Genomic DNA, 60,948 nt, shown 5'->3' with positions numbered 1-60,948 from the left:
CCTCCAGGCTTTGGTGCCTTGTGACTCCTGGGAAACCTGGGGTCTCTAGGACAGGAGGGTGAGTTCCAGAGAATTTTCCACAGCTCTGTAAGCAACCTTAATGTCCCTCAGCCATCTGCTTCGCCTGGGGTGGAGAAGGTGAGCAGTCCACAGGAGATGCAAGCAAATGGAAGAGGCAGCTGTGACATTGTGTATGTGGTTGGGGAGGAGGAATATAAAGTTTCTGCAAATATTTCAAGAAGGCTCCTAAGAGGAGATGGGAGCCTGGAAGTATTTTAAAGGATGGGGAGGAAGGCAGCTTGGTAGCTTTGAGATTCAAGGGGAGGCTCTCCACAGGCAAAACCAAACTGATTAGATGCCTAAGTGCTAGAGGTTGTGAACTCTGTACTGCCTCCGTGGGTGGTCTCTCTGTTGTGCAAATTACCCATTGACCCCGAGGAGAAAGCTGTGGGCTGTGCTGCCCAGGTTGCGGCTGCTGTTACTGCTTCCTTTAGTCCAGGGCAGGAGGCAGCCAAAGGCCTCAGCCTCACAAGGAGACCAGACAGAGCTGAAGAGGGAGAGGTGGTGATAGACTCTCAGAGGGCTGTGTCAGGTCCAGCAAGGCAGGCGTGCTGTCCACAAGCCTCCAACCTCCTCCCAGAGACCCTCCAGAACCAGCACTTTTCCCGCCAGATGTTTTGAATCTCCTTCCCCTTCCTAATTGAAGACAGCTTTCCTTTCTGCTTGAGAGGGAACGGGAGGAACATGCTCTGCAGCCCTTTCCCTCCTCTCCTCCCCTCTCCTTCCTCTGGAGTGGGAAAGCTCTTCATTTCCAAGCAAAAGGTGGGGTTACATGGCTCATCCAGCCCCTTCCCAGCAGAAAGCAGTTCTCAGAAAGAAGCCAGCCCCTTTTTCCTGGTAGGAGGAATGTGGTCTACATCTCCCCCACTTCACCTCTCTTCCCTACAGGCACTTACCTCAATACGATGGCAGCAAAGCCCCTTTCCACAGAGGAGCTGTATTTCCCAACAATCAGCAGGGAAGAATGCCTCAGTGCCCCAGATCAAACATCTTTCCCTGGAGAGCACTGTGGCCAGTTAGAGAAAGTATTCACGTTCCTCGCCAAACAGTACTGGGACCACCGCATTAGGAATAATCATAATTTAACTCCAGTTAGTCCCAAGGGCAACAAATTAGCATCAGAAATCCTTTCAAGATTCACCAATGGATCTGCACTGCATTTGCCAGCCCTGGTGTTTCTGTCAATGGAGTTTGAAATGCTGTAATTCTGGGAATCATGAGGCAAAGTGAAAGACCCTTGCAGAGCACTGTGGAGTCGCACCCTTCCATCTCATCAGTAACCTACATTTTTCAGACCACCCAAGTCTGAGAGTAAAAATAGGATCTCAAGAGCAAACACAAAATTTCTTCAGGAAAATACACTTCTGTTCTATAGAAATTTAAGCTCTCTCTCGAATTTCATTCAAGTACAGTCCTGGGTTTCTGTCTCCCGTGGTGTCTCCTGGGTAGCCTCAGAGGGTTTCTCACATGTGCTCTGCAAACTGCTCCTCTGGGCTGCCATGTGACATCTGCTGCATTTATCCCCTCCTGCCCTGGCACATTGGGGGTAATGACTCCCAGTCACTGCCGACACTGTGACTGGTGTCTGCTCAAGGCATTCAATTCCTGCCAGTGTCCACTGTCAACGTCGTTGATGTCAATGGTGGGGCATCCTCATCAATTACTACAGAAGATGCTGGCACCAATTCTCCAGATGACCTGCATACTAATATCCCAGGCCTTTTTGTTTTTACTTTGCTCTCTTGCTGGCACCGTAACATTGTAGTGACCAGCATCAAAAGTAAATAGAATCTTCCCTCTGCTCTAGAACCAGTGATCCCTGATGCTAACCTCACTCTGGGTTCCTCATATAACTAAATGCCTGGCAGACTGACACCATCAGTCCTTCACAGATGTCACATCTCTTCTGAATCCTAGCATCCAGAGAGTTCAAATTCAAGCTGAAACTGATTTATAATTGCTATGGCCTTGGTGGTTAAGAACTTGGGTTTGAATCCGGCTCCACCACTTATTATCTCTGAAACTTAGTGTCCTTATCTGTAAAATACAGATTTTATGAGGCTGTTTATGTTACAATAATTCCTATGTCACAGAGTTGTGTTAAAGGTAATGCATGCAATTTACTTAACCCCATTTTTAGATTACAGTCAGTAAATGTTGACTATTAAAATTATCACTACTTTATTTTTTTTCTTAAAGAAGAGGGAGCTGAGATCAAGAGGAGTGAGGTGACTTATCCAAGATCACACAGCCAGTGAGTGGCAAAGCCAAGACAACGTATCTCCAGGCATCTGATTCAGACTTCAGCCCTGTTGAATAACAGTGTGTTCCCACTGCTCCACAGGTGAGCTTCCACTTGAATTGTATTTGCTTGGTAGTTTTTAAAATTTAATATCATTGATGAGTCTCCAGCTGAGAGGACTTAGTGACAAATGTAATCGATTGACGAGTTTTTCCTGCATGCTGCACAGATAAAACCATTCACTGAGACCATGGTATTGCAGTAAAGAAAGAGTTTAATTAACACAAGGCTGGCCATAGAGAAGAATTGGAGTTTATCACTCAAGTCAGTCTCCCCAAGAGCTCAGAGGCTAGGCTTTTTATGGAAAATTTGGTGGGCAGGGAGCTAGGGAATGAGTGCTACTGATTGGTTAGGGATGAGATCACAGAAGTGCGAGGAAAACAGTCCTCATATGCTGAGTCCACCTCTGGGTGGAAGCCATAGGACTGGTTGAGTCATGAGTCTGGGAGGCATCAGTCAGTTGCCAGAATGCAAAAATCTGAAAAACAGCTCAAAAGACCAGCCTTAGGTTCTACAATAGTGATGTTATCCACAGGAGCAATTGAAGAAGTCACAACTCTGTGACATTTGGCCACATAACTCCTGAGCAGTAAGGAAGTATAGAAATGATGCCGCCATTTGAGCAGGATTCAGGTCCTTTCCATAATCCTAATCTTGTGGCTTTTCATTAGTCTTACAAAGGTGGTTTCAGAACCCAAAGAAGGAAGGGATCTGTTTTAGGGATAAAATATTATCATCCTTCCTTCAAAGTTAAACTATAAACTAAATTCCTCCCATGGTTAGCTTGGCCTATGGCTAGGAATGAGCAAGGGAAGCCAGCCCATGAGGCTACAAGCAAGATGGAGTTGGCCATGGTAGACTCCCTCTCATAATCTTTGCAAAGGCAGTTTCACAAACACAGCCAAAGGAAAAAAAAAAAAAAAAGGCAAGAGATGGTGAGAGTCAGACTGCAAATTTCAGCGAGGCAGTGGGAATTGTCCATTAGTTTTTTGATGATGGCCAGTGTCTTCAGCTCCTTGTTTTAAGTAGCAAGTTAAAAGACAAAGCATGGGTGATTGTTTCTTTATTTAAAGAGGCCAAACTTAAAACCTACAAAGGGAAAAGGATTTTGACACATCCAGATCTTAGAGCTGGAACTAGAACCTAGGTCTAATACCCATTTTAGTATGATCCAAATCTAGAATATTTTCCCAAAGTTTCAGAGTTAGCCCTTGAGAAGAGACACATTTTTCCACATCAGTCTCTTACAAGGTGGACTGGAAGAATAACCCAGGCTTATGAGGCTTCAGACCAAACACAGGATGCCAGAGGGTAGCCAGGAAGCCTTTACTCTTCAATCCTTCTTACTGTTGAATCTTAAGTGCCAAAGCCTTGAGAGGAAAAATGTTCTTCAGCAGCTGGTTTTACCTTTTAATAAAATAGGTAGTTGATTTTGTGGTGGTAATTTAAGAGAGGCTGGTTAATTCTCTGTACTAGCTAGCTATTGCTGCATAACAAATTTATCTAAAAATGAGTGGCTTTAAACAACAAACATTTATTATCTAAGTTTCTACGGGTCAGGATTTGAAAGCAGCTCTCAAATTCCAGTTGGGTAGTTCTGGCTTGGAGTTTTGTTTTGTTTTGTTTTTTTAATTAAAGTCAAGATGTCAGCTGAGACTGCAGTCATCTGAAGGCTTGACTGGGGCTGGGGGGTCTGCTTCCAAGATGGCTTCCTCAGATGGCCATAGGCAGGAAGCTGCTTCCTCAAGACATGGAAGCAAAGAGTCAGAAGAGATGCTGCTGTCCCCTGGAGGAGTTACTGAGAGAGAAATCAAGGAGGAAACTGTAATGCCTTTTATGATCTTGTCTCAGAAGCCACTCACTGTCATTTCTGCCACATTCTAATCTTTAGGAGCAAGTTACTAAGTTCAGTTCACACTTAAAGAAAGGAGAATTAAGTTCCACCTCTTGAGAAAAGAAATACCAAAGAATTTGTGAAGAACATATTAAAATTATCACCTGCTCTATCAACCTAACCTTTATTCATTTGTTAGAAATTACATCATTAGTGAACCCGAGAGCTAACAAAATAACTTATTTTCATATTCAGCCAATTTAAATTTAAATTTATGTTAAATGTAAATGTATGTATAGCACTGACCAGGAGTCGGAGGCTCAGGATCTATTTTACACTTTGCTTCTGGCACAGCCTTGGGCATGCCACTTCTCCTTCTGGGCCTCAGTTTCCTCTTCATTAAAATGAGGTGCCTGCCTTTTCAACAAATGGTCCTGGGAGAACTGGATATCTACATGCAAAAGAATGAAGTTGGACCCTTACCTGCACCATGTACAAAAAATTAACTCAAATGGATCAAAACCTAAATATAAGACCAAAGCTATACAACTCTTAGAAGACAACACAGGGTAAAAGCTTCATGACACTGGATTTGGCAGTGATTTCTTGGATATGACACTAAGGTTACAGGCAACAAAAGAAAAATAGACAAATGGAACTTCATGAAAAAAATTTTAAATTATTCATCAAAAGATAATATCAGCAAAGTAAAATGTCAACTAAAAGAATGAGAGAAAATGTTTGCAAGTCATATGTCTGATAACGGATTAATATCCAGAATATTTAGAGAGCTTCTAAATCTCAACAACAAAAAACATCCTGATTCCAAAGTGGGCAAAGAACCTGAATAGACATATCTTTAAATAAGATATACAAATGGTTAATAAGCACATGGAAAGATGCTCAACAGCACAAGTCATTAGGGAAATGCAAGTCAAATCCATCATGAGGTACCACCTTACATTTATTAGAGTGGCTACTATAAAAACAAAACAAAACAAAACCCAGAAAATAATAAGCATTAGCCAGGATGTGGAGAAATTGGAACCCTTGTGCATTGGTGGTGGGAATGTAAAGTTGTAGAGATGCTGTAGAAAACAGTGTGGCAATTCTACAAACAATTAAAGATAGAATTACCATATGATCCAGCATTTCCACTTCTGGACGTATACCAAAAGAACTAAAAATGGGGTCTTGGCCAGGCACCGTGGCTCACACCTGTAATCCCAGCACTATGGGAAGCCAAGGCGGGTGGATCACTTGAGGTCAGCAGTTCGAAAGCAGCCTGGCCAACATGGTGAAACCCCCTCTCTATAAGAAACACAAAATTTAGCCAGGCATGGTGGTACGTGCCTGTAATCCCAGCTACTCGGGAGGCTGAAGCAGGAGAATCACTTGAACCCAGGAGGCGAAGGTTGCAGTGAGCCGAGACTGCACCACTGCACTCCAGCCTGGGTGACACAGCAAGACTCAGTCTCAAAAACAAAATAAAATAAAATATAAAAATAAAAATGAAAGTGGAGTCTTGAAGAGATATTTGCACACCCTTGTTCATAGCAGCATTATTCACAATATCAACCCAAGTGTCCATGGACAGATGAATGGATAAGCAAAATGTGGTATATACATATAATGGAATATTATTGCCTTAAAAAGGAAGACAATTCTGACATGTGCTGCAACACGGATGAACCTTGAGGACAGTATGCTCAGAAAAATAAGCCAGTCACAAAAAGAAAAACAAGATTCCATTTATATAAGGTACTTAGAATAGTCAAAATCATAGAGATGGAAAGTAGAATGGTGATTGATTGGGGCTGGGATTAGTGGGGAATGGGTAGTTACTGTTTAATGGGTATAGTGTTTCAGCTTTACGAGATGAAAAGGGGTTATAAAGATGGATGGTGGTAATGGTTGCATAATATTGTGAATGTATGTAATGCCACAGAGCTGTACACTTGAAAATGATTATGATGGGAAATTTTATGTATATTTTACCACAATAAAAATAACTGGGAAAAAAGCCAACAAAATAAAGGTGCCTGGACTGAAAAATTTTTAATGTCCCTTCTGGCTCTGATATTCTCTCTTCTAACATTATTTATTCAATTTTAGGGTTTATAGTCCATTTCTGACAATCTCTATCTATCTATCTATCTATCTATCTATCTATCTATCTATCTATCTATCTATCTGTCTGTCTGTCTATCTATCATCTATCTAATCCATCTATCTATCTATCTATCTCTATATCTATATGCTTAACATGTTTTTGCATGTGTCTCTATGTTTCAAAAGCCTATTTAAATAAATCTTTCATGGCCTTTTAGTCTTTAGAGGGAAGGTGAGGCTGTTTATATTACAGGAACATATTTTATTTGCCCACAGCAGCCAGAGCACAGCATGCTATTACTATAAATGGGGCATGATAGTGTTTTGTTATGAAACGTCTTTTGATGTAGGACAGCTACAGCCCAATGACTTCCAAATATATTTCATCCTACTGTAAAAAATAAAATGACAGATCTTCTCATGGCCATGGGGTCTCTGCACACATTTCCAGGAACTTGAGGCCATTTACTAAATCCAAACAGATAAACATTGTTTTAATGGTGATAGATGTGTCCACTCACCTTTGAACAAGGCATGCCTCCTACTCCTAGCCTCTCATGTCTGAAGCCCAGCATGAAGCAGTTGGTCTGGGTAAAAAAGGAGGAACATACCTGAATATCTTCTTGAGACATAACACCAATCCTCCAAGTTGTTCCACAGACCACCCCGATTATTCCTTACCCCACCATCCCATTTGAAAAAAACCCATTAATCTGGTAGTCTCTTTATTTCCCCTCAAAGGCAGCTCAACTTTAGAACAAAATGCTTAGGGGGAAAAAATACCTTCATTTAAAAACAGCAATACTCTCAGTTTAGGAATTGAAGAAACTGAGATTATTGTTCCAAGTTCTTCCCTAGTCTCTGGGTCTTCCCTTGCAGTCCCTTTGTGCATATACATTTCACACAACTGTTCATGCAGGTCTGGAAGGGGGTCTTGCTGAGGATATTCATGGCAGTGGTGTTTGCAGTAGTAGCAGGAGTTAGAGTCAGGCAGCAAGCAACCCATCTGCAGGAAGTGGACAAGTAAAATGTGGTAAAAATATGCTATGGACACCATGCAATGATTAGAGGCATATCAGTTATCTATTGCTGTGTAACAAATTACTCCAAGTTTAACATCTTAAAATAACAATCATTTATTATATCATGGTCTCTATGGGCTAGGAGCCAGCATGGCGTAGCTGAGTCCTTTGGCTCAGGGTCTCTTACAATGCTGCAATCAAGTGTTGGCAAGAGCTATGGGTCCTCTCAAGTCTCTACTAGACTAGAATAGGATTTGCTTCCAAGCTCACCCACGAGGCTGTTGGCAGGATTCAATTCCTCACTGCTATTGGACTGAGGGCTTCAATTCCTTGCTGGCTGTTGGCTGGAAGCCTCTCTCCAGTCTTTGCTGTTAGGCTTTCTATAAGGTGGCTCTCAAAATTTCAGCTGGCTTCCACCAGAGCGAGCAAGGGAGGGCACAAGAGAAGAAGACAAAGGCTTTTTATAACTTAGTCTCAAAAGTAACATACTGTCACTTTTTGCCACATTCTGTTCACTAAGAGCAGGTCACTAGGTATAGTCCACAATCAAGGTAAGGTGATTGTACAGGGACATGGGTACCAACAGGGCACCATTATTGGGAGCCACCTTAAGAGCTGCCTACCACAAGAAACAACAGGTCAAAGGACTGTGCAGCATTAAACACAATACTTAACAGAAAAAGGCAACAGTTAGGGTGAAGTCTGCAGCAGAATACAATTTGTTTAAATTAAAATACACAGGAACAGTGTTATATGCTTTACAAAGATACAAACAAATTCAGAGTATAAAACAATCACATTGTAATGTTTGCCTGCTGGGCATGGAGAGCTGGTGGGGAAATGAGAATAAATAACCACATAAATCCAGAGAAGGGCCTTGTAGATACAGAATTAAATTGTGTACTATAAACTCAAGACCAAGTTCAACTCCTTGCACATGAGGTTCAAAAGAAAGGAAAAGTAAAGTAACAAAACACATACTCTGGATCTCTCAAACACTCAAGTTCCCATGGAAGGATCTTATCAAGATCGATGTCTGAGGGAGCTCCCCACCCAATGTCACACTGGATTAAAGTCATCTCAAAGTCTCAGAGATTCTTACTGAGTAAAAGTAGCATCCGTGTTAGTGTGGCATACCTTGGGGTCTGTAAGACAGCTCTAAGAATTCAATGTACATAAGACATATCCACTTGGTGACCAAGTGTCTCAGGACTAAAGGCTTTCCTGAATGTGGGACTTTCAATGCTAAAACTTGGATAATTTGGTCACCTTATTACCTGAGGAGTTTGTCTACAAATGCAAATTGAAGCATCCTCACAAGTGATTCTGATTCAGTTTGCCTGAGCAGGACCAGTAGTCTGCAGGCGAAGCAGAGCCAGAAGTCCTTCTAATATAGATGGTCCATGGACCACCCTTCTAGAATTCTCTGTTACAGAAAGACAGTTTTGAAAGCTACTTCTGGTAGCACCAAAGGTGACAGCCACTCTCAAGTCTGTAATCACAAATCTCATGCAGCCACCTGCTGCAGTATCACCATTACCTGTTGATAATCCCAGGGCTCTAGTTCACAGTTCATTGATTCTAGTATTTCTCTTCCACAGAAGGCAGACCTCAAGATCCAGGAGGCAAAGTTCAGGAAGGGGTCAAGACAGGAGTTTGAGAAGCAAGATTTTCCTGACTGGCTGTTAGAAGAAACCACATCCCACGGCTGGATTAGCCATCTCCAGAAAAATCTGGCGGAAGTTACCCACCCACACGACAATCTGAAGAATGTGCTTATAAGATTAAGGTGACCTCTAGGTCTTCAGGAAGCAGCTGCGTCAAATGTAATCTCTGTAAAATATTTTTCATATTTAGAAAATATAAAAGGTTACACAAGTACATTAACATGATAAAATAATGATGAGATAATGGCAAGGGTCTCTCAAATCTAGCTGGAGGAGGAGGGGAGTCCTGATGCTGACGTCGAGGGGAGGGGATTTTGAGAAGCTGCAGATATATTAGGTAGACATATCACCATTAAAAGGGTGTGTCGAACCATAAAAGTTTGTAAAATATTCTTAGTAACCAATCAATAGTCCTTGCTCTATTTTTATATTCACAGAGTAATCTTTTGATCTCCCATTATTCTTTGTTCTCTAAATACAGATTGAGTAACTTCTATGTGAGAGGTACAGTAAGAAATATTTGTATTTTGGTCTTAATTTTTTGTTGGATTTTAGGTTTTATGAAGGTAGACTCTAACTAGCAGAAGACGAATGCAAATAAAGCAGTATTTTGATGGTTTCAAAGAAGCCAGCTGTAGTGATAAGAGCAGTTATGGTTTTAGAGTCCTCCAGAAGCCAACTCGGAGACAAGAATCCAAGTAGTTTTGGGAAACGATCCCAGGAAATACATAAAAGAGAGTGGAGAGTAAGTTAGGGAAGGCAAAGGAGCTGACAGAAGGTATCTGCCAAGCCAATTACCGTTGCGGGCAACTGATGTTATGGCCTGCTGGGGAAGTCTGGGAGACAATAAGAGATTCTATGCTGTCCACACTCTAGAATAGGGTTCAGAGTTATTCCTAACAAGGAGTATTCATCCACTGACTCTCCATTGGTCATTGTCTGAGTGTCACTTCTTGGGAGACTGATTACATCTCAGACACTTCTGCTCTGCCCTGTATGAGAGCTGAGCATGCTATCTTGACTACACAGAGTCACGAATGTTTTCTATAAACAGGTTGAGAATGTAGAGACAAATACCAAGGGGATGTGGGCGGGCTAGCAACAGCATCTGCCATAATAGCTCACAGTTGCTGCATGCTTACAGGGTTCCACGGACTAGATTAAATGTATATTATCTCATTTAATATCTGATTAATATTCTTGATTTTCCAGATAAGGAAACAGATGTGAAGTGAAAAGAGACTTGTATATGATCTCACAGTCAGCACATGGTGTGGCTGGGATTTGAACCTTGACAGCTGGGTTTTATCCAAGATTTTAGCCACTATACTCTACTGGCCCCTTGAAGAGTTTGTATCTAGGTGAGGGAATAGAAAGAGATTTCAAGATGTGGGTGTAAAAAGCAGCTGTTTCATGAAATATGAACCAGATTTCAGTTTGGGATTCAGTACTGGTATAGAAGTGCAGACATGCAACGAAGTTCAAGATTATAAAGGGTCCTGTTTGGCTAAAATATAAATCATAGGTAGTGGAGGATATTGGAGAGGATTCTAAATGCCCAGTTAAGAAGCTCACGCACAGTGGGCTTGACTCTAAGGAACTGTTGAGGCTTTTTAAGCAATGACATGATAGAAGATGGGCTTGAATAACATTAAAGAGTGTTAATAACATAAACCATATTATTATAAAATAACATTCAACAGGAAGCCATGAATTGGTTGGATTGATCAAAAAAGAGGGAAAGATGAAAGAGCATGTGAGAATTCAAGAGTTTCAGGACACTTGTCTCAGAGACCCGGAGTTACTCTGGCATGATAGGACGGCTAAGAAGAGCTGCTTCCAGACCAGGTCATGGGTATAGAGTGCTCAGGAACTCTAGTCCCAGATATCAGGGTCTTTAATGGAATACAACAGAGAAAAGGACCAGAGTGGCTAGCTTGGACTTAGGTATGGCTGGACTTTCTAGTTCTACTTCAGCTTATAGTCCTAAGATTTGCTACTCTAAAGAGAATTTAATCTGTTCGCCCAGCATTGATCAGACTCCAAATGAACCGATGGAATTCCTTTTACTAAAAAAAAAAAAAAAAGGCTGGACACCGTGGATCATGCCTGTAATCCCAGCACTTTGGGAGGCCAAGGCAGGTGGATCACAAGGCCAGGAGTTCAAAACCATCCTGGCCAACATGGTGAAACCCCATCTCTACTGAAGATACAAAAAATTAGTTGGGTGTCATGCCGCATACCTGTAATCCCAGCTACTTGGGAGGCTGAGGCAGGAGAATCACTTGATCCCGGGAGGCAGAGGTTGTAGTTAGCCAAGATCATGCCATTGCACTCCAGTCTGGGTGACAGGGCGAGACTCCATCTCAAAAAAAAAAAAAAGTGAATGATAGTTTGATGACTCAGTCAAAGGTGGCTTGACAGATACCTTTTTTTTTTCTTTGAGATGGAATCTCGCTTTGTCACCAGGCTGGAGTGCAGTGGTGTAATCTCAGCTCACTGCAACATCTGACTCCCTGGTTCAAGCGATTCTCCGGCCTCAGCCTCCCGAGTAGCTGGGATTACAGGCACGTGCCACCATGCCCAGGTAATTTTTGTATTTTTGGTAGAGATGGAGTTTCACCACATTGGCCAGGATGGTCTTGATCTCCTGACCTTGTGCCTCCCAAAGTGCTGAGATTACAGGCATGAGCCACTGCACCCAGCCTCCTTTGCCTTCCCTAACTTACTCTCCGCTCTCTTTTATGTAGAGCAATGCATTAGTGACATTCATATTGCTGATGAGCCTGAAATACTTACATTGATGGCTGGTTGGTGTATTGTTTTCCTGGAAAGAGACAGTTCTTTTTCTTCTTTTGCTAGGTGGTTCTTTCTATTCTGGAACCTTAAATGCACACCTAGTCCAAGATTCCATATTTACCTTCTCTCTGGACATTTAATCATAACCCTCAACTATGTCTTTTTGCTGATGACATTTCAGTATCTCCAGAATTCATCCTTTCCTTTGAACATAGTTTCCAACTGCTGGATTGATCAAAAAAGAGGGAAAGATGGAAAAGCAGGTAACAGGTATGGCAATAATTCAGGAGTTTGAGGACACTTGTCTCAGAGATCCAAGATGTTACTACCAGGATATTCCACTAATGCCTCAAACTCAACATGACCAAAAACAAGCCGGTCACATTCTTCCACAAACAAGTTTGTTTCTTTCTGACTTCCCAGTTGATTCATGACCCCATCATTCCTCAACTTGCTGATACTTGACCCTTGGAACAGCCTCTGACTCGCTCTTATCAACTGTCCACCCTAATTAATGCAGGCCAAACCCTTGTCTATTCTACCACCACATCTCTTAAAGTTGGCCAGCCCCTTTATCTTTATTCTAGTATAGTGTATTGTCAAGAGTGAAATTTACAACAAATCTAGTTTAAAGGTCTAGTGGGCTTTTATTTGTGATTCTAGCACAGGGCAACACCTCATTCTATAAAACAGAATAAATGTTCCAAGAAGCTGAGTAGAAAGAGTTGGCTTTATAGGCAGAAAAGGGCTGGAGAAAGCAGAAACAGAACAAAACTTGAATTGATGGTTTCAAATTGCTTTCCTCATAGAGTTAAAGCAGAGGGAACTTCTTTATCATGCAGGCTCAGGTAAATTGAACCCCTTTTGATTGGTTGCTGTGAATTTCCTGTTTTTTTGGAAAACTCTCACATTTTAGAGTTCAGTGGCACCTGAACATTGATTATGTGGCACTTAACATGAGTGACTCCATTCTGGTTTGGTCTGGTCTGCTGGGGCCTAGTGAAAGGGGCTAATCCAAAACAATGGCCTCCCATAAACCTTGTTTAATAACAGTATATAGTATAGTATGGTATAGTATAGTCTAGTTCAGGTTTTTATTGTCTGTTGCTTAGCTTTTTACTTGGAATATAACCACACTCCTTATACTGCCCTCCTCCAAATAAATAGCACCTCATCCTCCTCTGGGTCTGATATGGTTTGGATTTGTGTCCCCACCCAAATTGCATGTTGAATAATCCCCAGTGTTAGAGGAGGGACATGGTGGGAGGTGACTGGATCATGGGGGCGAATTTCTCCCTTGCTGTTCTTGTGTAGTGAGTGAGTTCTCCCAAGATCTGGTTGTTTAAAAGTGTGTAGCACCTCCTTCTTCTCTCTGTCCTGCTCTGACCATGTGAAGATGTCCCAGCTTATTCTTTGCCTTCTGACATGATTGTAAGTTTCCTGAGGCCTCCCCAGTTATGCTTCCTGTATAGCCTATGGAATTGTGAACCAATAAAATCTTTTTTTAAAATAAATTATCCAGTCTTAGATAGTTGTTTATAGCAATATGAGAATGGACTAACACTGCATCTCACAGTATTTTGCTACATATCATTTCTATTTGTAGCTCTCTTATGATAGTAATAGCTAAAAGCAATACTAGGTGCCAGGCATTGTCTTACATGCTTTACATATATTATCTCTTTTAATCTTCACAGAAACCTTTTGGGATAATACAATTGTGAGCCACATTTTACACATGAGAAAACTGAGGCACAGAAAGGTTAAGTGGACTTTCCCAGGGCAGGAGCGGAATTTGAATCTAGGCCTCTGCATCTCCTAATAACGAAGTGCCACATTGAACCTCTTGTCTTCTTTTCCAGACTGTAAACTCCTTAAGATGAGGATTTCTCTTTATAACCAAGTGACTCTTGCACAGTGCCTTACTAACTGTAGCGTGAATGAATGACAGTTTTGCTTGATGGTAGAATTCAGGGAAACATCAAGCTGGAAGTCATTTGATCCTGCTATTCCTGTAGAAGTGAGACTGTAGCTAATTCATTCTGGATGATAAACTTTAACCAGATCAGATCATTCAAGTAGGCCCAGCTAGAGTAGAAATGACCCAAGAGAAATCAGGCTGCAACCTACATGAAATCAGACATTGGGCTCAAATGCGTGTGTTAAGCTCTGCCTCTCTCTTAAGTTCTATTATTTATGGACTCTTTTTCTTTTGCTGCATACCTGAAAACCCACACTCTTCTTAACTAACAAAAGAAGAATCTGAATTACAGACTTAGAAACACAGAGTATGTAGTAAAAGAGTATTTGCAAATGTGGGTGGAGCAGAGGCTCTCTGGGAGGCTCAATATAATTACTTTTTGGCTGAATGAGCTTGCAAACCTCTTCTAGAGGCTGAGCAGTGCTATTTCATGCTGCTACCACAGGCATTTTCTCTCTGAAAAATCAACGACCCAAGAAAGCAGTTGGTGGTGGGAGGAGGGAGAGTCCCTGAGCTAATCCTTGAGGTTGAGGCAGAAACACAGATGTTTTGGATTCAGCCTGGGGAGATCAAGGGGAGACACGACTGCTGTATTTGGAGAGGCTTGTCTTCAGTTGGCATCATTCTGAGCACTCAAGTTCTCTGTCAATAAGCACTTTATGGGAGAGATAAATGGATTTGGAGCTGAGGATAGGGGAGGGTGTCTGGGAAATAATAAACATATTATCTGAGACCTTCCATCAAGCCCCTTCACTGAAGTGCTCAAGGACTCAGACATTGAGTTTAGCAGAGGCAGAGTGGGAAGGAGGGAGACTCTGCAGCCCTTTGGGTGAAGCCAGCTGCAGAAGTCTGGTCTAACAATAATAGACAGCATTAGAGGATCCGGCCTCTGTAGCTTGCTTCACCCACAGTGGTGCCAGGTTCTGTGCTGAGGGATTATCAAATGAGTTTGGTCACCATCTTGACAATAAGACTAGAAACAATTGGCCTCCTATGAAGAGAAAACATGAACATTCATTCTAAAGGGGTATTGGTGAAAACGTAAATTAGTACAACCATTATGGAAAATAGTATGAAGGTTTCTCAAAAACTTAAAATAGAACTGCTATAAGATCCAGCAATCCTGGGTACATATCCAAAGGAAATGAGGTCTGTATGTTGAAGAAATATCTGCACTCCCATGTTCATTGCAGCACTGTTCATAATAGCCAAGATACAGAATCAACCAAAGTGTTTACCAACAGATGGACGAATAGATAAAGAAAATGTGGTTATATAAACAATGGAATACTATTCAGCCTTAACAAAGAAGGAAATCCTGTCATTTGCAACAACACAGATAAACCTGAAGGACATTATGCTAAGAGAAATAAACCAAGCACAGAAAGACAAATACTGCATGATCTCATTTATATGTGGAATCTAAAAAAGACAAACTGGCCAGGTATGGTGGCTCACATCTATAATTCCAGCACTTTGGGAGGCCAAGCTGAGAGAATTCCTTGAGGCCAGGAATTAGAGACCAGCCTGAGCGACATAGCAAGACTCTGTCTCTACAAAAAAATTTAAAAATTAGCTGGATGTGGTGGTGCATACCTGTAGTCCCAGCTACTTGGGAGGCTGAGGCAGGGAGATCACTGGAGCCTAGGAATCTGAGGCTGCAGTGAGCTATGATTGTGCTGCTGCACTCCAGCCTGATCAACACAGTGAGATCCCTTTTCTTAAAAAAATAAATAAATAAATAAATAAATAAATAAATAAATAAATAAATAAAAATTAAATAAATAAAAAAGACAAACACACAGAAGCAGAGAGTAGAATGGTGGTTACCAGAGGCTTGGGCAGGGGTGGGGTAAGGTGGTGGGATCAGGGAGATGTTAGCCAAAGGATAAAAAATTTCAGTTAGACAGGAGAAATAAGTTCAAGAGGTTTATTATACAACATGATGACTATAGTTAATAACAATGTTTTATATTCTTGAAAATTACTAAGAGAATAGGTTTTAAGTGTTCTCATAACAAAAAAGAATAACTATATGAGGTAATGCATATATTGATTAGCTTGATTTAGCCACTGCACAATGTATACATATATCAACATATATTGTACACCATGAACACATACAGTTATTGTTATTTAAAAATAAAAAATAAAAATTTACAAAAATTGAACAATAAATTTAAAAACAAAGAGCGGGTGGCAATATTCTGCAAACATGGGAGGTGAAAGTAAATACCTGAGTAAATGAAAGAAAATGCTGCTATCTATTTTGCATAATTACATCCCTTCCCTACATATTTTTAGATCCAAAAAGAACCCTTCCCAAGAAAGTATAGGCTTTGGGAAAGGTAGATGCAGGCACACTCTGGTCTTCAGATACCAAAGCATTTGTTAATGACTTTATGTTATTAAACATGGCCTTCCCATAGACAGCAGGCCAAGGAATCGGGCATTAGTGTTGAGTTTTGAAGATCATGATTCTGGAAAAATGACATCCTTAGCTCAATTCCCCTTTAGTGCAGCTCAGGTGTTCCTAAATCCTCTAGAAGAGTCTTGTGCTGTTAGTAACTGGCTGATTACACAATCTTCAAACAAGTAAATGCATAGCTCCTATTCTTATTTTACCAGATAGATGCCATGTCCTAATCCTAGTACACTCCCTCTCCCAATGCATTTGCTGATACAGTGAATGCATGCTCCATTTTGTTGCTCCCATTATACCCTTCTTTTATACACTTTCTGATCTGGCAGCTACCCAAAGCTCTACTCTTAACATCTGTTACATTCTTTGCCACACAACCCTCCTCTAGCACCTCAGGATAAAGAAGTTTTTCCCATCTCATGACATAGAGTTCTTTTGCTCTAGAATCAGTTAACTGTTCTCACTGCATTTTCATTGAAGATGTGGATGTCCTCTGTCACACCTCTTTTCCTTTCTTATATTTTCTATGTTTTCATATTTCTATATTTTGGAGTATGCAGCTCTTTATGCCTAGACTTTATCTCATGCAGCTCCACTGTAATATGCCCCAAACTGAACTCTCTTCTCTTCATTCCCTTGCCTCTTCCTCCACTCTGCCCCTAACACTCCCAGCCTCAGATTTCTCATCTGAGTGATTAACATCATCATGAAATCTCTTCCTGAAATAAAAGTTTAAATATCTTAGATATACCTATATTTCTCACCCTCCTATATTTCTCTATCATTTTCACTTTCAAATCTACTTCCTAACTTTCTTTCCTGTCCTTCTTAGCCTTGTTCCCATCATGTCTCAGTGGACTATGGTTATAGCCTCCTAACAGGGTTCCATCAATTTTCTACACTGCCTCTAAAGTGGCTATTCTGAGACAGGATGCTCAGTGGAACTTTTCCTGTGGTCTCACAACTAGCGTCCTCATCATCAATACTTTAGGAGGGGTCCTTCTCTCCTGCCTGAGCCCAGTTCTATAAAACAGAAGATAAAGGAAGAGTGGTGGGGACAATCATCAGACTGATGACTTGCAGGTCAAGTGGGGAATGAAGTATATTTCTCTTGCCTACATCAAGAAAGGGTCAACCAAGATAATCTCTTTTAGAGACTGCAGATGCTCCAAGAAGTGAACGCTGGAATCCCATTCCCTTATTAAGAGGTTTGCTTGAGTTGCACACTTGATGAACCTGATGAGCTTTCCTGCATGCATTTTCCCCTCAACAGTCTCCACCCCTTCTCACTTCCAGCAGGAAAAAAGACAACTTGATAGAAAAGGGTAACATTCCCTCCTTTTATCTTTGCATGGAGACATGGGATTTCTTTGGGTCGAATGGACACTACAGAATGAAGCTGAGTTTATGCTGTTTTGGAAGATTTTGTCTTCCCTGCTCTCCACCCAAGAGATATGGCCAATGTATCCTAGCACCCAGTAACAATAGGTTGTGACACCATGAAGCAAGGAAAACTCTGTTGGAAAAAAATAAGCTGGGACTTGGTCTCTCCAAATCAGGCAACTGATATGAATCCCTTCTCCCCAAGGGGTCAAGAGGTAGCATTTGTAGAAGGCACTCACCACCAGCCACATTGGTAAGAAAGGCAGAAACAACCACTGGAAAGAAGACTAGGAAGGAAGCTGCTGGAGTGAGATACACGCATCCCTTCTGTCTTGGTGAAGAATTCCCAATGACTCCTTATTCCCTACACTGTAGCATAAAAATATATACTCTTTGCATAACTGATAAGGCATTTGTAATCAAGCACCTTTTCCCCTCATGCTGTTTTTTACTTCTTATTTTCATTTTCGACACTTGCAATTGTCCCAATGTATCAGACACCCCCACCGCTCTGTCTTCGCAAACAGTTTCTTCTACCAGGACAGCACTTCCCTACCTAACCTACAAAAAATTCCTTCAAGTCTTTGTTTAGGCAAGATATCTCTGTAAAGCCTTTCCTAATGTGTGCATGCAGAATGACTTATTTCTTCTACCATATTCCTCTGGTACATACAATTCAATTATCTTACTGAGTCACTTCTCAAGACACTAGTGCATCTGTCTTCACTCTAAGCCGTAAGTTCTTTGAAGCCATCTACGGTGCTTTCCTTTGTAATCCCACACTCAGAGGTGGAGGGAAAGGGCTGTTGAAGTACAAAATCTAGAGCCTGGACCAATAACATAACCAGATACCATGTGAAACTTTGTTTTCAAGAGATGCCTTAAGTCTGTGTTGATGTAGACTTTGGGCTGAAGAGACAAAATCTGATTTTATCCACCAAGGTTCTTTCTATTTGAAATATCTTCTTCTCAACATCTGATACTGACTCCTCAATTTCAGCCAGTTCTAAAAGGCCTGTACCTACCCTGACTCAATGTACACCCTCCCTATTCTACCACAGTGGACTCTCAGTTGTCTACAGGAAGCCACTTTCTCCACATCTCTGACGAGCGCTGGTATGTGGTATTAGGACACAATGTAAAAAATGCATTTATTATATGCTATTTTAGTTGCTTCTCTCTTAGTATAAATCCAATCTTATTTAGGTTACAAGATTCTAGAAGGCAGGCCTTATATGCTCTGTATTCCACATAGTGGAAATACTTCTAATTCTGTAAATGATTTCTTAAAAGTCATACTGAGCCAAACACTGTGGAAAGTGGTAGATATTATGGCCTCTGCACTAAAGGACTTTACAGAGACTGGCCCTTCTCCGTCTTGGAAGATTGTCCTTTTTGACCTTGAGGGAAGCTCCAGAGACGGCCTATGGCATGGTGAGGACAAAGAGGGCAGTCAAAGCAGCTGGCCAGGCCATCAGGGAATCCACCCTGCAATCAACAAGGTGACACAAGTCCCATTCAAATTATCCTCACAACCTTTTAGCTTTCTAGCCCTGGAGCTCTCTTCATCTGTCATACTTGGTTTTGACTACATAGTAACTGCCACAAGAATGGGAAATAGTAAAAAGAGATGGCCCTCAGAATCAAAAGTGATTGAATTCAAATTTAATTCAGCCTAAATATAGCTAATGAAATTTAGTCACTAATTTTGCAAGGTTGACCAGTCTCATATAGTCCTAATATAAATACAGGAGAGTTGTTTGGATCAGGGGATTGTGTTGCCCTGATCATTTCCTTGGCTTTCTCCATTCCCTCACTGGCTGCTTCCTCACTGCAGATTTGCCCAACATACATGCATAGACACCACACAGAGGATACCCTTTCTTTCTCCCACTTGTCAACTAAACCCTCTCCCTTTCCTCTACCATCACCATCTCTCAAAAATCATGCTAAGTTGCAACAATTGTTTTTATTTTGTTCCCATAAATGAGATATTAACAGTTCAGGTCTCTAAGGTCTTTCATTTCAATCAATAATACATATTCCTGAAATTCTAAATATAAGTGGCCTCTGACTTTACATTTCTCAAGTCTTAGACAAGTATGCATGCAGTCTATAAACAGACTACGTGTGTGTATGTGTCAGAGAGACTACACGTGTGTATGCATATTATATACATGTATGTATTGAGAGACAATGACACATATGATCAATCAAGAGTAGAAATAGATTTTCTTCTACTCCTTCACTCTCCCTCTACTTTTGTCTCTGGGACAAAAGCTTTGCCTCCATCCCCGCTTGCTCACATCCACCCCTCCCTTCTTTCACTCTGACTTCTAACCGTTTTTCTCCCCATTAACGCCCCCCACCTTCATTTTAAACCCAGTTTTATCTGGATCCTCTCAAGGAATTGCACTGTGATAGTCAGTGCAGAGACCCAGCCTCCAGGCTAAACTCTGGTGTGTCATTTAGTTACTAAGGACATTAATCTTCCTCCTTAGTTCTCTCTTAAGGATTATTTAAATTGGGCAGATTGAGAATCCATCTATTTCTTTAAAGCCCAGTCCATGAATAGCTGTTAACACAATGCTAGAGTTTAAGGCATTAAGCATGTACCTGCAAGTACTTTGCAGTTCTTCATTTCCTTCCCTCGGGGAGTGCTTTCCAGTAGACAGGGGGAGGGGAGGGAGCAGAGCCTAAGTAAGCTGATTTATCTGGAAAAGCACTCCTCTCCATCTTTGCCATTTTAATAAAGCTTAGCTTGGGGAAAGATTTGGAGGCCTTCAGGAGCAGGCCCGTTAAAACAATTGAGGAGTGTGTGAAACACAGCTCAGGCTCTGCATCCCAGTCTTCAAACTGACGTCACCTCATAAATCCACAGGCACAGCCTGGACCCATCAGCGAGCTGCTTTTTCAGGAGATTAATTATTTGTTCAGACAGGGGTCAGGTGGAGGGTCTTTGAAAGATTCCTTCAGTGTTTTGCCCCACCCCCTCTCATGGGGGTGAAAAATGGAACTCTCTGTACAGCCAAGCTGTAGAAAGAACACTGCGTGCAGAGTCAGAAGGGACGTGTGCAGCGTTTGACCCACACTGCCCAATTAAGACAGGAGGGGACTGAGGGGCCAGAGAAGTGAAGGGGCTGTGCACTGGCTCTCCTTACCTTGCTGTCCTAAGGTTATAGGTTTCCAATTGGTCCCCAGGGCAGACTTCAGTAAGGCTGAAAATGCAATAAATTGAGAAAGGCATGGCGTTAGGGGAAGCCATCTGACAGAAGGACATTTGGACAGTGTCTGCAATCCAAGGGGGTCATGGAGGCTCTGGGAGGCCTCACTGTCAGCCCTGGAGCAGAGGTTTCTTTCCAGGAAGTGCCGGGCTTTGCACATCAACCACCTGGATATGTCTCTGGGGAATCACTTAGACACACTCAAGAACAGCAATCACTTAACAAAAAGCAGAAGAGAGGGAAAAAGGCTGAGGTGCAGCAGTTGTCAAATGCATGAGACTTTCCAGAAGGAAGATTACAAAGGCTCTGTACTCTCAGGGCAAGATAATGGGAAGGGAGATTTTCTGAGAAAGGGGCTAGGGATTGATTAAACTGGAGTTAGTCAGAAAGGTACTCAAATTTTGTTCACCCATTTGAGAAAAGTTTTAAACAGTGGTTTGTTAGTAAATGGTTAAAAACTGTCGGCAGGAGGGGGCGGGTGGTGGGGCGGCTGTTCTACTTATCATCTGCTGATTTCTGTGGTGTAAATACTCCCTTTGACCCTGATTTCAAGCACCAGTGTGAGGTCACTGAATGTGGAGTTGGGAAGAGATGGGAAAAATAGGCTCTTCTGAGCTGGTGCAAGCTGGCTCCAGCTCACCCCTGGTTGTAATAAATATGCTAACAGGGTTCCTAAAGAATGTTCTCAATTCTCGTGCCCTAAGAGGCTACATGGTCCAGCTAAAGGTGCTGGAAGCCAGTCCTAGTGTCAATTTCTTCCTGCCATCCAATCCCAGCTATCAGTTGACAATTTGTGCACTTTTCTCTCTATATTTCCATAAAAACTTGAAATATTAAACAGTGCAAAATAAAGAAGTCTTGTTATCTCCTGCAATTACAAATGTATAAAATTTGACATCCTCAATTCTCATCATCATTTCTCTAATAGTTCTTGTCTTTGATAAGGCACAGGATTGGGTTGTGTTGTCAGTGAGCAAAAAGAGGAACTGCAGACTGCAACTGTTGAAACTGCAACTAGTGTGCGGTCCCCTATTTGAAGACATGGAAAGAGAAAGCCTAGCTCTCCTTTCAGTTACAGGGCCTGATCTGTGCAGCCTGATGGGAATCAGAGAGTTCTGGAACGCAGCTCCTTTCATAGCTCTTGGCTCCTCTGCACGCCCCAAATAAACACAGGTTGTCAGTAGCGGTTTCAGATGAATCCCCCTGCAAATGCTGGCATAGCAGGCTGGGGCAGCCACGGGTCTTACCCTCCAGGGAGGGAGCCCAGAGCAGGACTGCCACGCAGAGATGCAGTTGAAGAGGGGAAGGGGAGGGGGTCTATGAAAGCCAATGGCAGAGCCCTGTGGTTTGGCAGTTGGCCTGGGAGCCCTGGAGCCTTCTGGGAAAAAGCCAGGAGGGGAGGACAGAGTGAGGGAGAAGGGGTGGGGGAACTGCTTCTCAGGGTTGGGCTGGCTGCTGCGCCTGTCAGGGCCAGAATTGTCGGCTCTCTTCTGGAGTGACTTACTACATACAAAGAGGAGGAAAATGAACTAAGGTGCACTGGGCAAGTCACAGCCAGGATTTCCCTCCAATCTCACAATAGGGCTATGAGGCAGATTTTCATCACCATTTCTCAAATGGGGAAACTGAGGCCCCACAGGTAAGAGGATTGGCCTGTGCCACACTAATATTAATGGCTAAAGGTGAGATTTGATTTCACCCTTCCTGCACCCAAGGCCCTGATCTCCGCTTGGTTTTATGCTCCTTTTTGGCACCTCTACATCAAACCCTTTGGCTCCACCAGCCAATCTAGTGTGACACTTATTTGTCTGATTTTAGTTTGTTTCACCGTTTTGTAAACAGGTCCCTTGGTTGTTGAAGGGGCTGTCCAGGCTGACTGTGGTGGCCCCCTGTGAGGACAAGGGAAGGGACTCTTGGCCTCCAGCTTGTCTGTGGGGCCAGGATCGAAGTGCTCCTGGAATCCACACCAGAGAATCTTAGCTGTGTCGGCACAGCCAGGACATAAGTGCCATCCTCCTGCCAGAAGATTGTTAATAACACCAACAATTTCTTCGACTTCTAGCTGTGGATACCAGCAGCCTGTGTTAAGTCAACTGTGTGTCCTCACTAGCATGTTGGCGCGGGTCAGCTGCTCAGTCATAAATCCAGACATGTCTATCTATCTGTCCATCAGTCCTTGTGGCCACACTGCCCTTCAGATCTTTCCTGCACAAACATGAAACTTAACACGAACTCCTCACAAGGGCACTCAGCCCTTGGCTTTCACTTGGAATAAACAGGCAGGTCTCTAGATGCAAACACCCTGCCCAAAGTGAAACGCAGCCAGCACGGCCACCTGCTCCCTCCCCTCTTGCACTCCTCACACTTTCTGGGTCCCTCCCCACTGCCATTTTGTTATTCTCTATTCAAATGTCAAACACTAAAGTTCCTAGTTGTTTTAATAACTTTTGCTGAATTTCTACAGTTTTAATAAAGTATTCTGTTTCCATTATTGATAAGATGATGGCTTTCCTGACTGGGAGAGTCAGTAAGAGCTTTTTCTCTCACTTGAGCAGGTCTATTTTATCATCTTGCAAATAGGAATACTGTACGTGGACTTCCATAGATGATAGTGATGCTACCACCCACTAATAATGATAATAAATGTTAGCTGCTACTGCTACAGCTAATGTTTATTGAGCACTTACTATGTGCTGGGCAGTATGTATTAAATGCTTTATAAAGATTAAGTATTTGATCCTCACAATAACTCCATGAAGTAGAGCCCATTATTTTCTCCATTTTCGTAAGAAGAAAATGAGATTCAGATGAGTTAAGTTGCAACTTACTTAAGTTTCCAAAACTAATAAATAATAAATCTGGTGCCAGAATTTGTGTTTTTGACCACTTTTCTATAGTGATATGAACCCCAAACATGCATGTGTATGCATGTACAAAATTAAGCTTCACTATATAAAGTGGTCATTTCAAAGGTCAGAAACTGTTCAATATCAGCAGTTTCATGATTCAACCTAAAACACTTCAGCCAGAATTTTCTGAATGTGGCCACCAGACTTGATTATCCTTAGACTTTGGTGCCTTTCCTAGAACAGGCCCTCAGTCAGTAAATGTTTTCTGAGCATAAGAGTGAGGAATTGAGTGGGTACAGGAATGACAGAGGGGTGTGAATGATCACAAGCAAAGGCAAGTTTCAGCTGCAGGGTGAATGAGTTTCAGGGGGCACAGCAAAGGGTGTGGGCATGTGCGTGTGTGCATGTGTGTCCAAGGACCTGTGCCAGTGGTGGGTGGGTGCAAGCCCCTTTAAAAGCTACACTCTGTTATTATCTTCCCTGTGGAGTGATGTGACTACTCACGTTTCCATCCATCCTATATTTCTCATGGCTGCCACAACATAGTACCTTCAAAAGAAATAATCGAATAGACATTCTTTTGAAGAAAGTGTTATAGGCTTAGCCAACTCCCATAACTCCTTTCTAATACCAGTAACTTAGGTTGAGAGGGTGTTGGTTTCAATTCAATGGGAATTGATTTGAGAGCGAATCATCCCGTGGTCAGAGCCCCCGGAATCAATCTGTCCTCTCATCTCACTTTTGCTTTTCTTTCTTCTCATTATCTGTTAGGATGAAAGTAGTGTAAACCTGATTCTCCTTTGTAATCTCCGCAGCTCAGGGGACCTGGTGGGGAGGGGAGGCCGGAAGTGCTGGAGAAGAGTGTGAGGGAGAACGAGGAGCCTTGGGGTGGGCACCAGGCTCTCTGGGAGGAAGGCGCATTGGGAAGGCAGGTGCAGCCCAACCTTGCCAGATGGGATGTTCAAGGCACCCAAGGAGCAAGGACACCAAACCCTAAGATTCAGAAAGCAGCAAGGCAAAGCTTAGAGCTTCATTTATCTTCCCTGGGACGCCTTTGGACATGATTCAGGAAAGAGAAGGAATAAAGTCAGCACAAAGGTGTGAAAGGTGGGTCAGATACCAAGGGGAACAATATGTAACAGAGGACGGAAAACATACCCTCTGCTCACCCCTGCAAAGCAAGGTCACCATATGCTTTAATTTTGTGTCGCACACTTCTGTCTGTAAAAATGTTTTTAATACATCTGCAAATAAATGGATGTTAATATTTGAATAATATACACATTTAGTACCATGACGATATACTATGTACATTATGAAACAGACACAAAAATATAAATTAAAAATTGATAAGATAAAAATAAGTAAGAAAAGAAGTTATATTTTCTTTCCACACTCCCAAGGAATCATCTCATGTACCTCTGAGGTGAACTCACATCGTTCTGCAGGCCTTTGGGTTAGAACAGTGCTGCCAATAGAAATATAATGCAAATTGCATATGTAATTTCCATTTTTCTAGTAGCCTCATTTTAAAATGTAAGAAGAAATAAATGAAATTCATTCTAATAATACATTTTAATCTAACCCAATATATCCCAAGTACCATTATCTCAATGGGTAATCAATGTAAAATTATTAATGAGAGATTTAAAGTTCTTTATTTTGCAACAAAGGCCTCTAAATTTGGTGTGTATTGTAAACTTATGTCACATCTTCATTTGGATAGCCCACATTTCAAGGGTTTGTCAACTACATGTGGCTAGTGTCTACTATATTAGATGGTATGGGGTTGAAGGACTATGATACCAGGAGGAATGGGAACCCTAGGGGACACTGAATTTCTGTTTGCGGTCAAGGCTGAGAATGTTAGAATAAGGATGCCTAATGCACCATTGCCAGCACTGGAACTGTAATCTTCCAGTTCCTTTAACCAGATGGCCTTAAAATAAGCACATTACTCAGGTTGCAGAGTAACATGATTCCATGAAAAAGGAATTATACATAAGTACATAAACGTATGAGCATAGCAAAAATATGCATGAACACACATTAACAATGAATATTGATCACCTTGAGGATATGGAATAGGAGGACAGTGAGCAGCAGAGTATTAAAATTGTCTACGTATGTATCTATATCGTTTGAGTTGTCAAAATCTGTATTTATTTTTTAAATATTCTAAAGGACAATAATTTTCAAGCGCATGTATTTTTTTTTCAGAAAGTATGCAGGCTGAATCCTTATTGATAAAATAATACTTCCTTCAGCTATGGAAACCTAAACCTACTGTAGAGTCAACGTGTTTCTCTTATTGAATGAAAGAGTCTTCTGTCTTTTTTATTCTTTCTTTTTTACATGGAGGAAGAGTTGGGAAAGGGATTTTGGGCTTAGGGTTGCCAGATAAAATACAGGACGCACAGTTAAATTTGAATTTTATAGGAGCAATGATTAATTTCTTAACATAAGCATGCCCCATGCCATATTTCCTTTGAATGATCCAGGGATAACCTAAATATTTGCTCAGAACATACATATTTATTTATTTTATTTATTTTTTATCCTTGCTAGCAGGATGTCAAAGTGCATACATATTTATGCTAAAAAATTATTCACTGTTTATCTGAAATCCAAATTTTACTGGACACTTTTTTTTTTTAAATCAAACCCTGCAAGCCTGTTAGGGCTGTCATTATTACAAGTGAACTGCTGTGGTCTTGCATGACTGCTTTTCTCTGCACCTCAGGAAAGTGCTACCTCCAATGGAATTATTCCCATCAGTGGTTCCCAACTGGGATGTGGTAGAGAGGTGCTTCTAATTCCTCCTGCCAGTACAGTAATTATGAAAGTAGATCCACCTTCCTGTCTCTCATCTTCTCAACCTAGTTCCCTTCCAAATAAGTTCTTAGTTTCATGAATTTGAATTCCTTCTCTAAGATGTTTTCAAAAACCTGACTGGAGAAAAGACAACATTCTTAAATGTCCCAAATAAGCACATTACTAACTATGGCAGGCAAAGCTACCTATTTTAGTCTCAGCTCTGAAAGAATTCATGGTATATTTAACAAGGAATATGCTCCACTGTTTTTTTTATATACCTATATGCACCACAGTGCTGGAATCATGGCAAGTGGTATAGCTGTGTGTTGTGTGTGTGTGTGTGCGTGCGTTGTGTGTTGTGTGGGTGCGTGTTGTGTGTTGTGTGTGTGTATGTGTTGTATGTGTGTTCACCCTGTTATTATCTTCAACACACAGTGGTATAGCTGTGTGTTGTGTGTGTGTTGTGTGTGTCCGTGTTGTATCTTATGTGTGTGGTGTGTGTGAGTTTTGTGTGTTGTGTGTGTGTTTGTGTGTTGTGTGTGTTGTGTGTGTGTATTTTTTTGTGTTTGTTGTGTGTGTTTTTTTGTGTGTGGTGTGGTGTGGTGTGTGGTGTGTGTGTGTGTGTTGGGGAGAGGGGGTTAGGAATACCCTATACCCAGGGCATTTCCACTGCCCGTCACTGGTTGGTGATCAGATGGACATTGACTTACATTGGGTTTTCAGAATCCCAAAGAGCATAACATCTCATGCATCTCTATTCACCAAATTCAAGTTTTCAGGTTTATCAGACAAGGTCTTGTTCTTTTCTTTTAATGGTTCAGGGATAACCTTAACCTCAAATAGCTAACACGTCAATCCACCCCAAAATGCAAATCCTTAAGAAATTAGCCTGGGCACTTGTCTCAAGAAACCACAGTACTTTTTCCCTGGCATTTTAATGATACAAGAATTCTTTGATCTGGAGCTTTCTAATGTCTAATCCATTAGCAGAATTGCTTTTTCCATCACAGCCCTCTTTACCAGATTCAATTAGCACTGTCTACAGAGTTATGCAAGAGATTGAAAGACAGGTGCTTACTCCAGTCTCCAAAGATCTCCATGTGTATCTTGAGTGCTGTCACTCAAAAAATAAGACATGAATATATAATTTAGAGAAAAAGAAATAAAAAGTATAAATATATAAAAAATCCCAAAGTTATCAGTACTCAAAGAAACTAGTTAAGTTGAAATAATACATTTTAAAGATGCATAATGTTGGCTCTAGCTTTGGTGTTCTCAACCTAATCAGCTATTCAGTTTCAGCTTTTTTCTTCTTCAACATCAGTCCAGCAATTCCCAAACTTTGGTATATTTAAAATCATGTGATCTCACAGGTTCTTATCATATGAAGTCAGCACAACAATATTAGTAATATGAACAATGCATATTCACATGCAAAATTGGGTAAGAACTCTAAGTATAACCTTTAATGATCTTCTTGTGTGCTTTGTATGTTGAAATTCTACTGTGTTTGAAACAGATATATATGTGACTGATTGAAAGAGTAAAATGTTTTAATAATTGTAATGATCATGAAAGCTATTAATTTCATGAACACACACAATTGCTAAGAATTTCCAATTAGCTAAATAAATAAGAAAATATATTTCCAGTTTTTAATACTAATATTAAAATAATATATTAGTTAGATAAACTTAGAGCATAATATGCTGTTGTTTTTATTTTTTTTTTCAAGATAGAGTTTTGCTCTGTCGCCCAGGCTGGAGTGCAGTGGCAGGATCTTGGCTCACTGCAACCTCCACCTCCTGGGTTTAAGCAATTCTCCAGCCTCAGCCTCCTGAGTAGCTGGGATTATAGGTGTCTGCCACCATGCCCGGCTAATTTTTTTATTTTAGTAGAGATGGGGTCTCACCATGATGGCCAGTCTGGTCTCAAACTCCTGACCTCAAGCAATCCACCTACCTTGGCCTCCCAAAGTGCTGTGATTCTGGTGGGAGCCACTGTGCCGAGCCCATTATATGCTTTTTAAGGAAACACATTTATAAAAGTTTCAATGATAAGTTAGCATAATATACATCTTCCTAGATAAGCATATAATAGATCAAAATTTTAATCTTCTGAGAATTTTTTAGGTATAAGCATTTATAAAATAAAATTAACATGAAGCAAAATAACCTTTAAACACTATATTTAATATTTATTTAATCCCATGTAGATCATGGTTCACTAAAGAAAAATATATACTTTATTAATTTTTTCTATGTTATGAGAGCAGATTAAAAGCACAATGTTAACTTTGTCATCTCAAGCTGTATTATGGAGAAAAGAACAACATCCTTTATACATTCTATATTGACAAAATAAAGAATATTAAATGCAAATAAAGGAAGAATGTTAGAAAAAAATTAAGTACTTCAAAAATATCTTATTTCCCCCCTGATCACAAATGAAAAGTTCTACTTAATATCACAAATGCTCAGATAATGACTGGAAGAGCAATAAAATAGCACACTATTCTGAGAAAATACTATTCTTGCACTGTAATTCAAACTTTAAACATTTAACTTAGATATTTTAACAGCAACATTCATAATTATAATTAAACTTTTTTTTTTTTTTTTTTGACATGGAGTCTCACTCTGTCACCCAGGCTGGAGTGCAGTGGTGTGATCTCTGCTCACTGCAAGCTCCACCTCCCGGGTTCACGCCATTCTCCTGCTTCAGCCTCCCGAGTAGCTGGGACTACAGGCGCCCGCCACCACGCCCGGCTAATTGTTTGTATTTTTAGTAGAGATGGGGTTTCACCATGTTAACCAGGATGGTCTCAATCTCCTGACCTCATGATCCGCCCGCCTTGGCCTCCCAAAGTGCTGGGATTATATAATTAAACTTTTAAACAAAATTTCAGGATAGTTTTCGTATGTCCTAATTTTATTTTATGATGATGATATTTGGCTTCATATTTTATTTTAGACAAATAAAATTTTGGGAAAATACTATTTTCCCATTTGTTATCTGGCCACATGTTCATTCAGTGCATGTCTGATTTACTATTTTGAAAGACTGAATGAGATAAGAGAGCTAGTATCCAGACTAAAATTGACACCCAAAACCACTATCAGAAAGAAAAATGTCTTCTCTAAATGTAGTTATCCGTTTCTTGTTTTCTAGAGCTGGTGAATAAAGCAAACAAAACAAAACAAAACAAAACAAAACAAAAAACCCAAAAAACAAAATACCTGTCAAGTATCAAAGCTATAGAAAAAACAGTTTTAAACATGGAGGAGCTCAGAAAATTTTGTACCCATGAGCCCCTTTAGAGAAACCTGCTTGAAGATAAAATTCATCCAACAAGAAATTAATGAGGAAACTTTATCAGTGGTGAATTTTAAATCTATTTTAATTATAGATATAAGACAAAAGAGGAAACGAGAGTGAAAGAATAAGATATTATATAATATATTCAATATATCATGTGTTGTAAGTTTTGACAATGTAAAAATAATGCAAAGTTTACACCAAACGTATTAGTCTTATTAAAAATGTGAATAGACTTAATTCACCTATTAAAAAATACTTCCATCATGGCTGAAAATATGAGGCTCAACTGTATACTGATTATTTTTTAAAAACCAAAAAAAAAATAATTTGAAAACAAAATAATTTGGAAAAAAATGTGGAGAGGGCTGGATGCAGTGGCTCATGCCTGTAATCCCACCACTTTGGGAGGCCAAGGCTGGTGGATCATGAGGTCAGGAGATCAAGACCATCCTGGCTAACATGGTGAAACCCCATCTCTACTAAAAATACAAAAATTAGCCGGGCGTGGTGGTGCACGCCTGTAATCCCAGCTACTCTGGAGGCTGAGGCAGGAGAATCACTTGAGGTTGCAGTGAGCCGAGGTTGCACTGCCATTGCACTCTAACCTCGGCGACAGAGCGAGACTCCATTTCAAAAACAAAAACAAAAGCAGCAAATGGAAACAATTAGAAAAGCAGGTGTAGTGATACTGATGTCAAACAAAGTAGGCAAATTAAATGAAGCAAATAAGGTGACTTTTTTACAGGTTTTGTTTATAGATCTGTATTTTGCAATCAACAAGAGAAAGTTTTAGAGAATAAAATATTTGGTTACAGTTCTACATATCTATAGTAAATACAAAGCCACATGATATTAAATCTGGCTGTAAGTAAGGTAAAGCTGAAAAATTCAACCCATATAAAATTACTTTTTGGAGAGTAAGTATGCTAATGAGTAATTATTTCAATGACCTTTTCTTTTTATGACTGTTTGCAAACTGATCCCTTTTCTCTAGTCATTGTGACTCACCAATGTTTCAAACTGCACTCTTTACTTCAGTGTTACCACCCAGGGATTTCTGAGGCAGCATAAGTTTGGATTCATAAAAACAGTAGATACTTTAACTTTTCAGTGACTATTTTTAAATCTGTAAACTCAATAATCATATTAGTTAGCCCAGTAACTATAAAAGCATTGAGATTTCAGCACTGCAAGTCATGATCTCTTTGTGCTTTTTAAATTAAGCTGCTTTGGAATCTTTTTGGCATTTATCAGCCATTTGTATTTCCTTTATACAAATAAAAGAATATATTTAAAATAATTTTTAAGGTTAAATGTCATGGAGGACTTATCAGTACTTTTTATTTTTAAGACAGCATAAATCAGTTATTATTTTTTCATTCAGTATTTGGAATAGTTCAGATTATTTCTGTTCCCTCCTTACATCAACCAACACCACTTTTTTTCATGACACTAAAAGTTACAGGCATCCCTGCAAAGTTTTTAAGTAAATGAGAGAATCACAGTGGAGTCTCAATCAGTTAACAATGTAGATCCAAAAAAAAACGGAATATTAAAAGAAAATCTTCAAGCTAAAAAAAAAAAAAAGCAAAAACAAAATCCTCCTAAGAACGAAAACTGAGTATGTGTTGTCATTGATTCTATACTTGTATCCCCAGTCTGATTAGACTCCTGTTTCTCATGTTGTAAGATATGTTTGCTGAAATCTTCATGCCAGGTTTTCAGGACATTTAACATGAAAAAGCTATGCTACTACCACATCTAAGGGAATATAAGGGTACTGATTCTTCACTAATAGACTTCATATGCAAAGATGAGCACAGAGCCTCACTCCTCTGCATTCACCTGCATCTTCTCAGGAGATAATACTTGCTGTGCAAATAAATGAAAGGTCACATTTTAATGATAAGTGCCACAATTCACAATAAAGGTATAATAGTCACAGTTATCTATGCACCAAATAACACAGCAACATATTTTGAAGCAAAAATTGCAGAAATGTAAGGACACATAAATGGAAACACATAAATAATAATAAAAAACATTCAATGAGTTCCTCTCAGTATAAGATAAATGGAGACTAGGCATGGAGACTCACATCTGTAATCCCAGCACTTTGAAAGGCAGAGGCAGGGGGGATCACAAGAGGTTAGGAGTTCGAGACCAGCCTGGCCAACATGGCAAAACCCCATCTCTACTAAAAATACAAAAATCAGCTGGGGGTGGTTGTGCATGCCTGTAATCCCAACAAAATGGCTTAGAGGTTGCAGTGAGCCAAGACTGCGCCATTGCACTCCAGCCTGGGCAACAGAGCGAGACTCTGCTAAAAAAAATAAAAATAAAAATAAAAAAAAGATAAATTAAACAGGCAAGATAAGTTAGGATACAAGACAACTTAAATAACATAATTACTAACATAGATCTCATGGATATATATCAAACCTGATACTAGAGAACATATATTCTCAAGTGTGCATGGGGGATTTAGAAAATTAATCATAATTTAGGATATGTTAAGTAACAAAGAAAATATCAATGTTATAGAAATATTATAAAGAACACTCTCTGCTTACAGCGTAAAAACACTAAAAATATTAATAAAGTAAGAAAAAGATTATTTTATCTAGAATTTAAAAATATTAAACAACTCTTCAATAAAAGGGATATACAAACAAAATTATAGAATTTTTAAAAGAGTGATGATAAATTATGTAGATACCCTGCACTGATGCAACAAAAGAATAAAGCAGAATTTTGAGGATGCATTTAAGCATTGGTCAGAAAAAATTCTTAGCCTAAAAATAAGTGAATTAAATTTCAGCTAAGGACAAAAAAGTTAGACACAATTGTGTACTGTCTTCAAGAGACCCATCTCACACGTAATGACACCCATAGACTCAAAATAAAGAAATGGAGGAAAATTTACCAAGCAAATGCAAAACAGAAATAAGCAAGAATTGTAATCTTAATCTCAGACAAAACAGGCTTTAAGCCAACAAAGATCAAAAAAGACAAAGAAGGGCATTACCTAATGATAAAGGGTTCAATTCAACAAGAAGACATAACTATCCTAAATACATATGCACCTAACACAGGAGCACCCAGATTCATAAAGCAAATTCTTAGAGACCTGCAAAGAGACATCGACTCCTACACAATAATAGTGGGATACCTCAACACTCCACTAACAGTATTAGACAGATCATTGAGGCAGAAAATTAACAAATACATTCAGGATCTGAACTCAACATTGGACCAAATTGTTCTGATAGATCTCTACAGAACTCTCCACCTCAAAACAACAAAATATACATTCTTCTTTTCACAACATGGCACATACTCTAAAATCGACTATGTAATTGGACATAAAACAATCCTCAGAAAATTAAAAAGAATCAAAATCCCAACACACTCTTGGACCTTGGTGCAATATCAATAGAAGTCAAAACTAAGAAAATTGCTCAAAACCATCCAATTACATGGAAATTAAACAACATGCTCCTGAATGACTTTTGGGTAAATAATGAAAGTAAGGCAGAAATCAAGAGGTTCTTTGAAAATAATGAGAACAAAGACACAACATACCAGAATCTCTGGGACACAGCTAAAGCAGTGTTAAAAGGGAAATTCATAGCACTAAATGCCCACATCAAAAAGCTAGAAAGATCTCAAATTAGCAATCTAACATCATGCCTGAGAGAATTAGAGAAGCAAGAACAAATTAACCCCAAAGGTAGCAGAAGACAAGAAATAATCAAAATCAGAGCTGAACCAAAAGAAATTGAGACATGAGAAGCCATTCAAAAGATTAATAAATCCAGGAGTCAGTTATTTGAAAAAATTAATAAGATAGGCCACCAGCTAGATTAATAAGAAAAGAGAGAAGATCCAACTAAACACAGAAATAACAAGGAGGATGTTACCACTGACCCCACAGAAAGAAAAGTAACCATCAAAAACTACTACAAACACCTCTATACACACAAACTAGAAAACCTGGAAGAGATAAAGAAGTTCCTGGACACATATACCCTCCTAAGACTGAACCAGGAAGAAACTGATTCCCTGAACAGACCAATAATGAGCTCTGAAATAGAATCGGTAATAAATAGCCTACCAACCAAAAAAGCCCAGGACCTGATAGACTCATAGCCAAAATTCTACCAGTTTACAGAGAAGAGCTGGTGGAATTTCTACTCAAACTATTTCAAAAACTGAGGAGGAGAGACTCCTCCCCCAACTCATTCTATGAGGCCAGCATCATCCTGATACCAAAACCTGACAGAGACACTTACACCTGGCAGAGTAAACATCAGGCCAGCATCCTTAATGAACATCAGTGCAAAAATCCTCAGCAAAATACTTGCATTGAATCCAGCAGCACATCAAAAAATTAATCCACCATGATCAAGTAGGCTTCACCCCCAGGATGCAAGGTTGGTTCAACATATGCAAATCAATAAATGTCGTTCATTAAATAAACATAACTAAAGACAAAAACCACATAATTATTTCAGTAGATGCCGAAAAGGTTTTTGATAAAATTCAACACCTCTTCATGTTAAAAACTCTCAATAAAATAGGTATTGAAGGAACATACCTCAAAATAATTGAGACATCTATGACAAGCCCATAGCCAACATCATACTAAATGGGCAAAAGCTGGAAGCATTCTTCTTAAAAACCGGCACAAGACAAGGATGCCCCTCTCACCACTCCTGTTCAACACAGTATTGGAAGTCCTAGCCAGAGCAATCAGGCAAGAGAAAGAATTAAATAGGATCCAAATAGGAAAAGAGAAAACCAAACTAATCCTGTTTGCAGAAAACATGATCCGTAGTCTTGGCCCAAAAACTCCTTAAGCTGTTAAACAACTTCAACAAAGTTTCAGGATACAAAATCAATTTTCAAAAACCACTAGTATTCCTATACACCAACAGCAGCTAAGCTGAGAGCCAAAGCAGGAAGGTAATCTTATTCACAATTGCCACAAAAAGAATAAAATACCGAGGAATACAGCTAACCAGGGAAGCGAAATATTTCTACAATGCAAAGTATGAAACACTGCTCAAAGAAATCAGAGAAGTCGCAAACAAACGGAAAATCATCTCATGCTCATGGATAGGAAGAATCAATACCATTAAAATGGCCATACAGCCCAAAGCAATTTACAAATTCAGTGCTATTCCTATTAAGCTACCAATGACATTCTTCACGGAACTAGAAAAAAATATTTTAAAATTCATATGAACAAAAAAGAGCTCAAATAGCCAAGGCAATCCTAAACAAAAAGAACAAAACTGGAGGCATCATGCTACCCAACTTCAAACTATACTACAATGCTACAGTAACCAAAACCACATGGTACTGGTACAAAAACAAGCACATAGACCAAAGGCACAAAATAGCCAGGAAATAAGGCTACACACCTACAACCATCTGATCTTTGACAAAGCTGACAAAAACAAGCAATGGGGAAAAGATTCATTCAATAAATGGTGCTGAGATACCTGGCTAGCTATAGCAGAAGATTGAAACTGGACCCATTCCTTACACCATACACAAAAATCAACTCGAGATGGATTAAAGGCTTAAATGTAAAACCCAAAACTATAAAAACCCTGGAAGACAACCTAGGCAATACCATCCTGGATGTAGGAAAGTGCAAAGATATCATGACAAAGACACCAAAAGCAATCGCAACTAAAACAAAAGTTGACACATGGGACCTAATTAAACTTAAGAGCTTCTGCGTGGCAAAAGAAACTAGCAACAGATAAGACAGACAACCTACAGAATGGGAGAAAATATTTGCAAACTATGCATCTGACAAATGTCTAATATCCAACATCTACAAGAGAAAAACAAACAACCCCATTAAAAAGTGAGCAAAGGACATGAACAGACGCTTTTCAAAAGAAGACATACATGCAGCCAACAAGCATATGAAAAAAAGCTTACTATCACTGAGCTTTAGAGAAATGCAAATCAAAACCACAATGAGATACCATCTCACACCAGTAAGAATGGCAGATGACAGAGGCTGGTGAGGTGGTGGAGTAAAGGGAACACTTACACAGCGTTGGTGGGAGTATAAATTAGTTCAATCATTGTGGAAAGCAGCATGGTGATCCCTCAAAGAACTAAAAGAAGAACTTCCCTTTGATGCAGCAACCCAATTACTGAGTATATGCCCAGAGGAATGTAAGTCATTCTATCATAAAGACATATGCACGTGTATGTTTACTGCGGCACTATTCATAATAGTGAAGACATGGAATCAACCTAAATGCCCATCAGTGACAGATTGGATAAAGAAAATGTGATATATATGCACCATGCAATGCTATGAAACCAAAAAAAAGAATGAGATCATGTCTTTTGCAGGAACATGGAGGGAGTTGGTGGCTATTATCCTTAGCAAACTAACACAGGAACAGAAAAGCAAATACAGCATCTTCTCACTTACAAGTGGGAGCTGAATGATGAGAACTCATGAACACAAAGAAGGGCAGACATTGGGGTCTATTTGAGTGTGGAGGGTGGAAAGAGGGAGAGGGACAGAAAAAATAACTATTGGGTACTAGTCTGAATACCTAAGTAATGAAATAATCTGTATAACAAATCCCCAAGACATGAGGTAACCTATATAACAAACCTTCACAGGTACCACCAAACCTAAAATAAAAGTTAAAAATTAATTAAGTAAATTTTACCTAAAAGACTAGAAAGAACAACAAAGTAAAGCAAAAGAAAGCAGAAGGAAAGAAATAGTAAAACAGTTGTAAAAGAGGCACAGAATAGAAAAACCGCAAATCTAATGAAATCCAAAATTCTTTTCTGTTTTTTGAAGAAATTAATAGCATAGACAAACCACTAGTCAACTAATTCAAGAAAAATGGAGAAAGCAGAAATCAATAAAATAAGAAGTGGGGGAAAAACTACTACTGAAATGAGAGAAATTTTTAAAAATTAAAGGATGACTTTGCAGATATTTATGAAAATAAATTTTAAAATCTAGATAAAATATGTAATTTTGTAGGCCTACACAATTACACAGTTTACAACAACAACTGAGCCTGTTGGAGATAGAAGGCTTAAACACACTAATTTTTACAGATAAAATGGAATAAATCATACAATAGAGCACCAGGCTCAGATAGTTGATTGGGGAATGGTAGCAGAGTAGGGTGGATTTTACCATGCCTTCAAAGACCAGATACTTAAAATGCTCCATAAATTGTTCCAGAGTTTTCAAAATACAGGAAAACATCTTAATTATTTTTATAAATCAAATATAACATTTACAACTAAACCTGATGAATATGGTACAAATAAAGAAATTTACAGGTCAGTATCACTTAAAACTATCAATATAAAAGTTTGAAATAAAATTTTCACTAACAGAATCTAATACCACATAAGGAAACGTATACTTTAATCAAGTGTATGTTTCAAACATAAAAGAAATTAGGGAATTAGAAGTTAGAAAACCCAAAAATATGTATATTAAAACTTCTAAGAAAAACAGTCATATTATAATCTCTATGGGTGGTGAAAAAGCCTTCAATAAAATTTATTACCCTTGCCTAATTTAAAAAAATCCAAGAAAACAAGAATTGATAGATAGTTTCTTAATGTATTAAAGGTAGATGTAACTTGGTCCTAAAGTCAGCAGCTTAATGAAGAAACATTAGAGGTATCTCCATTTATGTCCAGAATAAGGCAAGAATGTACACTGTCTCTACTACTATTCATCATTGTACTGGATGTATTAGCTAGGGCAATTACACAAGATAAATAAATTTGAGTCCCTTCCCTCCAAAAAAATAGAATAGAAGAAGTAAACCTATCTCTGCTTGCATATTATATAATTATGTACCTGTAAAACCCAAGAGAATCAATAACAAAACTAAACTATAAAAGTATTCAGTATATGAATTTGCATATAAAAATCAATAACCTTTATATACACACAGAAAAATCAGCCAGAAGTTGATAATGGTAGAAATAATTTATTTACAGTAGCAACAAAGAAAATTAATTTAACAAGAAATATGTAACAATGCAAAATCTTTATGAGAAAAACCTTTAGACATGTTTTAAAGGCACGAAAGTGGACTTGAACAAATTGAAAGACATACCATGCCCTTGGATAAGATGACACCACGTCAGGAATAAAGGTCAGTTCTTTCAAAGTTACTTTATACATTTAATGCAATCCCAATTATAACACCATAAAAATTTTTTTATGAAGCTCATCTTCATTTGAAAATGTAAGCACACCAGAATACATGAAAAACCTTGAAAAAGAAAGCAATGGGGAGATACTAATTTTCCTAGATAATAGGAAATTATCCTATTGACATATTGACCTCTAGAGTTAGTAGGCTTCTTTTATTCAAAGAGGCATGGGTTAGAAATTTTGAAAATACTTTTTGTGTGTTGAGTAAATAAGTAAATATACTGTAGAAAATGACTGTTGTGTTTCTTTCTGTTGGATAAGGGAGCTCCAACTATGGAAAAGGGGAAGGGTATAATAAAGCCTCAATAATTAATAATTAATAAGGTCTCCATAAACAGCACTGGCTCATTAGAGAGGATGTCACTTGATACGCCCTCATGAGAGGAATTTGGTAAGATCAAATAAAACTATGTTTATGTTTACCGTTTCGCCTGGCAATATCACTTCTAGAAGTTTCCTTGAGAATTCAAAAGGTTATACCTAGTAGCATTATTTATCATTGCAAACTACTGGAAATAACCTATATGCCCATACATGGAAGAGATGTTGAATAAAATATGTTATGTTATAAACATAATGGAGTCTGTGTAGCTGATAAAGAAGAATGGAGAAAGAACTCTATCAATGGGTGTTGAAGGATTTCCAGGATATATTGTTAAGTGAAAGAAAAGCAAAATATAAAAGAGTACAAATATTTTGCTACCTTTTGTTTAAGAAAGAAAAGTAAAAAACAAAATAAACAGGCATCTGCTCATTTCTGCAAAATTAGTGCAAAAATAAATGCAGTGAGAATTAACCAGAGACTAATAAGATTGGTTACCATTTTAGTCTTCCATGACCACAATTTAGTGGCTTAAAATAAAGCCCATCTATTAGCTAATGATTTTATAGGTCAGAGTCCAGGTAGGCTCAACTGGGTTCTCTGCCAAGAGTCTCATAAGGTCGAAATGAAGGAGTCAGCTGGCCTGGGTTCCTCTCTGTAGGACTCTGGGGGAAGAATTCACTTCCAAGCTTATTGGATTTTTGGCAGAATTCAGACTCTTTCAGTGGTAGGACTGAGGTTCCTGTTTCCTCGCTGGCTGTCAGCTAGGACTGTTCTCAGCTTCTCAGGTCTGCGTTCCTCGCCACATGACCTTCTCCATCTCCAAGCCAGCAGTGGTGCATTCAAGCTCTCTGATTTCCCCTTCTGCTATCAGCCAGAGAAAACTCTCTGCTTTTAAAAACTAATCTCCCTTTTGTCATATAAGGGATATGTAATATATAATATCTCATCATATTCACAGCTTCTACTCACCCCTGAAGGGGAGGGTCAAGGTCACTGGGGACCATTCTTAGAATTCTGCCCACCACCATTACCAATAAAGTGTGAGTGAGAGGAAGTGTGAAGAATAGATGGAACAGGGAGAATGACACTTTTTGCATATGTCTATTGTACTGTTGTGACTTTTGGAATTTTTCGTAACATTTCACCAATTAAAAAAAAACTCAAGAACGAGGAAGAAATTCCAAAAATGTAAATCAAACAAAAGCAAATGAGCTAAGTGAAATACCAAATGAATGATATAACTATACTAAATTGGGAAAGAAAACTAACCTGAATAATTTCTGAGCATAGTATTTAAACTATATGTCCTTAGGCTAAAGGGAAAAACACAACCTCTAAAACATATTGACCTCTAGAGTTAGTAGGCTTCTTTTATTCAAAGAGGCATGGGTTAGAAATTTTGAAAATACTTTGTGTGTTGAGTAAATAAGTAAATATACTGTAGAAAATGACTGTTGTGTTTCTTTCTGTTGGATAAGGGAGCTCCAACTATGGAAAAGGGGAAGGGTAGCATGAATCCCATGCCACTGAATTAGAACTGAAGGTATCAGTGGAAGTAAGTAGTTTTTACTATACCTGGGTGGTAATGAAACAATATATAGAAATCTATATAATATAATGAAATAATACATAGAAATCTATATCTATAGATTTAGAAATATGGAAATCTATATCTATATAGATATAGATTATGTACAGGCACATCTCATTTTATTGCCTTTTGCTTTATTGCACTTCACAGACACTGTGTGTTTTATAAATTTGGGGTTTGTGGCAACCCTGCATCCAGCAAGTCTATTGGCCCCATTTTTTTCAATACTCTGAACTCACTTCATGTCTCTCTGTCACACTTTGGTAATTCTCACACTATTTCGAACTCACTTCATGTCTCTGTGTCACACTTTGGTAATTCTCACAGTATTTCGAACTCACTTCATGTCTCTGTGTCACACTTTGGTAATTCTCACAGTATTTCAAACTTTATTGTCATTATATCTGTTACGGTGATCTGCGATCAGTGATCTTTGATGTTACTATTGTAATTGTTTTGAGCCACCACTAATTGTGCCCATTTAAGAAGGTGAACTTAATCAATAAACGTTGCATACGTTCTGTTAATAATCAATAAAATTAATCAATAAATATTTGCATATGAAATAAGCATTTGTATATGCAAATGTTGCATATTGCTCCACTGACTGGCCGTTCCCCCACCTCTCTCCCTCTCCCAGGGCCTCCTGTTTCTTGAGACACCATGATATTGAAATCAGGACAGTGAATAACCCAACAATGTCCTCTAAGTGTTCAAATGCAAGGAATAGTCAAGGTCCCTCACTTTAAATCAAAAGCTACAAGTGATAACGTTTAGTGAGGAAGGTATGTCCAAAGCCCAGATAGGCGAAAAGCTAGGCTTCTTATGCCAAACAGTTAAGATACACATGCAAAAGAAAAGTTCTTGAAGGAAATTAAAAGTGCTACTTCACTGAGCACACGAATAATAACAAAGTGAAACAACCTATTGCTGATATGGAGAAAGTTTTAGTGTTCTGGATAGAAGATAGAACCAGCCACAGCACTTCATTAAGTCAAAGCCTAATGCAAAGCAAGGCCCTAACTCTTCTATTCTATGAGGGCTGAGAGAAGTGAAGAAGCTACAAAAGAAGCTAGCAGAGGTTGGTTCCTGAAGTTTAAGAAAGAACGTCTCCATAACATGAAAGTACAAAGTGAAGCAGCAAGTGCCGACAGAGAAGCTACACCCAGTTATCTGGAAGATCTTCATTCCTGTCTTATTTTAAGAAGATCTAGCTAAGATCATTGATAAAGGTGGCTACACTAAACAACAGATTTTCAGTGTAGACAAAACAGGCTTATATTAGAAGATGCCATCCATCTAAGGCTTTTATAGCCAGAGAGAAGTAAATGCTTCAAAGCTTCAAAAGTTGGTCGGGCATGGTAGCTCATGCCTGTAATCCCAGCACTTTGGTGGGTGGATCACGAGGTCAGGAGTTCAAGACCAGCCTGGCCAAGATGGTGAAACCCCATCTGTACTAAAAATATAAAAATTAGCCGGGTGTGGGTGGCGGGTGCCCGTAATCCCAGCTACTCGGGAGGCTGAGGCAGAGAATTGCTTAAACCCAGGAGGCGGAGGTTGCAGTGAGCTGAGATTGCGCCACTGCATTCCAGCCTGGGCAACAGAGTGAGACTCCATCTCAAAAAAAAAAAAAAAAAGAAAAAGAAAAAGACAGGCTGATTCTCTTGTTAGGGGCTAATGCAGCTGGTGACTTAAAGTTGAAGCCAATGCTCATTGACCATTCTGAAAATTCCAGGTCCCTTAAAAATTATGTTAATCTGCTCTGCCTGTGCTCTATAAATGTAACACCACCACCTGGATGACAAGTCTGTTTACAGCATGGTTTACTGTATATTTTAAGCCCACTGTTGAGACTTCCTGCTCAGAAAAAAAAGATTCCTTTCTAAATATTAATGCACACTGACAATGTACCTGGTCACACAAGAGCTCTGATGGAGATGTAAGAAAAGATGAATGCCGTTTTCATGCCTGCCTACACAACATGCATTCTGCAGCCCATGGCTTAAGGAGTCATTTTAAATTTAAAGTTTTATTATTTAAGAAATAATTTTGTAAGGAGATAGCTGAGTCATAGATACTGATTCCTGTGATGAATCTGGGCAAAGTAAATCAAAAACCTTCTGGCAAAAAGTCGCCATTCTAGATGCCATTAACAACATTTGTGGTTCATGGGAAAAGGTCAAAATAGCAACCTTAACAGGAGTTTGGAAGAACTGATTCCAAACCTTCATGGATGACTTTGAGGAGGAGTTTAAGACTTAGGTGGAGGAAGTAATTGAAGATTCGGTGGAAACAGCAAGAGAACTAGAGTTAGATGTAGAACCTGAAGATTTGAATTGCTGCAATCTCAAACTTGAATGGATCAAGCTTGAATGGATGAGGAGTTGCTTCTTATGGATAAACAAATAAAGTGGTTTATTGATATGACATTTACTCCTGATGAGATGCTGTGAACATTGTTGAAATCAAACAAAGAATTTAGAATATTACACAATCTTAGTTGATAAAGCAGTGTCAGGGTTTGAGAGGCGTGACTCCAATTTTGAAAGAAGTTCTTTTGTGGGTAAAATGCTATCAAACAGCATTGTGTGCTACAGAGAAATCTTTTGTGAAAGGAAGAGTCAGTCAATGTGGCAAACTCCATTGTTACCTTATTTGAAGAAATTGCCATAGCCACCCTATTCTTGCAACAAATCACCCTTATCAGTAAACGGCCATCAACAATGAGGCAAGAATCCCCATCAGCAAAAAGAATGCAATTCACTGAAGACTCAGATGATTGTCAGGATTTTTTAGCAATAAAGTATGGTTTAATTAAGGTATATACTTTTTTTTAGACATAATGCTATCACACACTCAAGAGACTATAGTATAGTGTAAAAAATTTTTATATGCATTAGAAAACCAAAAAATTTATGTGACTTGCTTTATAGTAATATTTGCTTTATTGTACAATATCTTTGAGGTATATCTGCAGATATAGACATGGATATTACATACGTATACACATAAATTTGCATATATGAGTGTATGTGTGTATATACATCTGCTGTCTATCTCTGCTGACAGGCCCTAGAAACAATGGCACCCTATAGCAATCAATCAAAATGCCACTTGCCACTAAAAGGAATCAAGCCCTTTTGAGAAATGGCTGATTCTGGAAAAATGCAAGATGAATTGAGAATATGGTGTTGTGCCAGAAAAGTGAGAACGTGTTAAAAGAATGATGTAGATATGTCAAACAGACACAGGAACCAGCTTGAAAGTGCTTAGACTGAACAAACCTGGACAATTTGCAAATCAAAATAAATTAGCATAGTAAAGAAATACAATTCACAGAAAAAGAAATACAATTCACAGAAAAAAATAAAATTCATGATATAAATGGATAAATGAATGAATAAATAAGAAAACAGGTAATAAGGAAATGTTCTTTCTTACAGTAGAAAGCCAACCAATAATCATAGAAATAATTCCAGGGGTCAATTAAAATGTTACTCTTTGGTAACCATTATAATAACAATTGATTTAGGCAAAAATCTTCAATAGATGCTAAAACTAGCAGCTGGAAGTTTAAGGAGTAACAAGATACTTACGTAATCTTAAGGTACCCTTCCACAAGATTCTCATTAATTATTAGCTAACTAACTAGTAATTTTATTATTGAAGAAACTGGGTAGACACCACCTTAATCAAGTGATCAAAATTCCCATCACCAGAAATGAGACAAATAAGATACCATATGTCCCCTGATATCATGCACTGAGAAGAACATATCACATCTGTGATATTCTTGCCAAAATCTCAGAACCTAAATCTAATCAAGAGGAAACATCAAACAAACCCAACTTGGGTGACCATCTATCAAATAACCAGGGCTTGCATTCTTCACAGTTGTCAATGTCATAATAGACAAAAAAGACTGAGGGACTGTACTAAATTAAAGCAGCCTAAACAGGGACAGCAACTGAAAGCAAAGCAGAATTTTCTGTTGCCATTAAAATATTATTAATACATGTGGAAAAATACAAATAAGCCCTGAGGATTTGAATATAGCTATAATGCATCAATATTACTTTCCTGATTTTGATAATTATCTTGTGGTTATGAAAAAGAATGTGCTTCTTTTTAATAAATATGTATGTAGCATTATAGTGTTTAGGAATAAAGTAGCATCCTGTCAGCAACTTTCAAATTGATCAGAAAAAATTATATATGTATATGAATATACATGCAGTATGTTACATATGTTTGTATTTATATAATAGCCTCAAATTTCACTTCTCAGCATCCATTTCTAGAAATGGTTAGACTGGAGAACCAAGGCCCATATCCAAAGTAGGGGCTTCCTACTCCTTTCTTGCTAAATGTAGCTAATCTGCACAGAAGGGTCAGCTAGAGGTGAAGACATGGCAAATGTCAAGTTCCCCACCTTAGTGACCTGGGAGATACTACATGAAGCTCAAGCACATCACCCCTGTACCTGATCACAGGGTGGGGTGGGGCTAGGGAGCAAAAGAGACAAGAGGTTGTGCCATGGCTGAGCAGTCAGTGATCTCCAGTGCCTTAGTACTAAGCAACCAGGAAATACAGTCGTCTGAGTTGCAGGCTCCCACACATACCAAAAAAGATGGAGGGTAAGAATTTCCCTTTTAAATATGTTGGGAGAAAGTTCTACCTCTCTGGACTTACATGGGCACGACATGAAAGGTTCCTCCCTACACCCTAAAAAACCTGACAGTTCTTCACCCCTGCTTCAGGGCAGGATGGAGGAGAAAACTCCGGCCAGTGCCTCACCATCAAAAATGTCACACTATAGAGACTTGAAGGAGCTTCAAGCCTCAAGGCCTATAGCCATACTTGAGAAATAGCCTGTCTGGGGATGAGCCTTTGCTGGCTCGGTTAACAGTGACACCCTCTCTGCACACAACCAGAAGACTCCGGAGAAGGGAAGCTTCCTCAGTACTCTCAGGTAGACAAAAAACACCCCTTTGACCTCCATCCTCATCAATATCAGATACCTGCTTTCTCAAGTGCCTCTTCCCTAGATGACTCCATTCTTGATAAACCCAATGGTCACTGTCAATACTGCTAAAATCAACAGATAAAATAGCTACTTCAAAATTGCTGGGCCCCAAAGCTGCTAAAGCCAGCCCCAATAACCTGCCCTGTCAATTCTAGCTGTTTCTGAAATAAATCTCCTTTACTTATAATCCAATTTCATCCTTAACCACAATACCATTTGCCTCTTGCCTAGGGGCACAAACTATCCTTGAACAGCCAAACTAGCAGCCCAGACCACCTGCTAAGGACAATGGGGCCAGTCTTTCATGTGGGGCTGTACTTTTTAATGCCAGCCTTTGTGTAGTTACAGTTCACCCCAGCCCCATTTTAGGCACCTCTATGTTGCTAGTTCCTTCATAAGCCTCTGCTTCTCTTCCTTCTAATTAACTTCCAAACTCAGGGTGGAGACTTAGCATTGGTATTGTAAGAAAAAGCCAGCCTAAAGCATTCTCCTAAGTGACAAGAAAAAAATAATGTCATGGACAACAAGAAAAAAACACATTTTTGCCTTAGGGCCTGAACTAGTCTAGGCCATTTAGCCTGCCTGATAGGTCAGACTGCCAAATAAGAGAAGTAAGAGTTGGGAGAGATATCTCTGCTTCCTCCCTTTTTAGGGGATGGTAATCTCACCAACTTGTAAAGCATGCCCTACCCCAAAACACCAGACCGAACAACTGTCTTGGTTTGGTCCACTGCTCTCACCAAGGTCCTCACGAGGTGATCACAGGAAGTTAGTGGGAAAAGAAAGGGGAGGGAAGTAGAGATGGGGGAAAGCATGCGCAAGGCTGTCTAATTGAGCTGATTTTCACTGTGCATAGCAGCGGGTTACTACTGCTGGGGGCCTGCAAGGAACAGTGGAGAATGTGATTCAAAATTGCTCCTCCAAATGACAAGTGAGGTCTGAGTCTGGCAGAATTGTGGCACAGGGACCTATTTCATTTGCTATGACTCCTACCAATCAGGTGAGCAATTCTTCTCCCTTTGGTGAGCATATGGGGGTGAGAGTGGCATCCAATGTCATTCACCATTTATCAAGGCAAGGAAAGAAGCCCTGGTTTTACTGTACAGTGCCTAAAAAATAAAGCATCTAGAAAAGCTAAATATTATATCTGCCTAATGTGCACTCTATGAGTAGAGGCTTGTCTGCTTTTCATTTTGAGGTCTTCTGAGACTTCCTAACATGGCCAAGAAAACTCTTGGATATACTTTGGTGTTTGGGTTGTACCAAGCTTATAGTCCCGCTTGAAAATAATGGTATATTAGTTATGTATTGCTGCATAACCAATTACCCCTAAGGTTGGAGGCCTAATACAACAAAGATTCACGGTCTCAAAGTTTCTGAGTCAGGAATTCAAGAGCAGCTTAGCTGGTGGCTATGGCCTAGGGTCTCTCATGAGGTTGCAGTTAAGACTTGACAACGTTGCAGTTGCCTGAAGGGCTTAACTGGGGTTAGGGGATCTGTTTGCAAGATGGCTCACTCACATGGCCATTGGCAAGAAGCCTCGGTTCCTCACTGACAACTAGCAGGAGGCCTCAGCTGTTCTGCATGTAGCACCCTCCATGGGATGGTTTTGCGTCCTCATGATACGGCAGATGTCCTCCCTCAGAGCAAGTGATCTAGGAGAGACAGCAAGATGGAAGATGCAGTATCTTCCAGGATCAATTTTTGCAAGTCATACTTCATCACTTTTGCCGTATAATATTTTTTAGAGGTAAGTCACTAAAAATAGTCCACACTTGAAAGGAATTAAGCTCCATTTTTTAAAGGAAAGTGTATTAAATAATTTGTGAGCACATTTTATTTAAAGCTACTCACCACAAGTGGGATGGCCACTAGAGTCTGGAGAGTTTCAAACTGTAACTCCTTGAATTCAGCTGGAGTCAGTATAGCATAGCAGAGCAGGGTGAGATTCAGGTTCCAATGGACTCAAGGGTGCGACCTGGCCAAGATGAGCTCCTGGGAGTGCCACCTGTGCCATCTCGCAAACCCCACACTCAGAATGACTTCATCTTTGGTTTAATACTCTGTTGCCATCTTGAAATGAAAATTCTTGGTAATTCTTAGTAATTTTGTCTTTGTATCTGTGTTTTGTAAGTGAAGTCCAACGATACCATGGAGCATGTGCAGGAGCAGAGGAGATAGCAACAATAAAAGCGTTTACTGCCATTTCTTGCTGTCCTATTTGCATATAGTGTTCATAAAATCCCATGAGCACAGGATTCCGATGAATCTACATTGCATGGGAGCTCAGAGGGGACTCAAAGCAAGTACACGGTAAGCATGTTATGTGTACGACTAAGGATGTGGGGACCACACCACTGACAGTCCCAGGAGGCCACATTTTTCATTCAAGCCAGAAAGAGGGCAAGGACATTCTAAGAAACAAGAATTAGCAAGGGACTCTGTCATATCCTTTATTACTCATGTTACTTCCTCTATTAGTCAACCACTTGCACTGAAAATGATACCATAGAAGGAAAGAGAAAGATAGGGCAAACCATAGTGCCTTTTCTTTTCAGTCCTCTTACTCATCAGTAAGTCAAAGGTAGAGAGTGTTGATAGAATGTGCATATTATTAAGAAGAAAAGTACAAATACTTGAATTGGTTTCGTGCAGTGTTTACAGTGTTCTGATAAGAGCAAAATACATATGCGTGTACAAGCTATGAAGTATAAATTCTGTGATTTCGGTAATCTCTCATAGGAGTGAAATACTCTTATTTTGCATTTAAAAGTGTCATTGCAGAATATCAAGATGAATGGTAAATCTATGCTAGTAATTTATCATTTCAATTTTTCTTTATTTAGAACATGAAATAGCAAATTGAAAAACACGACCATGACAAGTCAAGGGAGACTGTGAAAAAAATAAAAAAGCTTTATATTTTACTACCTCTAATGACAGTTTTCCCCTGCCTTTTATTTCAAAACGCATTCAGTCTATAGCATATAATGAGGTTATGTAACCTTGAACAGTAATAGACATGATCAAAATACAAAGGCATGGTAATTTATAGGGAGCTGAGTGTAAAACATAAAAAGCAGCATTCTCAAGTCGTTTTTTCAGAAGTCCATAGGTGTTGCTTATAAAATAGAGACTACAAAGCCTTGAAGAAAACAGGTTCGCAGGAGCAAGATATGGTTCAAGCTGAGAGTCCTCTGCCAATTCAGGGGGACTGGTAAAATCTAGGGAGAGAACGATTCTAATTTCAAGAAGAAAAGCACTAGACAGAAAAAAGGAACTGAGAAACTGAGAAGCAGAAGTATTACGTTGATGCAAAAGTAACTGCGGTTTTTGCGGTTACTTTTAGGGACAAAAATCGCAATTACTTTTGCACCAACCTAATACATACAGTAGGCCCAAGGCAGTGGATCTGGTGTACAGATATTAGGGATGGATTGAAGGGAGAAAGGGGCAGAAAAAGAGACAACCAAATAGCTTAGACACATACTCCTAAGGCCAGAGCCTGGGCACCAGTAGCAGGGCTGAGTGATGTGGCCATGATCTTCAACTCAAAGAATGTTCAAGTAGGAGGGACCCCAGAACTCATCTAATTCAAACCACTTATTATCAGTGGGATAAAATGAGGCACAAAAAGGGACATGACTTATCCAAAACTATGGAATTTGTAACAGAAGATAATATTTTAATTTATGCCTTTTCTGCTGTATCACAAAGTCAATTTACAGGCCAGATGGGAATACCTAGGATCTATACTAGAATATGTCTTTCTGCCCTAGAAAGAGAAAGTAGAAAGACGATCAGCTCCACTTGGAAATAGCAATTATGGCAAAAGAACTAGCTCAAAATCCCACGCCCAAATTAACATCTGGTTCTCCAGCACTCACGAAGTTTAAGGCATGTGCTGGGTACAAGGAAAGAGCTCTAGGCTCCAAGATTGTTTTCCTGTTAGACTGTTTGGCCCCTAAGGGTCAGAGACCAAATCTGATTTACCTTTCCATCTCTAACACCTGGACAATAGTCATCTTTGACTATTTATTTTCAACAAGTAATTATTTTATTCCTAGGGTCCCTTGCATGTCTATTCTCCTAATATTACATATAAATTCGCCGAGATAAGAGAAGTAAAGAGATAAGTCAGTGATCACAGAGTGAATGAATTAAGAGCAGAATTCAAGTCTACCTTTCTTGGGCTCTTTCTCCTCATCATTGCTGTTGCTATTCCCTCCAAAGGATTAGGACAAAGGAAAGAGATGAAGCAAAAATGGATACAAAATTGAGTAATAATACAATAATTAAATAATCTGAAAATCGAAGTACAGGAGAAAGATCTATGAACTGGAATACGAATATGTAGTAAGAGCTTCTTTAGAGTCTAAGGCTGGACTGTTCATAGGCACGTTGGCATTTGCAGCATCTAAAACAAGGCTTGGCATATACCTCCCATTGCTACTAAAATAATAGATAGTATATCCTGTAGTTAGACTGTTCAGCAGCATATATCAAGTGCCAGCTTAGTGCTTCAAACTTGAGTTACATTGACAGAAGCCTTCAAAACAATATTGTGTGAGATAAACACAATGGTTGTAGTCTATGGTCTGAAATTCTTTTACTGTGGGAAAGCCAGTTTTAAAGATGATTTGAAGGTCAAATGAGGTCACCTTTAAAATAATGTAGCATTTACTGGACTGCAGTGGGCAAGGGAGAACAAAGAGGTTTTTGGAGAACTTAGACATTGGAGAATAGTCATGCTCTTGGATGGCATTATCCAAAGATGGTGGCAGTGAGTGGAATCCAATAACGACACTATGAAAGAACATAATCTGAGCTATGGGTTAAGTAGGCGAGTGAGGGCCATAGACCAGAGGCCCTTCGGAGTTTCTCAAATCTTTAAATATCTTTCAAGAAGGGGGACCCTATAGCTCTTTCAGTACCATCATATCAGCTTATTTATGATACCAGAACTATAACTGTACTCTAAGTCACCAGAATTGACAGCAATTTATATGGGTTTGATTTTTTTTTAATGACTAGAGAAAAAAATAAGTATCAGTTACTTTCTTGACCTACCAGGCCAGTCTTTGCATAAAGAGGGATAAAGCATCCTTGATGAGGAACAAATAAAATTATACTGTGAAGAAATTTCCAACTGGTCAGATCAGGATGTAATTCTCTTGTTTGTGTTTTTCTTAGAAAGCATTTCCATTTTGCCTGGCTCTGGGAACAAAGCCAACATCTGCTTTAGAGGAACAGAGATTTCCAGTAAGTTGGGCTGGCAATAGTGGCTGGGTGGGTGGGATCATAGGGAGGGTTTATGGGGGGACAGTTCCGAAACCCATGTACAAGCCTAGAAAGGGCGAGATGGTTGGTTTGCCTCATATTCTCAGATCAACAAGGCCTCTGAGACATTTTTATGGGCCAGGGAGGGATGAGACTGAGTCAGAAGACAGAGCCTAGACACCTCAAATAATTAACAAACCACAAAAGCAGGGTGGGAAAGGAGGGAGGAAAGGAAGCAGAAGTGAAGAGAGACACTGTTCTCCCACTCTCTGCTGGTTAGACCTAACGAGGTTATGCTTCATGCTGGGTTTCACAATAGCATCAACCTCAGCCTCAGAAGCATGTCTTAGAACCAGTCCCTGGAGATCAAGAACCACGTTCTTCTCTTCCTTCTCTCCAAATCACTTCCTTTTATCTATTTTTCCAGCATGGCAAATGAGAAAAAGGACACAGACCCAGGATTCAGAAAGGAAATGAGGACAGAGACTAACACTGTCTAAATACATAAAGGCAGAAGACATTTTCTCAGGTGAGTTATATACCTGCCTTATTCATATGATCTTCACAAGTCAGTCAGAAAACTTCGGTTTCAGTCCTGGTTCTTACACTAAAGGGTTGAACGACTATGAACAAGTCCCATAAGTTCTGCTCTCCTCACTGAGGAGTGCAGAGTGTGTATAAAATGGGAACAATGGTATTTTCCCAGCTACCCTAGAACATTGTTTCAAGAATCAAATGGGATAATACTCAAAGAAGTATTTGGTGAGCTGTGAAATGCTGAACATATGCAAGGAATTATTATTTAGCCAATAAACGTCTCTCCAAGACACTAGTCTCTGAGATTGTCCCACTTGAGAGATAGCTCTCTTCTCTATTTACCTCAAACACGTATTCTGACTCCAATCCAAAGTCACTTGGAAATTGGCCTCAAAGATCTAACCATAGCCTTGGCACCAGACAGAAAATCAGGTCTCACTTCCTGCCCCTGCCTTTATTTGCAATGTAGCTTCCAAAGCAAGAAACAAAATCTCAAGCTCCATTAATAATGAAACAAGGAGGCTCAAAAGCCTCACATCCTAACATTGGGCTCAATGAAGAAGGAGGAAGCATCAGTGATGATGAGGAAAGGTACAAGTGCAGGGTGAAGGTGGGAGTTGGCCTTAAGAGAGAGCTTATTGTCCTGATTGCGACAGGAAGGTCTTAAAGAATGGTGTCTTCTGGGAGGCATCATTTTCCACAGATGGTCAGGAATGCCAAATCAGTCCTAGACAAAATTAGAGCCTCTAGAGAAGGAAATTAGGAGAGACTGTGGGAAACTGGTATGAAGAAATTTTAAAAGGAGGGGAGAACACCGAATCATTTGATGACCTGCCATGTGCCAGAGGCTGTCTTGTACATGTTTCATACATCTGTGATCTCATGTTCTCCAGCCTGCATCCTGCCTCCTTTGCTGCTGATGTGCTAAGCCATTGGAGAGCAGACAGCTCTGGGTGGTCATGTTGTAGTAGCAGAAACCCTTCAGGAATTCAGACAGTACCCACCCATTGACTACTGGAAGAAAAAAAAATCTGGGTCAAGATGAGAACTGACAGAGAAAAGGGAGGAAAGAAGACAAATGGAGCTCAGGGTAGTGGTGATGGTAGAAGTGCATCTATTAGGACAATTTCCCAAGCAGCAACTCTGGATTCCTCCACTTGCTTACACAGTGTCTCCTTCCTTTCCTTCCCTCCCCAGCCCTTGTCTCTACTGAACATCTGTCAACACTGGCCTCAACCACTAGATTCTATCATTGTGGTTAAAAGCTGAGATAAGCTTGGACTCAAGTCCTACTCCCTCCTCTTGCTTGCTAGCTGTGTGGCCCTGCTACGTCAGTTAACACTAAGCCTCAGTTCCTCTTCTATTAAACAGTGCTAATAATGCTTATTAAGTGTTTCCAAAAAATTGAAATACATTTTGTATATAAAGTGTTGAACCCAATGCCTAGTTTAATAATTGGAGTCTTTATAATTACTTTATGATTAATCATCCAGGTGTCATCTCGTAGCTCTCACCACTTTCTCTAGGACATTTATTAAGCGCTTACTACTCACAATTGGATTAGGCACTGAGACTGTGAAGACAAAACAGACACAACTCCTGACCTCAAGGAGCAAATAATCGAATGCAAACAATGGGGTGTGGAGACCACAAGGAGACATACTGGCTGTGGTCCTATATTTGAAGGCTGTCACATGGACAGAGGGGTAAGTTTGTTTCACAGGCTCTGGAGGTGAAGAGCCACTCTGGTGGTGAAAGTCAGGGCAGTTTCAGCTGCTGGCAAGCTGCTGCGAATTCCCATGAGTGGGGCTGAGTCAGGGATCCTGCAGAGGTGACTCCTGTCTTGGGACATGCTGTGTTCTCAGTGGTTTTCAGGCTCTGCTCCATGCTGATTAGACAGGGGCTTTGAGGAGGCATCTCAGAGGCTGTTTGGTGAGGGAAGGAGGGCAGAGGTGACATGGGCCCTCAGCCTCCTTTTCGGGGTATTATCTAGGGCAGCGTTGATTGTATCTGTTTTATAAACTGGAAATCTGAGTTAGACTCAAAGAAAAGATCAAGTTGCTAAAAACGTTCTGAAACTGCCAGGTTAAATTATTTCTAAGATCCTTTCCAAAGATGAGATGTTAGCATTCTCTAGCCTTTCTCAGTGCAGAGGTGTCTGAAACTGACACATTGCAGCATCATATTCGTCCATATTCAGAACCTGAAGCCTCTGTGAACATCTGTGGCTCTTCATCCATAGTTCTTTAATTTCGCCGGGTTTTTTTGCAGTATATTTCCTAATTTCTCTTTATCATCTCAATCCTTCCCTACTTTTCCCATTAACATAGCTCATTCTCACCAATTCAGAAATCAGAGAAGAAGCAGATCCAAAGAGAGGTTTAACCTGCTGAGAATTACTAGAGAAGCAAGTTTTCTGCTTGCAGAAGGACCAAAGGCAAATATAACAATAGGTCAGGCAACTGTTGACTTTATTTAACTTGAACCCTATTACATCAGGCTATAGGTCAGAGGCCAGGCTGCCAGAAATATGCAAAAATAACCCCTCCGGAGAAATGAGAGGCTGATTGTGCCACTAAGGGGGCCTCTCTCCACTGTGATGTTCCCAAGGGGCCGGAAGGGGACTCTCAGGCTGAAAATAGGGCCTGGTATGAATTTTCTCATTACCGGAGAACTACTCCCAGATGGAATTGAGTTCTACATCCCGATACAATTTGGATGTGAGCAGGAATTCAAGGTCATTGTTGCCTTCTTTATCACCTTCTGACAAAGAGCAAAGTTCCTTGCTTAAAAAAGAAGAGAAAATGAAAGAGAGGGAAGGAGGGAGACAACAGAAGAAAGAAGAGAAGAGGAATCTTTAGAAAATAAAAATCACACCCAGTAAACGAGTTCCAATGTGCTGCCTCAGATTAACAGCCTGTGACACAATCATGGCCCTAGAGTTTTAAAACTCTAAATATTTTCAGTGGGTTATAAATCTGAAACAGAACATGAAGTTGTCAAGACCTATTTGCACCCCTGCTGGTAGAAACAGCTGACCAGGCACTTTAGTCACTGTATACAAAGGATATACCTCTTCATGTTTCCGTGTTTCTATCCAAAATACACCCATTTTGTCCTATGTCATGGCCACATACTAAGGGAAACACCCATCTCTCTGTGAAAGCAGTCTGAACTAGCAATGTGAAATAATTACTCTGCAAACTCTTCTAATTGCAGTGATCTGTTTCTTGTTAAGAAAATGTCAAAACCTAATTTAATTCATCAACTCACCCATCTCCTTGAGTAAAAATGGGTTGAAGTTATTCTTTTATGATGCTTCCTGTGTTTATAAGAAAGGATCCTAAGACAAATTTTGTCTTATTCCCCTGCTAGGGAATTTGTCTCATATGCGACCTGGATATTTTGCCCATAATTCCAGGAAGTCTGCCTGGCTGGAGAGATGTTTGGAGCTCATCTGCCCCAAAGGGAGGGAAGAGTTATGTGGCACTGCACTAATGAGCTGACATGGAACCTTATGTACATAGGAATAACTTAAGGAAAGCATTTCCCCTTTACTTGAGAGTTATCCTCTGCGCGATCCTACAAAAATCTTCAGAGAGGAAGTCTCTGGAATGTAGCTGTCCTGTGCATTGATAGAGCATTGCTTTATTTAGTGGGTTCTCCGACATTTATCTAGGCATGTGTTCACAGCACTTTAAAGTGTCATGTAACAGGCTCAAGATTTAGTGTCTTAGAGCCAGAAGCATGGGCAGAAGCCCACTGTGGGGTGTGAATGGATGAGTTTCAGGCTGATAATACTCACATCCCTGCTCTTCAAAGCTCTGAACTAATTGATACCTAGATCCAAGAATTCACTAGAGATCATCAGCTTGCTTGGGAAACTGAACTGGAGAGCACATTAAAATCTGAAGCGAAAGTAGGTGGCAACCTTATATTTCCTCTTAAGTTGAAACGTTGGGACCCAAGGCTGAGTTGCATTTGCAGAGCTGATGCTTACTCAGACACGAGGGAAACTGTGCCTTCTCCTTGTCCAGGGACGGAGAGGCTCTTGGGGCTGGGGGCAGGGTGGAGAGTGAGGCCCCATGTATTCTGACTTTTAACTTCACTCACTGCAGTCAAGCAGGAACATGGATGAGTGGATGATGATTCTTCTATGTCTCATCAATCAAATAAATCTCCCCCTCCTGTGTGGAGAAGTTAACTGGGGTGGAAGGAAGGTCAGAGTTCTCAAGAGTGATCCTGTCAGGGTAGAAGTTGCTTTCTTTGGAAACATGATACAGACCAGGGGTAAGAGAGAGCACGGATGCTGAATGCTGGACACTAGCTGCCTGGGTTTCAATTCTCCTTGGGTCATTGATTGGATCACTTTAGAAAGGTTCTTATAACGTCTCTAAGCCTCAGTTTCTTCAAAGTAGAAAAGGGCCAGGTGCAGAGGCTCACACCTATAATCCCAGCACTTCGGGAGGCTTAGGCGGGAGGACGGCTTGAGTGCAGGAGTTTGAGACCAGCCTGGGCAACAAAATGAGACCTCGTCTCTACAAAAAAAAAAAAAAAAAAAAATTTTAAGTCAGCTGGGCATAGTGGCACATGCCTGTAGTCTCAGCAACTCGCGAGGCTGAAATGGGAGGATGGCCTGAGCCCAGAAGCTCAGGCTGCAGTGAGCTATGATTGCACCACTGCACTCCAGCATGGGCAACAGAGGAAGACTCTGGCTCAAAAAGTAAAAATTTAAAAAAGTAAGTAATTTAAAAAGGAATAATAATAGAGCTTTTAAAAAAATGTGTGGTTTTCTTTCATACTATTGCTTAAAGAAACAATGAGTTGAAGTCTTCAGCACAATGCATGAGCAGCAGAGAGGGCTAACTATATATTCACTATTCTGAGTTATTTGATTACTTGGGACAGAAGGGATGGTCTTTTTTAAATTTTTTTATTTTTTATTTTTATTTACTTTTTGCTTTATTATTATTTTTTTTAATAGACCAATCATTATGTTTAATCAGCTTTCATTTCTGAAATATCCCGGTATTTTGGATATACTCCATAGTCTTTTTTTTTTTTTTCCTAAACAACTTTATTAAGGGAGGGTTGGTAAACAAAAAAACTGCACCTACTACTGTACAATTTGATGAATTTGGACATATTCAAAGGGTTGGGGTTTGTGAGGAGCCTTCTTTCTTCTTCCTTCTTTCTGCTTTCTGATTTCTGCTTTTGTCTTTAAGTTTCCTGCTTCACACCCATGCTTCTGTGCTTCGGTGATGACACAAGGATAGAAAACCCAAATCTGTTGAGACGGTGTGGTGTAGGCAAGAGTAAGCAACTTTCTGCCAAGACTCAATCTTTCAAAAATTGAGCACCCATTTTGTGTAGGGCAAATCAGGACGGTAACATACAGAGTATACGCTTCTGTACCAAGGGAAAGTCCCCTCCCCTGTAATTGGGCTGCATTCACCCAGACGTTGGTCCTGGGGAAAGCCCTGATGGTGCATATCTCTTGTCTGAGACCAGCCCTACCATGAAGATGGAGCTCATGGTAAAAGCTTTTCGGTAAAAGCTTTTACTGAAGCTCATTTCCTCGGCAGCCTATTTCCCTTGGAGGCCCTCTGGTAGTCAAACCATGGGGCCAACTTGAAATGCTCTGGTGAATTGGATCAAAGTGGGAAGACCAGAGTTCCTTGAATTATACTGAAGTAGAGACACTGAGAACTTACATGAGTTGAGAGTATGAGAATAATAATTAGGATAGTTGGGAACCAACATTTTAAAAGATTTTTTCAAATTGTATGTGTTAGATTTGTTTTAATCAAAATATTAAATCTTGGGTTTAATCATTGACTTTATTGGACTTATATTTTGGTTTCCTTGTTCTTGGATTTCTATATTTCCCATTATATATTCCCTCCTGTTTGTTTCTGTTTCTTTTTCCAAATAATTAAGGTGAATGCTTGGTTCCATTATTTTTATTCTCTTTTATCAATAAGGAAAACATTTAAAATTATGAATTTGCTTCTAGGTAAGGCTTGGCTACATTGCACAGATTTAGTAATTTCATGTTTTGTAGTAGTGTAGGAATGCAATATTTTCTAACAAATGTTCATTGCAATTTTGATTTCCGCTTACATCCAAGCTTCGCATGACTTTTTTAAATTGCTAGTTGTTGTTTTTTTTATACATTTTTAATTTTGATGTCATTTTTAATTGATAGGTCACCGATATGTTAGTGCAAAAATGTTGCCTAAATATTAGCTTTTATAAATTTATTAAGATTTTCTTTCTAATGCAGTATATTAATAGTATTTTCAGAGCATTCTATGGGCAAGTGGAAAGAAGCTATGGAGTCTGTTTTTCAGATACCCCCAACCTCCTTCCCCCAAGGAGGGGGAATTATATTAGATACGTAAATATATGTGCATATACACATTATATACTTATGCATACATGTTAATATAACTAATATTGTTGTTTACAGTTTCACTGACTTTATTTTTGATCTATGTTATCTTTTTTTCTTTTACATTTTATTTTAACTTTTAGGTTCGGGGCACATAAACAAGTTTGTTATATAGGTAAACTCGTGTCATGGGGGCTTGTTGTACAGATTATTTTGTCACCCAGGTACTACACCTGGTACCCATTCATTATTTTTTCTGCTCCTCTCCCTCCTTCCACCCTCCGTCCTCAAGGACAAGTCTTCTGTGGGAACATGGATGAAGCTGGAGACCATTATCCTTAGCAAACTAACACAGGAATGGAAAACCAAATACTGCATATTCTCACTTATAAATGGTATATATATATATATATATACCACAATCAATATAAATGATCTATATTATCTATCAAAAACTGATATTTCTGTTAGAGTGTCTCACAATACCTTTGTGTTCACTTTTTCTTACATTTTTTTCTCATTCTGTATTTCTAATCATTTTAGCGATTTTGATTTTTTTTTTTTTTTTTTTTTTTTAGACAAGAGTTTCACTGTTATTGCCTAGGCTGGAGTGCAATGGCACGATCTTGGCTCACTGCAACCTCCGCCTCCCAGGTTCAAGCAATTCTCCTTCCTCAGCCTCCTGAGTAGCGGATTACAGGCATGCGCCACCACGCCCGGCTAATTTTGTATTTTTAGTAGAGACGGGGTTTCTCCATGTTGGTCAGACTGGTCTCAAACTTCCGATTTTGATTTTTATAGTTTGTCGTGAAATTTTCAGTCTGTAAAGGTAATTTCCTCATGGATGATATCATTGATCAATATGAAATTTTTCCAATCATGTTAATGTCTTTTAATCCTACATCTTGTTTGAAATTTATATTGACACTGTTGCTTCTGTTCTTTTATATTTACCCAATACACACACACACACATACACACACATACACAGTCACATACACACACACACAGATGGTGTGTATGTATTTTTTATGCCATCTTTAAGGCATTTATTTTATAAGCAACATGTTATATTTTGTACTATGATACAATTTAGGTCTTTGACTTTAAATTGGGGAGTACACAATGGATAGATTTGGTATCTTGCCTCTCACTGTGTTGTGTGCAGGTGGGACAGTGCAGTAACCAAGAATAAGTTTGTGAGTCAGAGAGGTCAGGGTTTAGATCTTGAATCTTCCTTTTACATCTATGTGACGTCAGGAAAGTGCTTTGTTCACTGTTGATTCATTTGTATAATTGAAACAATAATATAGTATTACTATGGTTGCCATAGTCAGTAAAAAAAGTAATGGGCACAAAGCATCTAACATTAGCTTGACCCATAGTAGCTATGCAATTAAGGTTGGCCAGAATTTTATATATAACGATTAGTATAAATATATAATTCTATACATATATCCCAGTTTTTAGGCTTTCTGTTTGTCATTTCTTATACTGCATTTTTAATTTCTCTTTTGATATATGGATTAGGTTGTGTTTGATTTTCTGTGCACTAATGATTTGAAAGGCAAAACATTTGTTTTTGGTTTGTTGGTGGTAAACTTTATGTTTTCCAAAGATGTTACTTTAATTATTTTTCTGTGATTATCAAAGTCATAAACCACTTTTCCGATGCAATATATAATTTAGAATATCTTACTTGCTACCCTCTTTTTCCCTTTCAATTTTGATTCATATAATCTGGTATTTTCAGTGACAATTCCTTTATAATAAATTAGTATTTGTATAAAGTTTATTTTCTACATAAAAGGTAACATTTGCTTGTTTTGTAACCATATTTGTTACCTGGAGATAATTCTGTGTTTAACAGACTTCATACCAACCACCAGTACTAATATACCATTTTTTCCTAAGTTTTAAGTTTTCCTTTTCCATTCATTTCTCAGTTTTCCAGAGTGTGCCATGAAGAAAATTTCTCAAGATGAAAATGTAAATGATGTGTATTTTTAAATCCCTGATGTATCTGAAAAAAACAACGGATTGTGTATGACATCCTCACACTTCAACCGTTTTGTCCAAACTGTAGACTTAGCCCTAGTGTGATCTAGCTTTATAGCATTAAAGATAATTTTGCTGTGGACATCAATAAAGCCTTATGTTTTGTTTTGTGCATTAATAGGGATCAGATGCCTCCCTGCCTCCCCCACCCTATCACACCAACACAGGAGTGAGGGGTAAGAACCCACAAGCAGGACTAAAGTTGAGTTTTTCCTTCTATCATTTCAGCAGAAAGGGGCCTTGCTATAGAAATTCAGCTAAACCTTTACTTTTTATACCAGTTGTATTTCACCTGAGTGGAATGTATGTAATGATATACACAGTTTCTACTGTAAACCAAAAAGTATCTGAGACAGGTCTCAATCAATTTAGAGGTTTATTTTGCCAAGATTAAGGAGCATGGCCCATGACACAGTCTCAGGAGGTCCTGAGAACACGTGCCCAAGGTGGTTGGGTTACAGCTTGGTTTTAATCATTTTAGGGAGACAGAAGTTACAGGTAGAAACAGAAATCAATACATGGAAACTATACCTTTGTTTGGCTCTGAAAGGTGAGATATCTCAAAGATGGGGAGTGGGGAGGCCTCCCAGGTCACAGGGAGATTCAAAGATTTCCTAATTGGCAATTGGTTGAAAGAGTTAAGCTTTGCCTGAAGAGTTTGAAGTTAGAATAAAGAAATGAGATATCATCTCATGCCAGTCAGAACGGTGATTATTAAAATGGCAAGAAACTACAGGTGCCGGCAAGGTTCCAGAGAAATGAAAACGCTTTTACACTGTTGGTGGGAATGTAAATTAGTTCAACAACTGTGGAAGACAATGTGGCAATTCCTTAAAGATCTAGAACCAGAAATACCATCTGACCCAGCAATCCCATTATTAGGTATATATCCAAAGGAATATAAATGATTCTACTATAAAGATACATGCACATGTATGTTCACTGCAGCACTATTCACAATAACAAAGACATGGAATCAATCCAAATGCCCATCAATGATAGACTGGATAAAGAAAATGTGGTATTTATACACCATGGAAAACTATGCAGCCATAAAAAGGAACGAAGCCATTATCCTTGGCAAACTAATGCAGGAAAAGAAAACCAAACACTGAATGTTCTCACTTATAAGTGGAAGCTGAACAATGAGAACACATGAACACGGGGAGGGGAACAACACACACTGGGGCCTGTCGGGGGGTGGGGTTGGGAGAGGGAGAGCATCAGGAAAAATAGCTAATGCATACTGGGCTTAACACCTAGGTGATGGGTTGATAGGTGCAGCAAACTACCTTGGTACATGTTTACCTATATGACCAACCTGCACATCCTGCACATGTATCCCAGAACTTAAAATGAAAATGAAAATTAAAAAAAAAGAAATGCATTAGTTAAGATAAAGATTGTGCAAGCCAAGTTTCTTTTTTTTTCTTTTCTTTCTTTTTTTTTTTTTTTGAGATAGTGTCTCGCTCTGTTGCTCAGTCTGGAGTGCAGTGGTGTGATCTCGGCTCATTGCAACCTCTGCCTCCTGGGTTTAAGCGATTCTCCTGTCTCAGCCTCCCGAGTAGCCGGAATTATAGGCATGTGCCACCATGCATGACTAATTTTTGTATTTTTAGTAGAGATCAGGTTTCACCATGTTGGCCAAGCTGGTCTTGAACCCCTGACCTCAAGTGATCCGCCTCCCAAAGTGATAGGA

At 39.4% G+C, this 60,948-nt stretch overlaps 2 long non-coding RNA genes across 2 annotated transcripts; one reads left to right on the top strand and one right to left on the bottom strand.

The window, feature by feature from the left end:
* Positions 1-3,078: 3,078 nt before the first annotated feature.
* On the bottom strand, positions 3,079-7,886 carry LOC129531958 (uncharacterized). The gene is made up of 5 exons (XR_008677483.2): positions 7,601-7,886; positions 7,092-7,314; positions 6,830-6,895; positions 4,503-4,647; positions 3,079-4,160 (listed from the first exon to the last, which is right to left on the bottom strand). It is a non-coding gene; the product is annotated as an uncharacterized lncRNA (long non-coding RNA).
* A 7,741-nt stretch (positions 7,887-15,627) lies between these two features.
* LOC129531959 (uncharacterized) lies at positions 15,628-52,715 on the top strand. The gene is made up of 5 exons (XR_008677484.1): positions 15,628-22,445; positions 47,115-47,293; positions 50,174-50,242; positions 50,688-50,789; positions 52,291-52,715. It is a non-coding gene; the product is annotated as an uncharacterized lncRNA (long non-coding RNA).
* The last annotated feature ends 8,233 nt before the right edge of the window (positions 52,716-60,948 follow it).

Source organism: Gorilla gorilla, chromosome 11 (assembly GCF_029281585.2).
Source record: "Gorilla gorilla gorilla isolate KB3781 chromosome 11, NHGRI_mGorGor1-v2.1_pri, whole genome shotgun sequence".
Taxonomy (NCBI): Eukaryota; Metazoa; Chordata; class Mammalia; order Primates; family Hominidae; genus Gorilla; species Gorilla gorilla.
The sequence above is the reverse complement of the archived record's forward strand: the minus strand, read 5'-3'. Positions and strand labels throughout refer to the sequence as shown.